Source organism: Aegilops tauschii, chromosome 3 (genome assembly GCF_002575655.3).
Source record: "Aegilops tauschii subsp. strangulata cultivar AL8/78 chromosome 3, Aet v6.0, whole genome shotgun sequence".
In the NCBI taxonomy this organism is placed as follows: domain Eukaryota; kingdom Viridiplantae; phylum Streptophyta; class Magnoliopsida; order Poales; family Poaceae; genus Aegilops; species Aegilops tauschii.
This window is the reverse complement of record NC_053037.3, coordinates 131,941,758-132,013,846: the sequence shown is the minus strand read 5'-3', so window position 1 is coordinate 132,013,846 and position 72,089 is coordinate 131,941,758. Positions and strand designations below refer to the sequence as shown.

General features: G+C 49.8%; 2 protein-coding genes across 2 annotated transcripts; both read left to right on the top strand.

Moving 5' to 3' along the window:
* Positions 1–17,051: 17,051 nt before the first annotated feature.
* Positions 17,052–17,630, top strand: LOC141042773 (uncharacterized). The gene has a single exon (XM_073511662.1). It carries the CDS (start codon positions 17,052–17,054, stop codon positions 17,628–17,630), a length of 579 nt encoding a protein of 192 aa, XP_073367763.1.
* A 16,162-nt stretch (positions 17,631–33,792) lies between these two features.
* LOC109757169 (probable membrane-associated kinase regulator 2) lies at positions 33,793–35,507 on the top strand. Its single transcript, XM_020316003.4, has 2 exons — positions 33,793–35,065; positions 35,157–35,507. Exons 1-2 carry the CDS (start codon positions 33,940–33,942, stop codon positions 35,240–35,242), a joined length of 1,212 nt encoding a protein of 403 aa, XP_020171592.1. The 5' UTR covers positions 33,793–33,939; the 3' UTR covers positions 35,243–35,507.
* Positions 35,508–72,089: the final 36,582 nt, after the last annotated feature.

Below are 72,089 nucleotides of genomic sequence, written 5' to 3'. Positions count from 1 at the left end.
CGATGCCACGGGCCGGATTGCTAAATGGGCTATCGAGCTCCGCCCGTTTGACATAACATATAAACCACGGCGAGCCATTAAGTCGCAAGTACTGGCCGATTTTGTCGCCGAGTGGACAGAAGCCGAACTCCCTAAAGAATACGGCGCGTACTCCAATTGGATCGTGCACTTCGACGGCTCTAAAATGCTGGCGGGTCTGGGGGCTGGTGTCATCCTGACATCCCCCACTGGAGATATAGTCCAGTACGTACTCCAAATACTATACACAGACTCCAACAATGCGGCAGAATATGAGGCCCTGTTACACGGTCTCCGGATGGCAGTCTCCATGGGCATTCAACGCCTGGAGGTGCGGGGGGACTCGAACCTGGCAATATCTCAGATAAATGGAGACTTTGACGTCAAGGATCCAAAAATGGCGGCTTACCGCAACGCCGTCCTCAAAATGTCAGCTCGGTTCGAGGGGCTCGAATTCCACCATGTGGTCCGAGAAAACAATCAAGCGGCGGACATCCTCGCCCGCATCGGCGCTAAGCGCGACCCTGTCCCACCCAGTATCTTCTTGGAAAGGTTGTTTAAGCCATCCATGGTATGGGAAGGAGAGACTGGCAAAAACAGTCCGGACTTGGCCACAACACCAAATACTAAACACTATGACGTCATCAGAGGCTCCGCCACCGAAATAACACCTTCCGCCCACGTGATTATGGTTGTCATCGCCCCGTGGACAGAACCCTTCCTGGCCTACCTACCTAGGCAGGAACTATCGGAGGACCCAAACGAGGCACGTTGCATTGTGAGGTGGTCTAAATCCTACAAGGTCCACGAGGGAGAGCTTTATAAGAAAAGCGCCACCGGAGTCCTTCAAAGGTGCATCTCCGAAGAGGAAGGGCGGAAACTTTTGGCAGAAATTCATGCTGGACTTGGCGGCCACCACGCCGCAGCTCAGGCCCTTGTAAGCAAGGCCTTCCGTATAGGTTTCTACTGGCCGACGGCCCGAGAAGACGCACAGGACCTTGTCCAACGTTGCGTCGGTTGCCAGCTCTTTGCAAACCAAAGCCATATGCCGCCTACCGCTCTCCAAACAATCCCCATTACTTGGCCCTTTGCGGTCTAGGGGCTTGATATGGTCGGACCCCTCAAAGGGGGAAGCCATAAGAAAAATACTTATTGATCATGGTGGATAAATTCACCAAATGGATAGAAGCCAAACCAGTTAAAACGGCCGAATCCGGACCAGTGATAGACTTCATATCTGGGGTTGTACATCGTTATGGCGTCCCCCACAACATCATCACCGACAATGGCTCGAACTTTACAGCCGATGAGGTAAAACTTTGGTGCAGCAACATGGGCATCAAGCTCGATTATGCTTCTGTCTATCACCCGCAAACTAACGGTCAAGTCGAGCAAGCAAATGGTCTTATCATGAGCGGCATTAAACCTAGAGTAGTGCGGTCCTTAAAGGAATCAAACACGCACTGGGTAGAGGAGCTCGACTCCGTACTATGGGGGCTGCGGACCACGCCGAATCGCACTACCGGATACACACCGTTTTTTATGGTGTACGGCGCAGAGGCGGTACTGCCCTGCGACATAATCCATGACTCACCTCGAGTGCGCATGTATGAAGAGAAAGAAGCCGAGCTCGATCGGCAGGACAGTTTGGACGCCCTGGAGGAGGAGCGTGACGTGGAAAAAGCCCCTTCTGCATTCTATCAGCAACAGGCTCGAAGGTATCAAAGCAGAGAAGTACGGGCCAAAACCTATAACGTTGGCGAACTCGTTCTACGCCTACCGGAGAAGAAAAAGAACAAGCTTAGGCCCAAATGGGAAGGTCCCTTCATTATTGACCAAGTTCTGACCGGTGGAGCGTACCGTCTGCGGGATGCATCGGATAATCGACTCGAGCCAAACCCATGGAACGCAGCCAGACTCCGAAGGTTCTACGCCTAGTACCGGACTCTATGTTCGTCTCCTTACCTCCGTCAATTTTTTAAATATCCGTTATCTGTCTTTTATCTCTTTCTTTTTTCCGTTTCTTCAAGGCCTTAAAAGGCTAAATTGTGTCTTGACTACACAATCTTGACGCGCTAACCGCGCTCATTATACCTGGGGGCTTCTTATGAAGAAGCTTAATATAACTATTTTCCGGGCTCTATGCCCCACACATGTGTTATTCTTCCACATGTACCTTTTTCGCCATTATATGCATCGATATGACTTAAGTTTTGGCCAAGCTGGGTTGCCTGTCTCTTGTGTTTATGCCTACGTTCCCGTTAATTCGGCTAGGGCATAAGGGGAGCACCTCTGCGATTGTAACTGCCGGGTCAGCCGGATGTGTACCTCAGACTGGGTGAAGCCGAAAGCTAGCGTTCTTAAGGGAATACTCGGTCGGTGAACAAAAGATGATTTTTATTTATTTTAATACATGCCCCCAGATGTTTATAGCCTGCGTCTCTTTTCGCAGTTCGGACATGCACATTAGGGCATGCGTACCCAGGGAAAGAAACCCTTAACGGAACTATTCTCCCTGGAAGATGTTTCTTACTATCCATGTAATATAACATAGCTAGTTGGGTACTTGTATGTTCAAGCACTTATGACCCCTACGCCTGGTTTCCACGTGTACCCCGGTTTTTACATAACTGAGCGGGTATTCGGATACACTCCGGACTATCGGGTCCAGAGGTCGAAGCGAAAAGGTCCGCCATGACAAATGATTTAATATATGTCACTTGAAGTACACAGTCACTTATACTGACTAAATTCTTCTTCTATACCATCCAACAGGCTGTCTAGCCTACAATCCTGTTGGGAATACTTTGCGGCTAATTCTACTTGGTCATACACCAAACTGACGGGGATCTCCTTCCCGTCAGGCCCCACAGGTCCGACCTCGGCCATGTGGTTAGGGTCAGCCTTGGTATACCGTGTCTTCACCATGGCCCAGGCTTCCCTCGCACCTTGTCGGCAGGATGATATCTTCCATAATCGGAAGCGCCGCCGCGCTCCCTTGAGCTTCTCTACAAGCTCCCCCATGCCTCCTGGCAGAGAGACGGATGGCCACAAGGCTTGGGCAATGCCCTGCATCACCTGCCGAACTTGTTCGTGCAGTTGTGAGAGCTCTGGCAGAAGATCACTCGCGGACCCAGGCATCTCCTCCTCAGGACGACCCATCAGCATATCTGCAGATATAAGTCTGTTAGCCGGTTTCTTCGCCGAACTCTTTAAAGGTTCGTTCAAGCACTTACTGAAAATGCCGCGTCGAAGCCTCTTATTCTCCTTTACGGAGTCAGCAAGCTGGGCCCGAACATCCTTCAGTTCCACGCCCAGCTGGATATTGGCATCTTGGAGATTGTTTTTCTCCTGCCTAACCTTTTTAAGCACGCGCTCACCAGCCTTTAGCTGTCGTTGGGCATGCGGCTCGTTCCCTATCACGACCTCCGGATTCACTCCGGAGTCATCTGCAGAATCTATTGTTAGATTTGCATGCATGCCGCATACTATCTGGTACCTGTCATTCTTTGCAATAGAGACAAGTGTTACCAGAGGGGGCCTTCTCGGACTCCTTCAGCGCGGCACCTGCGGCCCATAGCTGGGCTTTGCACTCTTCCAGCTCTTGAGACAATTGGGTATTCTTCTCTATAAGAACCTGCACAAATAATGATCCTTAAATCAGTTGTGTCAACTGTTTCAAGTCTCAGGGGCTACTGATATATATAATTATCAGATTTTCTTACCCGTATATCCTTTACATACTAGTCCGTGGCTCTGGCAAGACCATTTTGAGCAGCACGGATATACGCGTCTCCTGAGTTGAAGGCATCAAACGCCTCTTGGGAGAAACAAGCGTCACAGAGTACGGCCCGGCGACGCCTGTGATTCATAGCGCTCTCCACTTCAGAATTTGTAGCGGATAGCCTATCTGCATCCTCTGTAGGAGGAACATCCGGCGTTTGCCCCGTGTTAGCTTCCGCCTCTATGTCCGGCCCTGGAGCCCGACTGGTGGAGGCATGATCGGCAACCTCTCCGGATATAGTCCGGCGAGCGTTTTTCCCACTAGGAAACGTGCATGTTATTATATTTTAAAAGACGACAACCACGGAGCGAGGTTCTGTATCATACCTTTGCGACGATGTCTCAGTCCTGACCGCCTTCCTTTTTAGCCTACCCGGCTTTGGTGCCCCTTGTTGGCGAGTCACTGCGGGTTCGGCATGGCGTCCTGAGGGCCTTCCCTGTAAGACACCATATGTGTACGGTAGGTGAAGTGCAGAAAAGGGGATCCTTCTCGGAAGTTGGGACTCCAGTTTTACTTACATGCGATGCAGGGAGTAGCCGAGGATAGTCGGCTATGATGGCCACCATGGCATCATCGCAGCTCAATTGATAGAATGTCCTGTCGATCAGCTCCACAAATATGTCCGGATCCTCTTCGAGTCCGGGATCGAGGGCCCGGTCAGGGTCCTCTGGTTGTGGAGCGGGCTGTGGACCTCCCTTACGGCTTTTCGCAGTTCCTGCCATGAAACGGCAAGGTAAGTACTTATGACAAAGAATGTGGGAAGGTTGGGAGTAAAAAGTGACAGCTCACCTAGCTTGGAGGGTTGTACAAGGAGAATCCATCCCGTGGCTTAATGCGGATGAACTCCTCTTCCTCTCCCTTGTACAAATCGGACAGGATTTTTATTAGAGCAGCAGATGAGTCCGGTCCCTTACGACCGCAGCGGGTGGCATCATCTTCTCCGTTAAAGGGCCACATGGGATGCCCTCGATATTGAAGTGGCTGTACCCCCCGCATTATACATATTGACATAACCTCGATTATTGTCAGTCCTGATTGAGCCAGCATTTTTATCCGGCCCATCAGGTAAAGGACTTCTCTGTTATCTTCCTCCTGAGGGCTCCGAGGGCGCCAGCTGCGGCGTTTCTTCAGGGAAGCGTTGTCAAACTCAGGGAGGCCCATCCGAATAGGGTCTAGAAGGGGGACATCCTCCATATAAAACCACTCTGAAGGCCAGTCCTCGGATGTCTTCTTCGGAGTACCAGACAGGTATCCGGTCCCGGCGATGCGCCATTTTTCGGCTCCGCCCACTTGGTACAGTGACCCCTCCTGTGTACGGGGTACGAGGCAGAATAGCCTCTTCCATAGCTCGAAATGAGCTTCACAGCCCAGAAACAGCTCGCAAAGGGCGACATAGCCAGCAATGTGTAATATGGAGGCGGGAGTGAAATTATGCAGCTGGAGGCCATAGAACTCCAGGAGCCCGCGGAGGAACGGATGAATTGGAAATCCAAGCCCTCTTAATAAGTAAGGGACAAGGCATACCAGCTCCCCCATGGATGGGCTGGGAAAGATCTCCGCTTGCTCCCCGCCGTTATAGGTGGCGAGCCCGGCTCGAACGGGGACCATATATGCTGGAGGGAGAAACCCCTGGGTCTGTAACTCTACTAATTGGCTGTGGGGGACGGAACACTTCTTCCAATTGCCGGGCTTAGGGCTACGGGAGCGAGAGGAGGAGCTGCGACGGCCGGCCATGTTGGAATGGATTTTTTCCGGGCGCGCTCCGGGATACTCGCTGTGGGAGGAACCCGCCTTGCAATGCCGAAGACAATCTGCGCGCCAGACTCATCGTCATTGAAGCCTGGTTCAGGGGCTACTGAGGGAGTCCTGGATTAGGGGGTCCTCGGACGGCCGGACTATATCCTTTGGCCGGACTGTTGGACTATGAAGGTACAAGATTGAAGACTTCGACCCGTGTCTGGATGGGACTCTCCTTGGCGTGGAAGGCAAGCTTGGCAATACGGATATGTAGATCTCCTCCCTTGTAACTGACTCTGTGTAACCCTAGCCCCCTCCGGTGTCTATATAAACCGGAGGGTTTAGTCCGTAGGACGACAACAATCATACCATAGGCTAGCTTCTAGGGTTTAGCCTCTACGATCTCGTGGTAGATCAACTCTTGTAATACTCATATCATCAAGATCAATCAAGCAGGAAGTAGGGTATTACCTCCATCGAGAGGGCCCGAACCTGGGTAAACATTGTGTCCCCTGCCTCCTGTTACCATCCGCCTTAGACGCACAGTTCGGGACCCCCTACCCGAGATCTGCCGGTTTTGACACCGACAGGCGTCACCACCAGAGCCTTTGGCAGACGAAGACTACTTTTGTCAGGATAGCTTGTACTAGTTGTCTCCCTTCAAACTGGCCGTTGTGGAACCCCTTCCCACTCAATATTTGGGAAGAGGACCAGGGCCTCCATAAATAAGACTAGCCACCACAGAAGGAGGGGACGGAGCCTCGGGCATCTGATCTTGAGCCGATCCTCACCCGCACATCGAGCACAAGAACACCTCAACCTCAGGAGCTTGTTCTTCCCCTTGTAAATGTTCATCCTCAGCCCAAGAGGCAATCCACCACCACCACACTGGAGTAGGGTATTACACCACAAAGGTGGCCCGAACCAGTATAAATCTTGTGTTCTTTGTGTTGCGAGTTTGTCGAGTTAGCCCTTGAGATCTTAGCAAAGCTAGGACGTGGATCGGTAGGGGGAGAACTTCGCACGCACCCCAGAGTTCGAACCTTAAGGGTTTTGCCGGAACCCGAGATCCGACATTTGGCGCGCCAGGTAGGGGTGCGCCGTAGTTTCCCTCCCGTCGATCTGCCCTCCGCCACCATCGCACTCCACCCTCATGGCAGGCGTCTCGCACCCGGCTCTGACGGCAGACACCGACGACGGGGCCAGGGGGCTCCAAGCCCTGGCCCCCGCCTTGCGGCGGGTGCAGTGGCCGCCCAAGTTCAAGCCGGAGATGCCGCCGCGCTACGACGGCGCGGCGGACCCATCAGCTTTCCTGCTGGCATATGAGGAGGTCGTCCTCGAGGCCGGGGGTGACGACAAGGTCATGGCCAACTAGTTTCCCATGGCCCTCACCGGCGCGCCGCGCGCTTGGCTGCTCAACCTCCCCGGATCCATGGTGGCATCTTGGGAGGAGCTGCGCGGCCTCTTCACTCCGCGCTACGCGGCACCGGTGCACCACGCGGTCGCGGCCCTGCTAGGCGGCTCTCCGGCACCGCCTTCAGATTGCCACATCAAGCCATTCCTTCGCCAAATCGGCGCCGCTTCCACGCGCTCGGGGGCTCCACCGGGCTAGGCTGCGCCCGTGGCCGACCTCACCTTTGACTTGGAAGACCACCCCGTCACCACCGCCGGCTCGGGTATGCTCCCGATGCTTTGCACGCCCACTATTTGCAACGTGGCCGTTACCAAGACCCTCATCGACGGCGGCGCCGGCCTCAACGTGCTCTCCGTGGAGGCCTTCAGCCTTCTTCACGTACCGCTCGAGCGGCTCAGCCTCAGCAAGCCTTTCTCAGGAGTTGGCGGCGGCGCCGCCCACTCCCTGGGGCAGATTCGCCTCCCTGTCACCTTCGGCACGCACGACAACTACCGCACCGAGCTGGTCGACTTCGACATCGCCCGCATCGGCCTCCCGTACAACGCCATCCTCGGGTACCCAGCTCTAGCCCAGTTTATGGCAGCAACCCATCCGGCCTACAACCTCATGAAGATGCCTGGAAGCAAGGGCGTCCTCACCATCAAGGGAGACGCCAAGGAGGCCCTGACGGCGCTCAAGCTTGCCCTCAAGACCGCCGCGGCGGCACAGCCCGCCGGTGCGGGCACCTCCGAGGCCAAGGGCACCGCACCAACCAAGAAGAAGCAGCTATTCACCCAAGACAAGGCGGAAACCAAGCAGGTGCCGGTCGATGAGGACGGGTCCTCGGGAGCCACCTTTACCATAGGTGCCGACCTCGACCCAAGCCAAGAGGAATCACTGGTGAAGTTCTTGCGCGCAAACAAAGAGATATTCACATGGGAACCCAAGCAGCTGGTGGGGGTCCCGAGAGAGGTGATTCAGCATCACTAGAGGGTGTGCCCCAATGTACGCCCTGTGAAGCAGCGGGCGAGACGGCAGTCCACGGAGAAGCAGGCCTTCATCGTCCAAGAAACCCACAAGTTAGAGGTGGCGGGTGCCATTCACGAGGTCCGGTACCCCAAGTGGCTGGCAAACCCCATTGTTGTGCCAAAGAAAGGCGGGAAGGAGCGAATGTGCGTCGACTTCACCAACCTCAATAAGGCCAACCCCCAAGATCCGTTCCCACTTCCACGCATCGACCAGATCGTCGACTCCACCGCCGAGTGCGACCTGCCGTGCTTCCTGGATGCGTTCTCGGGGTATCACCAGATCAAGATGGCGGTAGAAGATGTAGAAAAGACAGCCTTCCTGACCCCGTGTGGGGTGTACTACTACACTTGCATGCCCTTCGGACTGTGTAACACGGGCGCAACCTTTCAGCGGTTGATGCACATCGCCTTAGGGCGGCAGCTCGGGAGGAACGCGGAGGCCTACGTCGACGATATTGTGGTGAAGTCTCGGGAGGCCAGAACCTTGATCCAAGATTTGGAGGAGACTTTCGCAAGCCTGCGGCAGGTGAACTTGCGGCTTAACCCGGAGAAGTGTGTGTTTGGTGTCCCTTCCGGCAAGCTGCTGGGTTTCCTCGTGTCCCACAGAGGGATCGAGGTGAACCCAGAAAAGATCAAGGCTATTGAAGACATGAGCCCGCCACAGACCCTCAAGGAAATGCAGAAGCTGGCTGGTCGGGTGACTGCATTGGGGCGCTCCATCACCAAGCTGGGGGAGCGCGCCCTGCCCTTCTTCAAGCTGATGAAGAAGAAGGGCCAGTTCGAGTGGACCCCGGAGGCCGACCGAGCTTTTCAATACCTCAAGAGATACCTAGCCAGCCCTCTGGTGATGGTGGCGCCACGGCCCCTGGAGCCCCTAGTGCTTTATCTTGCCGCCACCCCATACTCTGCCGGCGCGGCTCTGGTGGCGGTTCGGGAAGAGCGCCAAGCCAAGGGCGCGTCACGACAAGCTACGCCGCCAGCCAAGACGACGCATGATCATGAAGGCGCCGCAAGAACCGTAGCAGCATCCACATAGGACCAAGCTCGGCAGGATGACGCCGCTGAGACCCCAACAAGCGATCAAGTGTCAGGGGCTCCACTACCTCAGGAGAGACCCCGACTCCCGCAGGACACGAGCCTCACCGATGCGCCAGCTCTCGTCGAGCACCCGGTGTATTTCGTCAGCACGGTGTTGCGGGACGCAAGGGCATGGTATCCCATGCCTCAGAAGCTCTTGCTCGCACCGTGCAGCTCTGCTTTCAGCGGGGCAAGAAGGTCTCCAACAACATCGCAGAATATGAAGGCCTCATAGCTGGCCTGAAAGCTGCTGCAGCTCTGGGGGTGAAGCGCCTCACCGTTAGGGGTGACTCGTAGCTCCTCGTCAACTTCTCCAACAAGGTATACGAGCCGAAGGACGAGCACATGGAGGCGTACCTCGCGGAGGTGCGCAAGATGGAGAAGCAGTTCCTGGGCCTGGAGTTGCAGCACGTGCCCGCGCGGCACCAACAAGGAAGCTGACGACATCGCTAGGAGGGCATCCAAGTGGCAGCCCCAAGAGCCTGGCGTCTTCGAGGAGCGGCTCCTCAATCCATCGGCGACACCACCGCTCTCAAGGACAGCTCAGCCCCGGGAGGAGCTCCCGCAGCCGCCTGCCGCAGGAGCCCCAGCCTGTGGCCCGACTTCGGGAGCGCGCCTACTCTTGGCGCTTGAGCCCCAGGAGGGATGCTGGACCAAGGAACTCAAGGAATACCTGATGCAAGGGGTGCTGCCGGAGAAGGAGGAGGACGCGGAGCGCGTGGCCCGGCAAGCCACGGCATACTGCATTCAGGACGGTGAGTTGTACAGGAAGCGACCAAAAAACATTTCACTGTGTTGCATCTCCAGGAATCAGGGGAAGGAGTTGCTATCCGACATACATGCTGGGGATTGCGGGCACCACTCGTCATCACGGACACTCGTCGGCAAGGCATTCCACAGCGGATTCTACTGGCCCACGGCGCTCAACGACGCAACCGAGCTGGTGAAGTCCTGTGGAGCCTGCCAGTTCCACGCCAAGCAGATCCATCAGCTGGCTCAGGGCCTCCAGACCATCCCACTCACATGGTCGTTCGCGGTCTGGGGGCTGGATATCTTGGGCCCGTTCCCTCGAGCACCTGGGGGATACTGCTACCTCTATGTCGCCATTGACAAGTTCACCAAGTGGGCGGAGGTGGAAGCCGTCCGCACCATCCCAGCGGGCTCTGCGGTCAAGTTCATCAAGGGTCTCGTGAGCCGTTTCGGGGTCCCCAACTGCAACATCACTGATAACGGCTCGCAGTTCACTAGTAATCTCTTCAAGACGTATTGTGCTAACCTTGGAACGCAGATCTGCTACGCTTCGGTGGCTCACCCCAGGAGCAATGGTCAGGCCGAACACGCCAACACAGAGGTCCTGAGGGGCCTCAAGACCAGGACCTTCAAGAAGAAGCTCGAGGCCTACGGCAGGGGCTGGTACGATGAGCACCAGTCCGTGTTGTGGTCCATCCGCACCACCGCCACCAAGCCAACGGGCGAGACCCCGTTCTTCCTCATCTACGGAGCAGAAGCGGTCCTCCCTCACGAGGTCAAGCATCGCTCTGCACGGGTCTTGGCGTTTGATGAAGCGCAACAGGACGCCACACGGGGGATGGACCTCGTGCTGGGGGAGGAACGCCGCCGCGAAGCCGCACTGCGGGCGGCAAGGTATCAGCAGGCGCTGTGGCGATACCACTGTCGCAACATCCACTCTAGGACGCTCGAGGTGGGTGACCTCGTCCTGAGGCGGGTCCTCTCCAGGGAAGGGCTGCATAAACTCTCACCCCTGTTGGAGGGCCCGTTCAAGGTCGTCCATGTCTCCAGGCCTGGCGCCGTGCGCCTGGAGACACAGGACGGGGTACCCATCCAGAACGCCTGGAACATCTAGCACCTCCGGAAGTTCTACCCATGAAGAAAGGCCCAGTGCCTGTGAAGATCGCCGCCCGTGACATCTCACGTAATAACGAGTGGGGTTGTACATGCCCCGGAGTCTTAGGAGTGCCGCCCTTGGGCCTCGGGGGCTCCCTCCCACGTCTTAGTGGCAGCACTTAGCTCCGCGCTAGTGAGAAGACTTGAAGACTAGACTAGGTGCCGGACGCGGCTTTTCATTTGCTTTCCGTAGTTGGCTCGTCTCCTTTTAATTGGAATTTTCTTCTGGTGTTCCTTGCTGATTTGGTTCCGTCGCCTTTCGCCGCTATTTTCGACCCCGGTTTAACCTGTTCTCTCTCTTGCATTCCTTGCGAGGGGGCTAGGCAGGTGCCCTCACGAGCGTTTTTCCTTTTCTCTGCCTTCCGTCTGTTTTTTCGCGAGGCACCCTCGTTCGAGCCCACAAGCTGGCGCATTTCTCCTGATCCGTGCCCCTCGGGTACCACGATGTGAACCGCTGGGTCAAGACTCGGGTGAACGATAAGCCTCCTAGCAAGCTTCCTAACGAATTTTTTGCAGTTCCTAAGCGCCCACCGAGTCAAGGAAGGCCTTGACAGGCGCCAGGAAACAAGTGCCTCGTGAAGAGGTGGCTACCCCAAGTGCGCTAAGCTAAGTCGTCTCCACGCAAAACAATGGCACAGCACAGAAACGATAAGCATAACATAGTGATTGGGGAATCATGGTTCGATACACACCCCTCCGGGGCCCATACTGGTTTCTTTTTTATGCAGGAAGAAAAGGAAGAACAAGATAAAAGCGGCGCCTACCCCTACAGTGGTTCATGGGGACGGGCTCTTGGCAATGTCCTGAGCTCAACCGGACCCCTCCTCCCGCTTCACGGAGGCGCGGCGACGAGACGGCCCGCTGCCACCTTCAAAGCGGGCGCGGCGGCGTGGTGGCTGGTCGTAGCCACCACAGCTGGAGCTGTCGCTAGGGGAAGAGCCACCATAGCTGGACGAGACGCGGTCGGCGCCAAGGGCGGGTTCGCCCACCTCCTCATCCCGACCATCACCAAGGCCGAGCACCTCCTCGCCGTCGTTCACCTCGGGGCAGCACCCGGCGCGGCGACCATCTTCCCCAAACACCCTCACGTAGAGGGTCGCATCACCGTCGTACTTGAAATGGAGGGTACACCGCCTGCCTAGGCCGCGCGCGCAGGCGAACGTCTGCCAACCACGGGCCAGAGCTATGTTGCCCGTGACGGAGACCTCGACCGCACCCCAAGAAGCCCTGCTGCAACAACCGTCCGCCTGCAGCCAGAGCCCACCTGGACCGAAGGCTGGCAGCTCGTCAGCGAAGAAGCGCGGGAGCTGAAGCCAGTTGCCGGCCGGGTCATCCGACCAGACGACGAACTCCGGCAGCACCTCTGCCGAGTGGAAGCGCGGCCGGGGAGGCCGTGCAACCATGGCACGTCTCCTCTCATCGGCAGGGCTGCCACGATCGGAACGACCCCTGCCACGCGCGGCGGCGCCACCGTGGGAGCGAGGGGCCGTGACGGGAGTCGCGGTGTGCTTGCGGGGACGGCCACGTCCATGCTTGGGCGCCGGGGAGCCGGGCCCCTCGCGAGGGGCCTTCCCCTTCTCCGCGGCAGAGAACCTCTTCGACGGCGCCATTGGTGTCAGCGGTGGAGCAGAGGAGGAGAAGCAAGCGGAATGCGAAGAGATGGGCGACGGGGGCTTTGCCCCCCTCCCCATTTATAGCAAGAGAAGGCCAACCAGCGCCCCCCACGATCATAGGTAATGATGGTTTTCCCTTGCATGTAGCAGGGACTTGTCAAGTCGGGCAGTTGCCGAGACAGCGTGGGGAAGCAGAGACGCCCACTTCCAATCAACCGCCACGCGTCGACCAAGGCCGCAGGCTATTGGGTCCCGCGGCGCTCCGCACTTGACCTTTGGCTTCGCCTCGAAGCCAAGCCCAAGCGCGCCTTGGGCCCGGGGGCTACTGTCGGCGTTCTGGGAACGGGGGTCCCCAGACTTGCCTGCCTGCGGCCCGTGGCGTGGCTCTGCAAGTGGGCCTGTACGGCCCATATTCACCAACAAGCATTCAAGACCCTCGCGAGGGGCCAAGCCTCGAGAGGCGGATGAAACAGGATCTCCTCAGGAGCGGCCTCACCAGGTTGGCTCGCGAGGGGCGGAGAGATCAAGGCAAGGCAAACCTTGCGAGGTTCTCGTGACGTGAGCCATGACGACCGAGACCAGGCGGGTGCCAGCGCGCACAGTGTCCTTGTTTCCTCTTTGACGCTAAGGGGGCAAGCGCAGGCGCGGAGTACCGAGGCGTCAAGCAAAGGTTTCCATATCAGTGCAATGAGACCAAGACCAGCAGGACGGCAAGATGGAGGTCACCGTGGAGCCCAAGGCGGCGTCACCACCAGAGCCTTTGGCAGGCAAAGACTACTTTTGTGAGGATAGCTTGTACTAGTTGCCTCCCTTCAAACTGGCCGTTCTGGAACCCCTTCCCGTTCAATATTTGGGAGGAGGACCAGGGCCTCTATAAATAAGACTAGCCACCATAGTAGGAGGGGACGGAGCCTCAGGCATCTGATCTTGAGCCGATCCTCACCCGCACATCAAGCACAAGAACACCTCAACCTCAGGAGGCTGTTCTTCCCCTTGTAACTGTTCATCCTCAGCCCAAGAGGCAATCCACCACCACCACACTTGAGTAGGGTATTACACCACAACGGTGGCCCGAACTAGTATAAATCTTGTGTTCTTTGTGTTGCGAGTTCGTCGAGTTGGCCCTTGAGATCTTATAAAAGCTAGGACGTGGATCGGTAGGGGGAGAACTTCGCGCGCACCCCAGAGTTTGAACCTTAAGGGTTTTGCCGGAACCCGAGAACCGACAGCTGAAGCTGGTCATACGGCACTTAGAGGTTGTCGAACGTGTCGACGGACAGGACGTTGAGCCCCGCGCCACCATCGATGAGGGTCTTGGTGACTTGCACGTTGCTGATGACTGGTGAACAAAGCATCGGGAGGGCGCCAGCGGTAGCCGCACACTTGAGCTGATCCGCCGAGCTAAAAGTGATGGCACACTAGGACCATCTGAGCGGGCGTGCGGCCTCGAGCTTGGGGAGGACTGCATTCACTTCACGAGCAAACTGTTTGAAGATAAGTTGAGAGGCTAGGGCTTGAGCTCCGCCCAATATGCAGGTGATAGCACGCGGCTCCTTGAAGCCCCCAGCCCCCTCGTCTTGATGGTGGTCGTCATTCCTTCTTGGTGGTGGCGGTAGTGGGGGAAGACCAGCGTTGCCCTAAGGATGCTCCTCACGAGGCTAATCCCTCCAGGCGCCCTCGCGAGGCTGATCCTGCCAGCGGTCCTCGCGAGGCCGGTCGCGCCACTCCTGGCGCGGGCCACGGTCATCCCAGCATTCGCGACCACGTCCTCCTCCTCGGTCGTAGCCCCGTTCATTGCGCTTGGGGCATCGACCGAAGCGTCCTTCTCGAATGGCTCTGAGCTCTTGACAGTTGCTAGTGTTGTGGCTAGGCAGGTTGTGGAATGCGCAGAAGGGTCGGCTACTCTTGGATGACTCAGGCTAGTCTATGCCGCGCTTGGTGTCTGGCTCCGCCGCAAGCACGGTTGCTCCCTTGCGCTTCACGTCCTTGGCCTTGGCTTTCTTCTCCTCCGGGTCGGCAGCCGGGAGCTCGAGGAGGGAGAGGCGCCCCTCCTCAGCTCTTGCGCACTTGGTCACCAGGTTGAACAGCTCCAGAGACGTGCACAGCTCCTCGTGGATGGGGAGCTCCTCCTTCTTCTTGACGTCGCGGACGCCATCAGAGAACGCGGAGATGATAGCCTCGTCCGTCACCTTGGGGATATTGAGGCGAACGTTGTTGAAGCGCTGGATGTACTCCTAGAGGGTCTCTCCTGGTTGTTGCTTGACGCGGCGTAGGTCACCCGTGGCCGGTGGGCGATCGCGAGTGCCCTGGAAGTTGGCAACGAAACGGCCACGCATCTCGCTCCAGGAGGAGATCGAGCCTGGAGGCAAGTTCAGGAGCCAGGAGCGGGCACCATCCTTGAGAGCCATGGGGAACTAGTTCGCCATGACTTTCTCGTCGCCGTTGGCCGCCTCGATGCTTAGCTTGTAGAGCTCCAGGAACTCCGCAGGGTCGGGGGTGCCGTCGTAGCGAGGGGGCAGATCCGGCTTGAACTTGCCCGGCCAGGCGACGCTACGCAGCTAAGGGGTGAAGGCGCGGCAGCCTGCCATGGTCACCGGGACTCTGCGCTGGTGGGGAACTTGTCCTTGAAGGGGTCCGCGCACCGCCACCGCAGGCGGCACGCGGTCTTGCCATGGTGGCACAGGGAGCGCGGGGACGTTTTCTCATGGCCGAGAGACTTCTTGACAGCTTCTCTCTTCTTGCACGGGCGCCAGACGCGGTAGGCCGCGCCGTGGCCGCGTGCCTTGGCGCCAAGACTCCGTCTTGGGGCAGAGGTGGTGGAGGCGCTCCATGGGCCACGCCGCCCGCGGCTGGCGGAGGACGAGGCAGTGAGAGGGACGGCGCAGGGGAGCCCCCTACAGCGCTGACAAGCTCGGCGATGCGGTTGAGCCAGTCCTCGTAGAGGTCGTCGACGGGGCGGTAGCGCAGGAGCTTGCGCGCCATGCACAGCGCGGCCTGCGCGTCCATGGAAGTGCGACGAGCGTGGGATGACGAACCGGCTGGGGTCAGTGATGGAGTGGCGGTGCGGCCGTCCCGCCGCACCGAGGGTGCAGCGAGGATGCTTGCTGCTCGTTCCCCGCCAGGCCGGTGGTGGCGTTGGCGGCAGGCGACGGAGAACGGCGAGGTGGCCCGCCGACGGGAGCCGTTTGAGCAACCGGGCGGCGAGGGAAGCCCGGCGCTCAGCGCGAGCGCGGCATGCGTCCGCCATGGAGACGATGAAGCAACGGGATGCGGAGCGATGGAAGGGAAGCTTCGGCGCACCCCTACCTGGCGCGCCAAATGTCGGATCACGGGTTCCGGCAAAACCCTCAAGGTTCGAACACTGGGGTGCACATGAAGATCTCCCCCAATCGATCCACGTCCTAGCTTTGCTAAGATCTCAAGGGCTAACTCGACGAACTCGCAACACAAGGGACACAAGATTTTTACTGGTTCGGGCCACCATTGTGGTGTAATACCCTACTCCAGTGTGGTGGTGGTGGATTGCCTCTTGGGCTGAGGATGAACAGTAAAAGGGGAAGAACAGCCTCCTGAGGCGGGGTGTTCTTGTGTCTGGTGAACTTGTGTGGTTGAGGATGATCTGAGTGATCCGTCCGAATCTGAGTTGTCCACTACGGTGGTGGCTAGTTCTACTTACAGAGGCCCTGGTCCTCTCCCCAAATATTGAGCGGGAAGGGAGCCAACAACGGCCAATTTGAAAGGGGACAACTAGTACAACTTATCCTGACAAAAGCAGTCTTCGCCTGCAAAAGGCTCTGGTGGTGACGCCACCTTAGGCTCCATGGTGACCTCCATCTTGCTGTCCTGCTGGTCTTGGTCTCATTGCACTGATATGGAAACCTTTGCTTGACACCTCGGTACTCCGCGCCTGCGCTTGCCACCTTAGCACCAAAGAGGAAACAAGTACACTGCGCGCGCTGGCGCCCGCCTAGCGCATGCTTGGTCTCGATCGTCATGGCTCACGTCACGAGAACCTCGCGAGGTTTGCCTTGCCTCGATCTCTCCGCCCCTCGCGAGCCAACCTGGTGAGGCCGCTCCTGAAGGGGTCTTGCGCCGTCCGCCTCGTGAGGGTCTTGAGTGCTTGTTGATGAAGATGGGCCGTACGGGCCCGCTCGCAGAGCCACGCCGTGGGCCGCAGGCAGGCAAGTCTGGGGACCCCCGTTCCCAGAACGCCGACACCTGTGCCATCCCTTCAACGCCACGCAGGTGGCGCGCGCGTTCTGGGATAACATGGTGAAGCTTCACGGCATTCCATCGTCCATCGTCTCCGACCGCGACAAGATCTTCACCAGCCACCTGTGGCGTGAGCTGCTCGCCGGAGCGGGCACCAAACTGCTCTGCTCGACGGCCTATCACCCCCAGATGGACGGCCAGAGTGAGGGGTGAATCAATGCATGGAGATGTATCTCTGTTGCGCGGTGCACGAATCGACGCACAAATGGTGCCGGTGGTTGCCAATGGTGGAGTTCTGGTACAACTCGACATTCCACGCCTCGCTCACGCCCTTCAAGGCCCTCTACGGCAAGGAAGCCAACCTCGGAGCCATGGCGTCCTGGGCGGATACAGCTCCGGCTGAGGAAGAGATGGACTGGGCGACGCACACCGTGCACATACGCGCCCAGTTGGAGCAAGCTCAGCGCCGGTTCAAGAAGAAAGCCGACCGCAATCGCACAGAGCGCCATTTCCAGGAGGGAGAACAGGTGCTGCTAAAGCTACAGCCCTACGCCCAGCGTTCCTTGGTCAACCGCCCATGCGCCAAGCTCGCCTTCAAGTACTTCGGCCCCTACAAGATCCTCGAGAAGATTGGGTTGCTCGCCTACAAGCTCGACCTGCTGCCGGCGAGCCAGGTCCACCCCATCTTCCACGTCTCGCAGCTGAAGCCATTCACCCCTGACTTCACACCGGTGTACGGGGAGCTGCCCAAGGTGCTGGACTCTCTAATTCTTTACGGTTTAAGAGGAATTTCGAATTTACCGAAATGCGGACACTCTGTTTTTTGCGACACCCAAATTGACGTGGGTACTTCATCTGACTGAAAACCGCACTGCATTGGACGAAAAACCGCACTGCATCAGACAGGTAAGAGAACTGCATGGTTTCTTTTATTCAAACATAATTTTTTCAAGGACGAGAAAGTAGAGTGCACTTCACATCAGGTGTAAATGAACCACAACACTATCAAGAAGTGAACCGCATTACTTTTTTTGCTTCCGTAACAAATTTTTTGCACTTACGGGATGAACAACATCATATGGCCGACCACACTGCTTCAGAATGAAAACCGCACTGCATCGGACGGGCAAGTGAACCCCGTAAGTTTTCCCTTTTTCAAACTTTTTTACGCTTATTTGTGAACCTTATGGTCAAAGTTAGTGAACCGCGCGGCCCAGACTAGAGAACTGCTTTGTTTCGGTTGGTGAAAATGAATCGCAGGGCAGAAACTAGTGGACTTCATCTAAAAATAAACGAACTTCTTTTCTGTGTTGATTTTTTATTGTTTTACAAAGGGAATATTTTTACAAAGGGAACCACAGGAGTGCACTGCAAACGTACATACACCGCATTGCAAGCATACAGAAAACAAGTGAAACGGCCACACGCGACAATACAAATTGTCTTCAAAAAAACACATGACCGATGGGGTGTACCGCAAGACATACACACACCACATTGCAGGCATATACAAAAGGAACTGCATGCACATGATTCTTCCTTTTTCTTGCATATACAAACGTACAAGTGAACCGCATCGAAAAAGAAAGAATACTGCTTGTGGTTTTATTAACAGAAGTGAAGCGCCAAATTCTTGTCACAAACAAGAGCGAAACAACAAACTTTTCTTGTTTCCTTTTTGGACTGAAACGTACTGAAGCACAATATGAGTTGCACTGCACACCGAGCCTTCGGACCACGAGACGTGTCCACGAACTGCATTGCATGAGGGCGACGCGAGAGTGCCATCAAGATGACCACGCACGGCTTTGGCCGTCGGGGTGCTCGTCCACTACAAGAAACACGGCGCACATCACGAACATACATGCCCGCACTGCAAGACCATGCCAATGCACTTCACATAACGTGTCTGCCAAACCACTTGCTCAAGCGAGTGCACTGCACGCCGCGCTGCCGGAAAGCTTCGAGCGTGCCTGCAGAACCACTCTTCCCACGCATGGCTCCAGGGATTTTTGTAGGCAGTGCTCCATGGCGGAGGAAGTGATACAGTGCAGACTCATGTGGGACGAATAGTGTAAGGCACACATCATCCAGCGAACTGCACGAAGGAATCGAACAGCATTAGAAAATTCACTACACAGAATTCACTAGATCAACAGCAAAAATCTGAAAAACACAAAAAAAGTGAACTCCAAGTACTACTCGTCCTGGATCTCATTTTTACGACAGAGGATGAAGGTGGTCAGGGCGACGACCTTGTTAAAATTTAGAATCCAAAAAAAATTGCACGTCATGGCTCTTCACACTGCAGCTAGCCCGCGCCGAACCACGAGCAGTTGTCGAGCGAACTGCGCTCTTCGCACTGCAACTCGTCCTGCGCGCCGGCGCACTGCAAGTCCGGGTCGGCTGGACTGCAAGGGGAGGACCTGGTGGAGGGCCTGGGCGGTGCGGATCCCACCAGATCTGGTGCCTGGAGGGGTACGGTGGTGGCCGCGGGGGAGGGTGGCCGCGCGGTGGGGCCGGGAAGGGGTACGGTGGCCGGAGAAGTTAGGACGAAGAAGGAAATAAGAGAGGGGAGGAAGACTCACCTCTGGTGCCATTGTGGTCGTCCCGCACGGCCGCGTGGGGTGGGTTGCGCGGCGAGGACCCGTGCGGAGGCTAAGGGGCGGGCGGCCACCAGGGATCCGGAAGGTGGCTAGGGGGCGGCGGGTCTGCGAGATACGTCCTTGTCTCCAGGGGGTGCGGGGCTGGTAGGTAGGATCAGAGCGGTGGAGGGAGGTGGGAGGAGTTGGCGTCGGCGGGAAGAAAGGGGTGTAAGGGGGTGGTGTTGGGGAACATAGTAATTTCAAAAAAATTCCTACGCACACGCAAGATCAGGGTGATGCATAGCAACGAGAGGGGAGAGTGTTGTCCACGTACCCTCGTAGACCGAAAGCGGAAAAGTTATGACAACGCAGTTGATGTAGTCGTACGTCTTCACGATCGACCAATCCTAGTACCGAACGTACGGCACCTCCGCGATCTGCACACGTTCAGCTCGGTGACGTCCCACGAACTCACGATCCATTAGAGCTTCGAGGGAGAGTTCTGTCAGCACGACGGCGTGATGATGGTGATGATGAAGTTACCGACGCAGGGCTTCGCCTAAGCACCGCTACGATATGACCGAGGTGGATTATGGTGGAGGGGGACACCGCACACGGCTAAGAGATCAATGATCAACTTGTGTGTCTATGGGGTGCCCCCCTCCCCTGTATATAAAGGAGTGGAGGAGGGGGAGGAGGCCGGCCTCCTAGGCGCGCCCCAATGGAGTCCTACTCCCACCGGGAGTAGGATTCCACCCCTTCCAAGAGTAGGAGTAGGAGGGAAGGAAGGAAGAGAGAGGGGGAAGGAAAAAGGGGGGCGCCGCCCCCCCCCCTTCCTTGTCCAATTCAGACTAGAGGGGGAGGGGGCGCGCGGCCTGCCCTGGCCGCCCCTTCCTCTCTCCACTAAGGCCCATGAGGCCCATTACACTCCCCGGGGGGGGTTCCAGTAACCCCCCGGTACTCCGGTATTCGTCCAAACTCTCTCGGAACCCTTCCAAAGTCCACACATAGTCATCCAATATATCAATCTTTATGTATCAACCATTTCAAGACTCCTCGTCATGTCCGTGATCATATCCGGGACTCCGAACTACCTTCGGTACATCAAAACACATAAACTCATAATACCGATCGTCATTGAACGTTAAGCAAGCGGACCCTACAGGTTCGAGAACTATGTAGACATGACCGAGACTCATCTCCGGTCAGTAACCAATAGCGGAACCTGGATGCTCATATTGGTTCCTACATATTCTATGAAGATCTTTATCGGTCAAACCGCATAACAACATACGTTGTTCCCTTTGTCATCGGTATGTTACTTGCCCGTGATTCGATCGTCGGTATCTCAATACCTAGTTCAATCTCGTTACCGGCAAGTCTCTTTACTCGTTCTGTAATACATCATCCTGCAACTAACTCATTAGTTGCATTGCTTGCAAGGCTTATAGTGATGTGCATTACCGAGGGGGGCCCAGAGATACCTCTCTGACAATCGGAGTGACAAATCCTAATCTCGATCTATGCCAACTCAACAAGTACCATCGGAGACACCTGTCGAGCACCTTTATGATCACCCAGTTACGTTGTGACGTTTGGTAGCACACAAAGTGTTCATCCGGTATTCGGGAGTTGCATAATCTCATAGTCATAGGAACATGTATAAGTCATGAAGAAAGCAATAGCAATATACTAAACGATCAAGTGCTAAGGTAACGGAATGGGTCAAGTCAATCACATCATTCTCTAATGATGTGATCCCGTTAATCAAATGACAACTCATGTCTATGGCTAGGAAACTTAACCATCTTTGATTCAACGAGCTAGTCAAGTAGAGGCATACTAGTGACACTTTGTTTGTCTATGTATTCACACATGTACTAAGTTTCCGGTTAATACAATTCTAGCATGAATAATAAACATTTATCATGATATAAGGAAATATAAATAACAACTTTATTATTGCCTCTAGGGCATATTTCCTTCAGTCTCCCACTTGCACTAGAGTCAATAATCTAGATTACACAGTAATGATTCTAACACCCATGGAGTCTTGGTGCTGATCATGTTTTGCTCGTGAGAGAGGCTTAGTCAACGGGTCTGCAACATTCAGATCCATATGTATCTTGCAAATCTCTATGTCTCCCTCCTTGACTTGATCGCGGATGGAATTGAAGCGTCTCTTGATGTGCTTGGTTCTCTTGTGAAATCTGGATTCCTTTGCCAAGGAAATTGCACCAGTATTGTCACAAAATATTTTCATTGGACCTGATGCACTAGGTATGACACCTAGATCGGATATGAACTCCTTCATCCAGACTCCTTCATTTGTTGCTTCCGAAGCAGCTATGTACTCCGCTTCACACGTAGATCCCGCCACGACTCTTTGCTTAGAACTGCACCAACTGACAGCTCCACCGTTCAATATAAACACGTATCTGGTTTGTGACTTAGAGTCATCCGGATTAGTGTCAAACCTTGCATCGACGTAACCATTTACGACGAGCTCTTTGTCACCTCCATAAACGAGAAACATATCCTTAGTCCTTTTCAGGTATTTCAGGATGTTCTTGACCGTTGTCCAGTGATCCACTCCTGGGTTACTTTAGTACCTCCCTGCTAAACTTATAGCAAGGCACACATCAGGTCTGGTACACAGCATTGCATACATGATAGAGCCTATGGCTGAAGCATAGGGAACACCTTTCATTTTCTCTCTATCTTCTGCAGTGGTCGGACATTGAGTCTGACTCAACTTCGCACCTTGTAACACAGGCAAGAACCCTTTCTTTGCTTGATCCATTTTGAACTTCTTCAAAACTTTATCAAGGTATGTGCTTTGTGAAAGTCCAATTAAGCGTCTTGATCTATCTCTATAGATCTGGATGCCTAATATATAAGCAGCTTCACCGAGGTCTTTCATTGAAAAACTTTTATTCAAGTATCCTCTTATGCTATCCAGAAATTCTATATCATTTCCAATCAACAATATGTCATCCACATATAATATTAGAAATGCTACAGAGCTCCCACTCACTTTCTTGTAAATACAGGCTTCTCCAAAAATCTGTATAAAACCATATGCTTTGATCACACTATCAATACGTTTATTCCAACTCCGAGATGCTTGCACCAGTCCATAGATGGATCGCTGGAGCTTGCACACTTTGTTAGCATCCCTTGGATCGATAAAACCTTTAGGTTGCATCATATACAACTCTTCTTCCAGAAATCCATTCAGGAATGTAGTCTTTACATCCATTTGCCAAATTTCATAATCATAAAATGCGGCAATTGCTAACATGATTCGGACGGACTTAAGCATCGCTACGGGTGAGAAAGTCTCATCGTAGTCAACTCCTTGAACTTGTCGAAAACCTTTCGCAACAAGTCGAGCTTTGTAGACAGTAACATTACCGTCAGCGTCAGTCTTCTTCTTGAAGATCCATTTATTCTCGATGGCTTGCCGATCATCGGGCAAGTCAACCAAAGTCCACACTTTGTTCTCATACATGGATCCCATCTCAGATTTCATGGCCTCAAGCCATTTTGCGGAATCTGGGCTCATCATCGCTTCCTCATAGTTCGTAGGTTCGTCATGTCAAGTAACATGACCTCCAGAACAGGATTACCGTACCACTCTGGTGCGGATCTTACGCTGGTTAACCTACGAGGTTCGGTAGTAACTTGATCTGAAGTTACATGATCATCATCATTAGCTTCCTCACTAATTGGTGTAGGAGTCACAGGAACTGATTTCTATGATGAACTACTTTCCAATAAGGGAGCAGGTACTGTTACCTCATCAAGTTCTACTTTCCTCCCACTCACTTCTTTCGAGAGAAACTCCTTCTCTAGAAAGGATCCATTCTTAGCAACAAATATTTTGCCTTCGGATCTGTGATAGAAGTTGTACCCAACAGTCTCCTTTGGGTATCCTATGAAGACACATTTCTCTGATTTGGGTTTGAGCTTATCAGGTTGAAGCTTTTTCACATAAGCATCGCAGCCCCAAACTTTAAGAAACGACAACTTTGGTTTCTTGCCAAACCACAGTTCATAAGGCGTCGTCTCAATGGATTTAGATGGTGCCCTATTTAACGTGAATGTAGCTGTCTCTAAAGCATAACCCCAAAACGATAGCGGTAAATCAGTAAGAGACATCATAGATCGCACCATATCTAGTAAAGTACGATTACGATGTTCGGACACACCATTACGCTGTGGTGTTCCGGGTGGCGTGAGTTGCGAAACTATTCCGCATTGTTTCAAATGAAGACCAAACGCGTAACTCAAATATTCTCCTCCACGATCAGATCGTAGAAACTTTATTTTCTTGTTACGATGATTTTCCACTTCACTCTGAAATTCTTTAAACTTTTCAAACGTTTCAGACTTATGTCTCATCAAGTAGATATACCCATATCTGCTCAAATCATCTGTGAAGGTGAGAAAATAATGATACCCGCCGCAAGCCTCAACATTAATTGGACCACATACATCAGTATGTATGATTTCCAACAAATCTGTTGCTCGCTCCATTGTTCCGGAGAACGGAGTTTTAGTCATCTTGCCCATGAGGCATGGTTCGCAAGTACCAAGTGATTCATAATCAAGTGATTCCAAAATTCCATCGGAATCGAGTTTCTTCATGCGCTTTACACCAATATGACCTAAACGGCAGTGCCACAAATAAGTTGCACTATCATTATCAACTCTGCATCTTTTGGCTTCAATATTATGAATATGTGTATCACTACTATCGAGATTCATCAAATATAGACCACTCTTCAAGGGTGCATGACCATAAAAGATATTGCTCATATAAATAGAACAACCATTATTCTCAAATTTAAATGAATAACCGTCTCGCATCAAACAAGATCCAGATATAATGTTCATGCTCAACGCTGGCACCAAATAACAATTATTCAGGTCTAAAACTAATCCCGAAGGTAGATGTAGAGGTAGTGTGCCGACCGTGATCACATCGACTTTGGAACCATTTCCCACGCGCATCGTCACCTCGTCCTTAGCCAATCTTCGCTTAATCCGTAGTCCCTGTTTCGAGTTGCAAATATTAGCAACAGAACCAGTATCAAATACCCAGGTGCTACTGCGAGCATTAGTAAGGTACACATCAATAAAATGTATATCACATATACCTTTGTTCACCTTGCCATCCTTCTTATCCGCCAAATACTTGGGGCAGTTCCTCTTCCAGTGACCAGTCCCTTTGCAGTAGAAGCACTCAGTCTCAGGCTTAGGTCCAGACTTGGGCTTCTTCACTTGAGCAGCAACTTGCTTGCCGTTCTTGTTGAAGTTCCCCTTCTTCCCTTTACCCTTTTTCTTGAAACTGGTGGTCTTGTTGACCATCAACACTTGATGCTCCTTCTTGATTTCTACCTCCGCAGCCTTTAGCATTGCGAAGAGCTCGGGAATTGTCTTATCCATCCCTTGCATGTTATAGTTCATCACGAAGCTCTTGTAGCTTCATGGCAGTGATTGAAGAATTCTGTCAATGACACTATCATCCGAAAGATTAACTCCCAGTTGAATCAAGTGATTGTTATACCCAGACATTTTGAGTATATGCTCACTGACAGAACTATTCTCCTCCATCTTGCAGCTGTAAACTTATTGGAGACTTCATATCTCTCAATCCAGGCATTTGCTTGAAATATTAACTTCAACTCCTGGAACATCTCATATGCTCCATGACGTTCAAAACGTCGTTGAAGTCCTGGTTCTAAGCCGTAAAGCATGGCACACTGAACTATCGAGTAGTCATCAGCTTTGCTCTGCCAGACATTCATAACATCTGGCGTTGCTCTTGCAGCGGGTCTGGCACCTAGCGGTGCTTCCAGGATGTAATTCTTCTGTGCAACAATGAGGATAATCCTCTAGTTACAGACCTAGTCTGTGTAATTGCTACCATCATCTTTCAACTTTGCTTTCTCAAGGAACGCATTAAAATTCAACGGAACAACAGCACGGGCCATTTATCTACAACAACATAGACATGCAAAATACTATCAGGTACTAAGTTCATGATAAATTAAAGTTCAATTAATCAAAATTACTTAAGAACTCCCACTTAGATACACATACCTCTAATCATCTAAGTGATCACGTGATCCATATCAACTAAACCATGTCCGATCATCACGTGAGATGGAGTAGTTTTCAATGGTGAACATCACTATGTTGATCATATCTACTATATGATTCACGCTCGACCTTTCGGTCTCAGTTTTCTGAGGCCATACCTGCATATGCTAGGCTTGTCAAGTTTAACCCGAGTATTTCGCGTGTGCAAAACTGGCTTGCACCCGTTGTATGTGAACGTAGAGCTTATAACACCCGATCATCACGTGGTGTCTCGGCACGACGAACTTTCACAACGGTGCATACTCAGGGAGAACACTTATACCTTGAAATTTAGTGAGAGATCATCTTATAGTGCTACCATCGATCTAAGCAAAATAAGATGCATAAAAGATAAACATCACATGCAATCAATATAAGTGATATGATATGGCCATCATCATCTCGTGCCTTTGATCTCCATCTCCAAAGCACCATCATGATCACCATCGTCACCGGCGCGACACCTTGATCTCCATCGTAGCATCGTTGTCGTCTCGCCAACTATTGCTTCTACGACTATCGCTACCGCTTAGTGATAAAGTAAAGCAATTACATGGCGATTGCATTTCATACAATAAAGCGACAACCATATGGCTCCTGCCAGTTGCTGATAACTCTGTTACAAAACATGATCATCTCATGCAATAAAATTTAGCATCATCTCTTGACCATATCACATCACAAAATGCCCTGCAAAAACAAGTTAGACGTCCTCTACTTTGTTGTTGCAAGTTTTACGTGGCTGCTACGGGCTGAGCAAGAACCATTCTTACCTACGCTTCAAAACCACAATGATATTTCGTCAAGTATGTGTTGTTTTAACCTTCACAAGGACCAGGCGTAGCCACACTCGATTCAACTAAAGTTGGAGAAACTGACACCCGCCAGCCACCTGTGTGCGAAGCACGTCGGTAGAACCAGTCTCGCGTAAGCGTACGCGTAATGTCGGTCCGGGCCGCTTCATCCAACAATACCGACGAATCAAAGTATGACATGCTGGTAAGCAGTATGACTAGTATCGCCCACAACTCACTTGTGTTCTACTCGTGCATATAACATCTATGCATAAACCTGGCTCGGACGCCACTGTTGGGGAACGTAGTAATTTCAAAAAAATTCCTACGCACACGCAAGATCATGGTGATGCATAGCAACGAGAGGGGAGAGTGTTGTCCACGTACCCTCGTAGACCGAAAGTGGAAGCGTTATGACAACGCGGTTGATGTAGTCGTACGTCTTCATGATCGACCGATCCTAGTACCGAACGTACGGCACCTCCGCGATCTGCACACGTTCAGCTCGGTGACGTCCCACGAACTCACGATCCAGTAGAGCTTCAAGAAAGAGTTCCGTCAGCACGACGGCGTGATGACGGTGATGATGAAGTTACCGACGCAGGGCTTCGCCTAAGCACCGCTACGATATGACCGAGGTGGATTATGGTGGAGGGGGGCACCGCACACGGCTAAGAGATCAATGATCAACTTGTGTCTATGGGGTGCCCCCCTCCCCCGTATATAAAGGAGTGGAGGAGGGGGAGGAGGCCGGCCTCCTAGGCGCGCCCCAAGGGAGTCCTACTCCCACCAGGAGTAGGATTCCACCCCTTCCAAGAGTAGGAGTAGGAGGGAAGGAAGGAAGAGAGAGGGGGAAGGAAAAAGGGGGGCGCCCCCCCCCCCCCCTTCCTTGTCCAATTCAGACTAGAGGGGGAGGGGGCGCGCGGCCTGCCCTGGCCGCCCCTTCCTCTCTCCACCAAGGCCCATGAGGCCCATTACACTCCCCGGGGGGGTTACAGTAACCCCCTGGTACTCCGGTATTCGTCCAAACTCTCTCGGAACCCTTCCGAAGTCCAAACATAGTCATCCAATATATCGATCTTTATGTATCGACCATTTCGAGACTCCTCGTCATGTCCGTGATCATATCCGGGACTCCGAACTACCTTCGGTACATCAAAACACATAAACTCATAATACCGATCGTCACCAAACGTTAAGCGTGCGGACCCTACAGGTTCGAGAACTATGTAGACATGACCGAGACTCATCTCCGGTCAATAACCAATAGCGGAACCTGGATGCTCATATTGGTTCCTACATATTCTATGAAGATCTTTATCGGTCAAACCGCATAACAACATACGTTGTTCCCTTTGTCATCGGTATGTTACTTGCCCGAGATTCGATCGTCGGTATCTCAATACCTAGTTCAATCTCGTTACCGGCAAATCTGTTCACTCGTTCCGTAATACATCATCCCGCAACTAGCTCATTAGTTGCATTGCTTGTAAGGCTTATAGTGATGTGCATTACCGAGGGGGGCCAGAGATACCTCTCCGACAATCGGAGTGACAAATCCTAATCTCGATCTATGCCAACTCAACAAGTACCATCGGAGACATCTGTAGAGCACCTTTATGATCACCCAGTTACGTTGTGATGTTTGGTAGCACACTAAGTGTTCCTCCGGTATTCGGTAGTTGCATAATCTCATAGTCATAGGAACATGTATAAGTCATGAAGAAAGCAATAGCAATATACTAAACGATCAAGCTAACGGAATGGGTCAAGTCAATCACATCATTCTCTAATGATGAGATCCCGTTAATCAAATGACAACTCATGTCTATGGCTAGGAAACTTAACCATCTTTGATTCAACGAGCTAGTCAAGTAGAGGCATACTAGTGACACTTTGTTTGTCTATGTATTCACACATGTACTAAGTTTTCGATTAATACAATTCTAGCATGAATAATAAACATTTATCATGATATAAGGAAATATAAATAACAACTTTATTATTGCCTCTAGGGCATATTTCCTTCAGGTGGCGCGCCGGAGGAAAGGGGAACCGGCGGTGGATGGTGGTTTTTGGTGGACCGGTGCAGAGGAGAAGGTGGTGGGTGCGGGGTGGAGTGGGGTGCTGTTGCGGGCAGAAGGAGGCGGGGTGAGGTTGGGTTGCTGTTGCAGGCAGAAGGAGGCGGGTCGGGGTGAGGTGTTAGCAGAATAAGAAAGTGATGTGCAGAATCAGACTCTTAAGGGTGTTATCATAATAGACCCACCCTATATATATTGTATGTAGTATCTGTCAAAACCAAGAGTATGTACGTGTGCTATCTAGTATATATACTAATTTTTAGGTAGTATGTACCATATTTTGAGCATGCTCTTTTTTACGTACAAATATGTACGTATTTCACAAATATAATAAAAAAACTATGGGCTCATATGCAATTTTTTCATGTAACTTGCTTTGAAGTATCTGTCGGCGTTCTGGGATCGGGGGTACCCAGACTTGCCTGCGTGCGTCACAGCGCCTGGGCTCATCGGCGGCCCGGTACGGCCCAGCTACAACAGCCCCAAGACAAGACCCTCGCGAGGGCCCCCGGCCTCGCGAGGCGAACGACGCCAAGACCTCCAGAGGAGCGGCCTCCCCGAGCTGCCCCCCGAGAGGCGGAGACTTCTATGCAGGTACTAGCCTCACGAGGCTCCTGATGAAGTGAGCCATGACGACCAAGGCCAGGCAGGCGCAGAGGGGACAATTTCCTCTTCGGTGCAAAGGGAGCAAGGGCAGGCGCAGGTTCCCGAGGAAGGCCCCAGAGCTTTCCATTCCGGTGCAACGAGACCAAGACCATGAGCTCGGCAGGACGGATGTCATTGCCGAGCCACCGCTGCGTCATGGCCAGGAGCTTTGCAGGGGAAGACCATCTTTCGTCAGGATAAGATGTACTAGTTGTCCCCTTTCAAAATGGGCCGTTGTGGGATCCCTTCCCGCCAGTTATGAGGAAGAGGACCAAGGCCACTATAAATATAGGCTAGTATCCAACATAGAGGAGGATCGGACCCATTGCACCCTCACCATTCGAGCCCTCACGAGATCGCTCATCCACTGTACTAGTTCATCCACCACCTCCTTGTGAGGCCAATCCACCAAAAGCAGGAGTAGGGTTTTACACCGCAAGGTGGCCCTAACCTGGGTAAAACTGTCGTGTTCATTTTCTTCCCCGCTCGCGTGAACCCGACGAGGCTAGGCCGTGGGGTGGTGAGCTTGAGATCAGAGCTGGTTGAGATCTTCACACACGCCCCAGAGTTCGAACCTTCTTGGGTCTGCGGAGCCCTGAATCCGACAATATATTAGATATTTTATATGAACATATTTATAATGATAAACTAGTATATATAGTATTATATGAGACATGTGGGGTAACTACTCCTGGGTGGTAGGATGGATTTTCCAGTGTATGTGTGGGGTCGCGTTATTCGTCACTCTGGGTGAGAAATAGTTATTCTTCACCCCCTCTCTATTTTGACATAAATGCACCGTATTTTTACGTTTCGTAAATTTAGTCTTATTTTATACGTAAAAAGAGAATGTAAGAAAATATATACCCACTGTAAAAATATTTTACGTTACGTAAAATTATGAATGTAAAACATAGTGTAAAAGATACATAAAATGCGATTTTCTGGTCTTATAACCTATATTTTTGTTTCTTATACCAAATTTTAAGTAGTAAATCAATATAAATGTAACTATTTGTATTCCAAACGTAATTTATTTATGAAGCGATCGTAAGATTACCTCGGGGTGAAGAATAAATTATCCTGCATCCTGTGTGATGAATAGTGTGTGTATGTGTGTGTGTGTGTATATAGACAAATGTTTCCTACTACCAAGTGTAGTTACTCCCACTTTTGTTTCGTACATTTTAGGTAGTATCTATCGTACCAGAGTGTATGTACATGTAGTATGTAAGAATGTTTATTTAGTATATATAATATTTTTTAGCTAGTATATGCCATATTTTGACTATACTCAATATGTACGTATTTCACAAACATAATAAAACTATGGATTCACATTCAATTTTTCACATAACTCGCTTTAAAGTATTTTAGATATAGTACATAAACATATTAAATATGATAAAGTAGTATATATAGTATCACATGGTAGTATATATGACATGTGTGTAATTACACTCGGTAGTAGGACATATTAAAAAAAGTTACCATCTTAAAAACACAAACGAAAAATGTCATGCTATATAGTTTAGAAATGACGCATGTCATAATTGAAAAGTGCTACTACCTCTGTCTCGGTGTATAAGTCATTTGCGTAGTTCTAGGTCGACAATTTAACTATCTAAATATGTATTATATATGACAAAACATATATATTCAGAAACTACATCCGTGTAGAAATCTAGTGATATATTTTTCATGACATATAACACATATTTAATTCCTCGAATCAATGACCTAGAACTACGGGGATGACTTATGCACCTAGACGGAGGGAGTACCTACAGTTTAAATTCAAAACTTCACATTCTGATATTTTAAATTGTCATGCTACCTACCATAAAATTGACATGGTCTGACTAGTAAAATTGCCATGGTTTAACTAATAAAATTGCCGTGGTGTAATTAACAAAATTTTCATGGTGGAAACAATAAATTTGCCATGGTATAATTAAATAAATTTTCATGGTGTAGATAATAAAATTTCCATGGTCTAACTGGAAAAAATTGCTATGGTCTGATTAATAAAATTGGTACGGTGTAAAAAAAAGATATTGTCATGGTCTACAATAATGAAAATGTCATGCTACCTACAAAACCTACCATGGTCTAAAAATAAAATTTCCAGGGTACCTACATAAGATTTACCATGGTGTAGCTAATAAAAAATTGACATGGACTAATTGAAAAAAAATCCATGGTATAAGTAAATGAAACTGCCATGCCACATATAATAAGATTGCACATGGAAAGTTTGAAAAAAAAAATCTCGTTTGAAAATACATCAAAATTTAAAACGCGTTCCTCTAAAAACATGGCAACTTTTGGGATTTGCACTCACACATTGTAAAAGTTAGGGATTTTTATTCTTTCAATATATGGAAAAAGTTCACGTTTTTTCTGCCCTTTTTTTGAAATGAAACATCAAACTAAAAACTATATTAGATTCAAAATATATGTAGAAAGTGTTACTGCATTTGTTCACAAAACAACTTCAGTCCGAGCGGCACACAAAAATATCCTACACACCTCAACAAGGAGGGCCTCATCAAGATACACTCGGACGTCATCGGCGTCTCTTCTCCCCAACAGGCGTCATCGCACTCCCTGGACTCCGAGCAAGCGACTCCGACTTCGCCGAAGACGAACCTCGACCCCACCCTCATCGTAGAGGCGGTGTGGAAACACAGGCCGAACCGTGCCATGCCCAGCCACCTGCACCTTAGGCTACGCAACTCCGACTCCGATGGAGAGCTCCGAAGAAGAACTATGCACGGCTGGCGTCGTGGGAGACCACCGAACAAACCACCTGCTACATGTCATCGTTGCCATAGGGGCCCTGCGCCGCAGCTCCGACTTCACCGCAACAAAACAACTCGAGGTAATCGCACGGACACACCGGAGAAGAGCCAGCTACCGCAACCAGTGCCACGCCTCCGACTTCGCTTGCCATGACCATCGTTGCCACAGAAGTCTTGACGCCAACAACCACCATCTTCCACTTGTCCCTCTTTGCCAATGCCCCGCTCCAAAGAAAAAGCCCTCAAGAGGGGATACGACGCCAAGGCGCTGCCTTCGTCTGATCACATGAATCTAGGGTGTCCCCCGGAGCTGCATCGACCGCCCTAAGCGCAAGGGGTGAGGAAGCAAGACAACGATGCCTCCAAGAAGGTCCACGACACCCGCAGGCGTCACCATCGCTGGTCATAGGCCGAAGACAAAGATAGGGTTTTCACCTGAGCTTCCAAACACCACCTCAACGACCCACACCGGTGTTGGCAAGACCACCAAACCAGTGCCAACCCGTAGACAAAGAGACGCAGAGGAGCCAGCCGCACCTCGCGGAGGCCACCGACCGCCAAAACAGCAGCCGCCATGTCAGACCCGCCCACGGCAGACTAGGAGCAGAGCCACCGGGCGTAGCAATCGCTGCCGCGCACTGCCGAGCACCCTGCCGGCTAGGGAGCTGGGAGCGCCACCCGAAACTGAATACAAGCACCAATGTCAAATCTAGGTTTTCAACTTTGATAGACCGGATATATAACAGTGTCCTCCTAACCATACAACTACAGATTAGTTTAAAGTACGATGGGTTTTGATGCTTTAAGCCCGCTTTCTCCCTTTCCAGCCCTGCTAGCCCGGTTAGAAAAGAACACAACAACAAATGTGTATATTGTTTCTCCGTCTCTGTAGGCTCCCCAGAAACAATCGAGTTTGCTCTTATAGGCAAATTAGTACCTGACGGCAAATTTATTTTCGCTAGCATTTCTGAAGTTCAGAGCGTAGGACGATGCTCTATTTCCCGGAAGTTCCTGTAGCGGCGCAATCGACGGCTATTATGAGCGCGTAGAGGTCATGGTCGCATTACTGTTTCCGGCAGCGGACAGGAAACTGCACAGTGAGTTGTGCAGGTCACCAAATCAACTATAGTCCACAGCGGCAGTTTCAACTTTGAGAGCACCGCGTAGAATTGACTAGCTGCCACGCCGAGCCGCGGGTTCTTTCAAGGAAAAAAAAAGGAAAAGGATTGAAGGAACATCATGATTGCCATGATTCTACAGCAAAAAGAAATGCATTCCTCGGTCATAAGTAAGAAATTATTAGCCGATCGACTGTCTCAGCGCCGGTACTCGCGCTCGTCTGACAGAAGCCCCTCGCTGCTCTCGACTTTTATCCGATCAGATTCATTGTAGCATGCATCTCCTGTGCTGTGCTCGAAGAGGCAGAGATCATTGTGATCCGTGAGTACGCACGCACAAGGCGTTTGTTTTCTCTGAGGAAGAAGAAGAAGCCATCCGAGTCGTCTCCAGGATCGGATGCTTGATGTGCACAAGATCAAGTGACGATTGGATAGATAGGGGTTTTGTCTCTAGTCGGATGGTCGTTGAACTTCGATTAGATAAAGCTAGATTTACCACCCGCAGCACGGCCCGGCCCATCCCGCAGCGAGGACACGAAGCACTTCATTGCCGAGCATGTGCAGCCAAAGTCCACGTCATTCACGCCATGTGATCCATCGCAGCATGGAAAATCCCAGTGAGAAGTCTGGTCACTCACAGTTTCAAAACAAATAAATTCAAAGAAATCCGGTGGCTACCCATTGCCTGGTTCGATCCTGGCGGACGATTGGGCGACGAGCGGGCGAGATCACGCAAGACGGCGCACGGACACGGGGCCTGCGAAACTGTCGGCCCCACCGGGGTCACTGGCCCCTCGCTTCTGACCGCCTGCCGCTGCTCATGAGCTCATCTATTACCCCATCGATGCGAGGCAGCGGCGTCACCACCTTGTCCTCCTCCTCCTGCCCGAAAGGCAAAAGCCTCGCCGAAAGAGTCTTTTTATTTGAGTCTCGAGAGTGAGACAATCAAGAGGAGTGAGGGAGTGGAGTGAGTGAGCTCGGGCTCTCTGGGTGTGATGGAATCGTTCAGCCTCCTCAAGTACCTGCGCGGCGGAGCGGTCGCCGGCAACCAGCGCGCGGCCGTGGCGGCCACGGCCATAGCCGCGTCGGCGTGTGAGGACGGCGGTGAAGGGGGTGGAAGTGGTGGGGGCGGGGACGTGGTGGAAGACGACGCGGCGTTCTTCGACCTCGAGTTCGCGGTGCCGGGCGACGAGAGCGCCGCGTCGGACGCGGAGGAGGAGAGGGTCGAGTTCAACTTCTCCGTCGCCGGCGACGCCGCGTCCGGCGGCGAGGTGGTGGCCGTCGAACCGGTGGCGCCGGCCAGTGAGACTGAGAACGGCGTCGGGAAGGAGACGGAGCCTGCTGCGACGGCAGAGGCCCCGGCGGCGTCGTTCCTCCGTCCGGCGACCAAGTTCCGCGTGCTGCTGCTTAAGCTGAGGAAGCCGAAGGTCCCCGCCCCGGCGGAGGGCAACGCCGGTGGTGCTGGCGGCGCCGCTGGCGGTTCCATGGCGCCCAAGACGAACCGTTTCCTGATCAAGTTCCGGGTGGAGGACGCGCCGTTTGTCTCGCTCTTCACGCGTGACAACAGCTCTCGCACCTCCGACGCCGGCGCCGGCGCCGGCGCGGCCAGGCCGGCGGTGCAGGCACCCCAGCCTTCCGACGCGGTGGCGATCACCGCCGAGGAGCGGCGTTTCGCCAAGGAGGTTATGCTCAAGTACCTGAACAAAATCAAGCCCCTGTACGTCAAGGTCTCCCGCCGCTACGGCGAGCGCCTACGGTTCGCCGGCGCCAGCGAGGGCGAGGAGACGGACGCGGAGCCCGAACCCTCGCCGTCCCCTTCCGCGACACCTTCCCCCGCCCCCTCCCAGCCTCGTGCCCCGCCAGCCCCTCTTCCACAGCCCGTCGTCGTCGCGTGCGGCGTGCGCGCTCCGCGCGCCAGCGTCCCGGCCGGCCTGAAGCAGGCGTGCAAGCGCCTCGGCAAGAGCCGGTCCGCGTCCTCCGCCGTAGCGGCCGCACCGTCGCCGTCGGCCACACCACCGACCCCCGCGCAGCCGCAGCGCCGCGACGACTCGCTGCTGCAGCTGCAGGACGGCATCCAGGGCGCCATTGCGCACTGCAAGCGCTCCTTCAACGCCTCCAAAGGTACCACAAGCCCCACTCATTTCCGTCCCCTCGTCCTGCGACATTCAGGTCGATAGGTGATAACATCTCGGTGCTTTCTTGCAACCCGCAGGGTCCGAGTCGCCGCTGCTGAGGTCCATGACGGAGCCGAAGGCCGACGGCGCGGCCGACACCAAGGACGGCGTCGACGGCGCGTGAGCCGGGCCGTCCGGGCTCCGGAGTGGCGATCGCCGTACTCAATCAAATCTTAGCCTAGATGCTAGTAGCATTTTTAATACTACTTAGTTGGTACTAGTATCATGATGCCGGATTAAGGAAACGTGCGCGCTCTCTTCTCTTGTCTTAATGTGGCAAAAGCTTGTCTTTTCGGCCGCCGTCTAGATTCAATAATCTGGCGGTGCTAGTACGAGTAGTATGCATGTAAAATATTTCTAGTAAGTAAATTGCTAGCATTTCATTTGAACTTCACATCTTTTTGTGTGTAATGCGACTGGTCTGGGCTGAACAGCGAGAGTGCACGGGTGTGACTTGTGTAAACACAAGGTCGCTGAGAAAAGAGGGGTGTGTCGGACGGGGCAGCTTTAGCACGAGGCTGCTATCCCGTGGAATTCGGGGAAAACCATGGACGAGCAGGACGGAGAAAGGCTGATACGCGGCCGCGCTTTCCCGGCCGATTCTGCACGCACGCCCGGCCCGAGCTTTGTTCCGACTCGAGAAAGGCGAGGCGTGTGCGACACCGCGCGTCGCCGTCGACCGAAATCCGCTGCCTTTTATGTTTATCCCGGTCGACGGTGCACTGCGCGTCTGGCTTTCTGTCCGCTCCGAGACGTCCCGCCGGGCGGGCTTGGCGCGGCGCGGCGTGCTCGCCTCCGTGCCGTCCCGTCCGTCCGTCGCGTCGGCGGCATGGGGGCCTTGCCTTGCGGCGTCTCGGTCGCCGCGAAAGGCGTGGGGGAAGGAGACGGGCCGTGGACGCAGCGCAGGACGTGCTCCGGCCCAGTGCGGTGCCCGCGGCTGGCTATCTTTACGTGGCTTTGTCCCGGCGCGCGAGTGGTCACCCGCGCACGCGCGTGGGGATGGCGCCGCGCCGCGCGGCGGGGCGGACGCCCTGCCACCGTGCCGCGTGACGGCCTGAGGACTGGTCACCAGTTCACCACTCGCTCGTGCATGCCATCTCTTGGCCGCGACGGTGTGCGTGTGCGCCGGGCATGCTTGCCATTTGGCGCAGCGCGTGGCTATGCATGCAGTACTAGTCCCGAGTAGTATGTACCTACTACTTCCTCCGTTTCAAAATAGATGACTCAACTTTGTAATAAGGCCAACTTCCGCGCGACCCAAACGGACGTCCGTTTTGTCCGGATTCTGTCCGTTTGGGTAGGAATTTGAGGTCGTGTCCGGGCGTGTCCGCGCACGGCCGCATTCATTTGCCCCATCATGTCCGCGTCTATTTAAAAAACCAAAGCATCGTTTCAAATGCCAAGCCTTAGTTCAGGCCAGCGGCCCCGGTTCATCACGCCGGCAACATAGCCAGCGGCCTACATGTCCATCGCCGGCATCAGCCAGCGGCCGGCAACACAGCCAGCCTCCAAAATGAATAGTTGTCCTCGCCGGCAACACAGCCGGCCACCAAAATGAATGTTTTCTCGCCGGCACACTACCAGCGGCCCATCGGGCGGGCAGCACCCATGCCAGCCTCCAAAAAAGAACGGCCACGCCGATCGGACGACCTAGTTCAGGCCTTCGGCGTCGAGCATCTCCTTCTGCCTGGCCTCGAACCAGGCCCTCGTCTTCTCGCTCATCTTCGACAAGTCCACGCTCATGATCGCAAGGGCCACCTCCTTCGCTTTGGTGGCGGCATTGGTGGCCTCGATGTCGAGCTGCCTCTGCCTGGCCTTGACGTTGTCGGCCTCGATGTCGAGCTGCCTTTGCCGGGCCACCTCCTCCATGTCGAACTGCCTTTGCCGGCCGCCTCCTCCATGTCGATCTTCCTCCTCTTGGCCTCCTCCTCCATCTCAAGCTTCTTTCTTTGAAGGTCTAGGTATTGCTTCATTTGCTCGTCCTTACTTTGCCGCTTCTTCTCGTCCCTCACATCCTTTTGGGACATCATGCCATGCAAAGTGTCATGCAATGCCATGGATGAGGCATCATGTATGTCATCAACCTTGGAGTTGGTCTTGCCCCTCGGCCTCTTCAACGCATCGCCATCTCCACCTCCGGCGAACTTGTCCGTCTTCAGTCATCTCTTCCTTTGTAGTTCACGGTATTGGTCCTTGAACTTAGGGCAATTGTTGATGATCGTCCAACAATGCGTAAGAGTGAATGGCTTGTCATTGTGCCGGGCCTTGAATGCCTCCAAAGATTGAAATGCCTACACCACATGATCAACAACAAGTGAACATGCAAACATATATACACGGCCGAAGTCTCATGGCCGTAGCAAGGAAAGGGCTAGGAAGAGGAGAGCATACCATGTCCCCAACGCCGAGACCACTCACGGGTCGTGCTTCAACGCTCTCAAATGCGGCGCAATACTTGTTGCACTCTTGTTGGATGAACAACCATCTCTTTTGAATCGAGCTGATGCCACGGTTGCTTGTAAATTGGTAGGGCTCAAACATCTTCCTTTCATGAAATGTTTTGTGGACTCTCGTCCAAAAAACAATGCCCTTTTGTTGCGCGCCGGTCCTCGGATCTTGGCTAATCTCCATCCAAGCTTGGCAAATCAACTTGTCCTCATCTTGTGTATATGAACCCGTGCGAATGCTCTTCCTCTTCTTTTGTGCTTTCGCTCTTTGGGTGAGCTCGTCGATGAACAATGGCTCGCCACTAATATCAACGTCATTGCCTTCTTCTTCATCACCATCACCTTCGACATAGATGTCATTGTCTTCATGCCACGAGTCACCATGGTCGTAGTCAGCACGGTTGTCGGCCTCTTCATCGGGCACGTACTGGGCGCGGCCATCCTGACTTTGGGTCTCCTCGGGGTCGTAGGCACGGCCATGCCCACCCTCGAAGATCACGTCCTCCATGTACTGGTTGTAGAAGGGGCCGTCGACCGTTGGCGTTGGTGTTGACATTCCGTCAAACAAGACGCGGGGGGGCCGACATGGTGCCCGTGAACGGTGCCCGTGCTTGCTTTCTTTGCATCTCGACGGACGCCCAGCCGCCTCTGCTGGACCCAGGCGTGACGTTGAGGTCGATGAAGGCCGCGGGACGCGGTGTGGACGGCGTGAACAAGCCCACGTCCGGCGACCCATAGAAACGGGTCTGGCCGTCGTGCCTTGGCGGAGGAAGGCCGGGCTACATGGGCGCGGTCCGCGACTGGCAGTGCGGAGGCCGGGCGACCGACGAGCCTGTGCTCGCGGGGCCGATGGCCGCTGCAGGGAACCCGGCCGGACGGCCCATGCCAAGCATGAGGCGGGCGTGCGCTTTGTTGACGAGGTCCTCCTTCTCGTCGACCGCGGCCTCCATCGCATCGCGCTGGGCGGCGAACTTGGCCGCGGCGGCATTGACCTTGACGACCGCTCTCCGCTCCCTCCTCTTCGCCGATCCCGCGTCCAACTTGGCGATCTCCTCCGGCGTGCACTCCGACCGCGACTTCCTTGGCGCCTTGGCCGCCTTCTTCTTCACCTTTGTGGGCGGGTCGACGGCCAGGCCGCCGGAATTCGGCGGGGCGTCGGCCATGGACGGGGGAGAGAGGGGACGGGCGGGAGGGACGTGGGAGGGTTTGTGGAAATGGCGCCAAATGGGGCGTGGGGGGGGGTTGGTTTCTCCCACCGACAGGCGGGCCAGGGGAGGACAAGCGCGTGCGTCCCGCCTGTCCGCGCGCTGTCCGTTTCACCCCAAAACCGGCGCAAACTTGGGCCGCGGATGGGTTGAAAGCGGACACAAAGCGGACAAAAGTCCGTTTGCGCCCGCGCGCTGGGCCGTCTAATTCGTCCGTTTTATCCCAAACGGACGGGTGCGGACATGATAGGGTCGCGCGGTGGAGTTGGCCTAACTTTGTATTAAAATTAGTACAAAGTTGAGTCATCTATTTTAAAACGGAGGGAGTACACGAGAGGTACATGACAGTAGCTACTGACTGGCGTACCACGACGCGTGTGTACATACAATCTCGCTAGTTATTGTCTGCCACGCATTGATTCGGGAACGGGGATCACTACGGCGCCGCCTGTTGTTAAGCCCCCGGTCCACTACCGCCTAGCCTACCCCGTGATCCCTGGTGTTTTCTTGCTACCTCGTGTGTGTACCGGGGCCATGCATGATGCATGTCAGCTGCTCAGCCTGAGAGGTAGTAGTAGTACTAGGAGGACGCAGAGCTACGCATGGGACTCGTTAATTTCGGCAAGATTGCAGGATCATTGACTTGTTTAGATCTACATAGCGTGAGTGTCAGAGTAGTCCCCGCTTAACACGAGCCGTATCCACGTCCATGGGCGCCGGGGCTGGAAAGGAATCCAATGTCCTGCACCCTCACTCGCTAGGATAGCTAGGGCCACTCCATGTACAGTTCTCCATCGATGCAGCACTTCTCTCCAAGTCCAAGGGCCCAAAATAAACCAATAAAGGCCAACCCTGTCTAGCATTTATTTACGTCGACATTTCCTCCTTTGATGTGCACGGCCTGTGTGCTACACCTAGCACCGTGCAACCTCGCCGTCCTTATCCTTTTGAAACGTCGCCCGCTGGTCGTCCCGTCGCACATGCTCCGTGGTCTTGCACCTGATTGCTCCAAATTTTGTTGTGTCTTGCAACAACCAGACCCCCACCCCGAGCTTGCCGTGGTCCCGTCGGCGGATTAGCAGATACGGACAGAGGCATTGGCTGCGCGCGCGGCAGTACAGCTGCGCTAATTAACAATCCCAATTGCATGCTTGTTGGGACGGACGTGTGACGCCTTCTTCAGATGTTGGACCAGATAGCGGCGTGCCGGCGTACGCTGATACCATACCAGCACCCATCTATCATTGCCTCTCCTACTTGCGTGCGATGCGTCCGTGCGCAATCGGCGATGGCTACGGCACGGCGGCCGGTCTGTGTGTCTGTCGGAGCGGCGGGAATGAGGCAGCGCGTGCCACGGCCACCGCACACGGGCACCGAGGCCGGGCGCCGTGGGTTTTCTGTTGGCCTATATAGCAGCTGCCCGGCCACGGAGGGGTGGGACGTCGATCACGGCCATGTTGCATGAATGGCTGGCGTACGTGATGCATGGCTCTGTGATCCAGCAACGGCGTCGCCACCGCGTGGAGTCGGACGAGATTGTCCACGACTGCTCGTAAACCCGAACAGCTCGGGTCCCGATCGGGTTTGATACGTGTTACTGTCACAACTGTGGCAGAACAGGCAGTGTGATCCTTACTGTAGAATTGCACTGGAGTAGTAGCTACTACGACAGTTTGCCATGCAGCGGCATGCGCTCGCAAACAAAGCTTTGCCGGGCCATGCTTAGGAATGGGTTATTGTTTGTTGATGGAACGTGGGCCTCTAATTGATGATTTTGATTGTGACTCTGGCTCTGGCGCGTAGCTCCGAATGGCTAATGATCCCGGAGAACAAAGTAGGACCCTGGAGACTGGATTTGTCTCCAGACTGTACAAGACGACCAGCCTTCGCTGCATCCACCTGAAATGCTACGTAGCTCTTTCCCGGCCGCTTCACTTACTGTTGTACTTCTAACAAAAAAAATTCGTTCACAAGGTACCCTCTCACAGAAAGTACCGTGTCGAAGCAGTACCGATCTGCACTATGCACCGCACCTCACAAGCAAAAATTGTCATTCGACCATGCAGTGACTGATTGACATGTGGGGACAACTCACGCTAACAGGGGATGGGAAGGCCTGCGGATGGAGGTAGTGGTACCATGTGCTATGGTCCTAGCTACCTGAGGAGCACCGTGCTGCGTTTCGGCCGTACGTGCCCGTGTGCTAGGACGCCATGTGCAACTGGCACGACCTTGTTCTGTCACAACTCATAGCTCTCAACCGCGTGGATCCTCCAGATCAGCCCATCCACCGTTTATTTCTATTGGGTACATCCGCCAATTTTTCACTCTTTTGGATGTTTGCTCAACATTTTGACGCTGGACCAATGTAGGAGGACGCCATTCAACCGCAGCCGCATACATTTCAAACCGCATTTTAACTAACCGGATAAAATTCATCCAAAATTCAGATATAAAATAGCAAAAATCATGCATACATAACATGCAAATTAATTCCAGTACAACAATGTCTCTAATTCTACTAGATCCCGGATGTCCAACAAGTTTTCATGAATGAATCATGTCGTTCCACACATGCTCCCCCTTTAGCTTCATCCAACAGCGTGTGTACGTAAATGGCCGTCTCTCTCTCCCGTGGTACACCTCGGCGACGCTTGTGGGCTACATATAATGTGTAGACCAACATTGAGTGAATGAATCAATCAACAAGTTGAGTAAAAGGAAGTAAAACTTATGATCTCGTCTTGTGCCGCGTGCAAATGTCCACCTTGCTTCGAGCTGACGAACCACGTTGTAAAACTTGATGGCGTTGATCTGGATAGCGTGACAGCAATACGATAACGACATCACGTTGCCTGGTTGAACGATGTACATGTCGTAGGACGTAATGTGCTTTTGTGCGTGAAACTTTTCATGCACTTGCTCCCAGGAGGGCCCCCCCTCTGCTCATGCGTATGAAATCTGCGGATATGGCCAGCCATGCATCGCACAACAACTCATCCTCCATGCTCGAGTAACTCACCATCCTTCGTACTCCAAAAAATGACGTGGCATTTGAAAATAAGCTCAATGGCATTTTGACCGAACACCTGTCAGACATGGTGTCCGCCACGGAGGTCGTCGACAGGAGGCGGAGTGTACCTAGGTACAGACGGCTCCAGGGTGGGCAGCTCCGCCGTAACGTCGAGCGGGCGCGTCGCTACTGGTTGCGGACGTTCGACAATGCATTTATGGCGGCCAGAGACGTACATCAGCGATGGAGGAGGTGGAGGGTGCGGAAGCAAAGTGAGGGAGAGAAGGGCGGAGTGGAAGGAAATGGTACCGGGGGATTAGGTGGGGCGGGTGTGTTGGAGTCCTATGTTTCGTGTGTCCGGCCTCCCGCGAACCTCCCCCCATTTTGTCTCCAATTTGCAGAAGAAATCGTGTCTGGACCGCCCCACGGACCGATATAGGTCGACGCTAGATGGCTTTCTCGGTCTGAACGGCGTGACCCGGACGGAAGCGGACGGCTTGTGGGTGTGCCTTGGAGATGCCCTAATAAGGCGCAATTCCTAAGCTTCGTTGTATCACCCATAGAACAAATTGTTTGAAAGGTTTGGGCTTGCTAAGCTTCATGCACCAGCCAACGCAACAAAAAGTTTGAACTGATGGAAAGGTCTAGTCAATCCACATATACACTTCAACACGCCTCTCATGTCTAACGCGAAAAGTCAACATGTGAATCAACTCACAAGTATGGCTTAAGAGGTCTATACGTGGACAGAGAGGGGGGCAACAATAATTTTTGAATAAATTACGAAAGTCCCTGGTCTGATTCATCTTTGGAATGTAACCGGACATATTACAAGGCGAAAAAACAGTGATTTCATCAAGGAGGTGCAAGTTGGTGATCGAAGCAAAGGAAAGATCAAGCCGAAGAGGAAATACTTGAACCAAAGACCTTAGCCTCTGATACCATGTTAAGCTTCATGCACTAGGCAACACAATCAAAAGTTCGAACTAATAAAAAGGGATAGGCAATCCACATATACACTTCAACAGGGCTTCACCCAAGAGTAATTTCTTTGTCCGATTGGCAATTAAAGATAGAATTTGTACCGCCGATAGGTTGGCCAAGCAGGGGTGTAGGGATGAAAACGGAGCGGAAATGGACTGAACTGAGTGCTATCATATTTTTTTGCAGAAGCGGAAACAAATACTGAAAGGATCGATATAGTTGACTAGAGGGGGGCGGGGTGAATAGGCAACTAACAATTTTTAGATTTTCTTTACCAATTTAAACTTTGCATCAAAGTAGGTTGTCTAGATATGCAACTAGGTGAGCAACCTATATGATGCAACAACAACAAGCACACAAGCAAGCAAGGGATACAATTCAATATAAGCTTGCACAAGTAAAGGTAAGAGATAACCAAAAGTGGAGCCGGTGGAGACGGGGATGTGTTACCGAAGTTCCTTCCCTTTGAGAGGAAGTACGTCTCCGTTGGAGCGGTGTGGAGGAATAATGCTCCCCAAGAAGCCACTAGGGCCACCGTATTCTCCTCACGCTCTCACACAATGCGAGATGCCGTGATTACACTATTGGTGCCCTTGGAGGCGACGACCGAACCTTTACAAACAAGGTTGGGGCAATCTCCACAACTTAATTGGAGGCTCCCAACGACACCACGAAGCTTCACCACAATGGAATATGGCTCCGCGGTGACCTCAACTGTCTAGGGTGCTCAAACACCGAAGAGTAACAAGATCCGCAAGAGATTAGTGGGGGGATCAAATTTCTCTTGGTGGAAGTGTAGATCGGGGCCTTCTCAACCAATCCCTAGAAAATCAACAAGTTTGATTGGCTAGGGAGAGAGATCGGGCGAAAATGGAGCTTTGAGCAACAATGGAGCTTGGGGAGGGAAGAGGTGGTCAACTTGGGAAGAAGACCCCCCTTATATAGTGAGAGGAAAGATCCAACCGTTACCCACTTACTCAGCCCGCGACATGCGGTACTATTGCACATACTCATGGTACTACCGCACAGGCATGCGGTACTACCGCTCGCGCGGCAGGGGCCAGATGAGACCCTGATGCACATGGCAACGAGCGGTAGAACCGCCGGAGCGGTACTACCTCAAGGCACGGCTCATTCTGGACTAGGAAGGCACGGACTAATAAAATTACATCCGTGGCTACTTCCGCTGAGTTTTGGTCTGTGCAAAAATCCGTCACGATACTACAGCTCACAGGGAGCGGTAATACCGCGTAGGGTGCGGAAGTAAAAAATTACTTCCGCGCACGCCACCGCTCTGGGCCAGAGGCTCTTGATAACCCACAAGTATAGGGGATCGCAACAGTTTTCGATAAGTAAGAGTGTCGAACCCAACAAGGAGCTAAAGGTAGAACAAATATTCCCTCAAGTTCTATCGACCACCGATACAACTCTACGCACGCTTGACGTTCGCTTTACCGGAAACAAGAATAAAACTAGAAGTACTTTGTAGGTGTTTTTGGATAGGTTTGCAAGAAAATAAAGAGAGCGTAAATAAAAAGTAGGGGCTGTTTAGATGAAGACACAACTAAATTAGTTTTAGTAAAGAGCTTGTTGTCACGAGAAAGTTATTTGTCCCTAGGCAATCGATAACTAGACCGGTAATCATTATTGCAATTTTATTTGAGGGAGAGGCATAAGCTAACATACTTTCTCTACTTGAATCATATGCACTTATAATTGGAACTCTAGCAAGCATCCGCAACTACTAAAGATCATTAAGGTAAAACCCAACCATAGCATTAAAGTATCAAGTCCCCTTTATCCCATACGCAAACAACCTACTTACTCGGGTCTGTGCTTCTGTCACTCACGCCACCCACCATAAGCAAATCATGAACATATTGCAAATCCTACAGCGGGAATCCCTCACGCTTGCGCGACACGGAGAGCACCATAGGACATCACCAATAATAAAACATGCAACTCAAACCAATCTTGATCATCAAATAGCCCATAGGACAAAACGGATCTACTCAAACATCATAGGATAGCCATACATCATTGGGAAATAATATATAGCGTTGAGCACCATGTTTAAGTAGAGATTACAGCGGGTAAGAGAGAGGTTACACCGCTGCATAGAGGGGGGAAGAGTTGGTGATGATGGCGGTGAAGTTGTTGGTGAAGATTGCGGTGATGATGATGGGCACGACGGCGTTCTAGCGCCACCGGAAGAGAAGGGGAGAGGGGGCCCCTTCGTCTTCTTCTTCCTTGACCTCCTCCCTAGATGGGAGAAGGGTTTCCCCTCTGGTCCTTGGCCTCCATGGCGTGGGAGGGGCGAGAGCCCCTCCGAGATTGGATCTGTCTCTCTGTCTCTCTCTGTTTCTGCGTTCTGGGATTCTGCCCTGGCACCGTTTCTTTTATATCTGGAGATCCGTAACTCCGATTGGATTGAAACCTTCGCCCAGTTCTTTTTCCAAAAAATAGCTTTCTTGCAGCCAAAGTAGAGCATCAACCGCCTTACGGGTGGCCCACGAGGGTCAGGGGTGCGCCTGCCTGGAGTGGGCGTGGGCCCCACCCTCGTGGCCACCTCAGGCACCGTCTCGCGTTGATTTTACTTCCCAGAATCACAAATATTCCAAAATAATTCTCCGTCCGTTTTTATCCCGTTTGGACTCCGTTTGATATGGGGTTTCTGCGAAACATAAAACATGCAACAAATAGGAACTGGCACTGGGCACTGGATCAATATGTTAGTCCCAAAAATAGTATAAAAAGTTTCCAAAAGTATATGAAAGTTGAATAATATTGGCATGGAACAATCAAAAATTAGAGATACGACGGAGATGTATCAGCATCCCCAAGCTTAATTCCTGCTCGTCCTCGAGTAGGTAAATGATAAAAAAGATAATTTTTGATGTGGAATGCTACCTAGCATAATCTTGATCATGTATCTAATCATGGCATGAATATTAAGATACGAGTGATTCAAAGCAATAGTCTATCATTTGACATAAAAACAATAATACTTCAAGCCTACTAATAAAGCAATCATGTCTTTTCAAAATAACATGGCCAAAGAAAGTTATCCCTACAAAATCATATAGTCTGGCTATGCTCCGTCTCCACCACAAAATATTCAAATCATGCACAACCCCGATGACAAGCCAAGCAATTATTTCATACTTTTGACGTTCTCAAACCTTTTCAACTTTCACGCAATACATGAGCGTGAGCCATGGACATAGCACTATAGGTGGAATAGAATATGATGGTGAAGATTATGTAGAGAAGACAAAAAGGAGAAAGTCTCACATCGACGCGGCTAATCAACGGGCTATGGAGATGCCGATAAATTGATGTCAATGTGAGGAGTAGGGATTGCCATGCAACGGATGCACTAGAGCTATAAGTGTATGAAAGCTCAAACTGAAACTAAGTGGGTGTGCATCCAACTTGCTTGCTCATGAAGACCTCGGGCATTTGAGGAAGCCCATCATCGGAATATACAAGCCAAGTTCGATAATGAAAATTCCCACTAGTATATGAAAGTGATAACTCAAGAGACTCTCTATATGAAGAACATGGTGCTACTCTGAAGCACAAGTGTGGTAAAAGGATAGTAGCATTGCCCCTTCTCTCTTTTTCTCTCATTTTTTTATTTTCTCCTTTTTTTATATTTTTTTGGTGGGCTTCTTTGGCCTCTTTTTTTATTTGGCCTTCTTTGGCCTCTTTTATTTTTTTGTAAAGTCCGAAGTCTCATCCCGACTTGTGGGGGAATCATAGTCTCCATCATCCTTTCCTCACTGGGGCAATGCTCTAATAATGATGATCATCACACTTTTATTTACTTACAACTCAATATTACAACTCGATACTAGAACAAAGGTATGACTCTATATGAAAGCCTCCGGCGGTGTACCGGGATGTGCAATGATCTAGCGTAGCAATGACATAAAAAAACGGACAAGCCATGAAAATATCATGCTAGCTATCTTACGATCATGCAAAGCAATATGATAATGAATGCTCGAGTCATGTATATGATGATGATGGAAGTTGCATGGCAATATATCTCGGGATGGCTATGGAAATGCCATGATAGGTAGGTATGGTGGCTATTTTGAGGAAGGTATATGGTGGGTTTATGGTATCGGCGAAAGTTGCACGGTACTAGAGAGGCTAGCAATGGTGGAAGGGTGAGAGTGCGTATAATCCATGGACTCAACATTAGTCATAAAGAACTCACATACTTATTGCAAAAATCTATTAGTTATCAAAACAAAGTACTACGCGCATGCTCCTAGGGGGGTAGATTGGTCGGAAAAGCCCATCGCTCGTCCCCGACTGCCACTCATAAGGAAGACAATCAATAAATAAATCATGCTCCGACTTCATCACATAACGATTCACCATACGTGCATGCTACGGGAATCACAAACCTCAACACAAGTATTTCTACTAATCCACAACTACCCACTAGCATGACTCTAATATCACCATCTTTATATCGCAAAAATATTGCAAGGAATCAAACATATCATATTCAGTTATCTACAAGTTTTATGTAGGATTTTATGACTAACCATGTGAATGACCAATTCCCGTCAACTCTCTAAATAGATATAAGTGAAGCAAGAGAGTTTAATTCTTTCTACAAAAGATATGCCCACGCTCTAACAAGTATAAGTGAAGCAAAAGAGCATTCTACAAATGGCGGTTTTCTATGTGAAGAGAAACAGGCAATCCAAACTTCAAATGATATAAGTGAAGCACATGAAGCATTCTATAAAGCCATGCTCAAAAGATATAAGTGAAGTGCATAGAGCATTCTATAAATAAACCAAGGACTATCTCATACCAGCATGGTGCATAAAAGAAAAGTGAAAACTAAAGCAAAAGACGCTCCAAGATTTGCACATATCGCATGAACGAAACGAATCCGAAAACATACCGATACTTGTTGAAGAAAGAGGGGATGCCTTCCGGGGCATCCCCAAGCTTCGATGCTTGAGTCTCCTTGAATATTTACTTGGGGTGCCTCAGGCATCCCCAAGCTTGAGCTCTTGCGTCTCTTCCTTCTTCTCACATCGAGACCTTCTCGACCATCGAACACTTCATCCACACAAAACTTCAACAGAAAAGTCGGTAAGATCCGTTAGTATAATAAAGCAAATCACTACTCTAAGTACTGTTGCAAACCAATTCATATTTTGTTTTTGCATTGTGTATACTGTAGTATAACTTTTTCATGGCTTAATCCACTGATATAAATCGATAGTTTCATCAAAACAAGCAAACTATGCATCAAAAACAGAATCTGTCTAAAACAGAACAGTCTATAATAATCTGAACATTCACCATACTTATGATACTTGAAAAATTCTGCCAAAATTAGGAAAAATAAAAAATTTGTATAGAAAGACAGTGCAAAAATAATCAGAACCATTTGACGTTCCAGTAAAAAAATTAAAAATCGTGCATTACAGCCAAAGTTTCTGTCCTGCACCGTACAAACCAACAAGCATTGCAAACATCCTAAAGGCAAACCTTATACAATGGAATTGTACAAGGGGATAACTATTTTTATTGAAAAGTTTCTGTAATCAAGATTCACAAAGTTTCCGTGAGCATGAACAAAGTTCAAGGCTAGCTCCCACTTCAACAATGCTTGTCTCTCTCACTTTCACTTTCCTTTTTGAAAAAGTTTTGGGTTCCCCTCTTTATTTTTGTTGTTTTTAAACTATATGAAAGCACTCAACAGAAATAAATGACTCTCTAAAACTTCCGGGTTGTCTCCCTGGCAGTGCTTTCTTTAAAGCCATTAAGCTAGGCATAAGATGCTCAGGTAATGAATCCACCCGGATCCCAAGGTATATCAAAGCCAGTTTTAATTAACAATGATTTGTAATTTAGTAGTGAGCACAAAGCAACATATATCAAGCAATGACGAAGTCTAACTCTCTTCCTATGCATGTCATAAAAGAACAATTCATGCACACATAGTAAAGGCCAATGCATAGTATAAACAATTTCTTGCAATTTTACCATGTTGGAAACATAGAGAGGTGGAGATATAGTTCCTCTCTCATAATAATTGCAAGTAGGAGCAGCAAGCACATGCATATTATATCTATCAAAATCATCATGTGCAACGGTATAAGGCAACCCATCAATATAATCCTTAATAAGAGCAAACTTCTGCGATATAGTGTAGTTTGGAAAATTCAAAAAGATAATAGGACTATCATGCGTGGGTGCAATAGCAACAATTTCATGTTTATCATAAGGAACTATAGCAAGTTCATCTCCATAAGCATAATTCATATTGGCATCTTGGCCACAAGCATAGCAAGCATCATCAAAAAGGGATATTTCAAAAGAATCAAAGGGATCATAACAGTCATCATAGCAATCATCCTTCGGTAAGAACGAAGGGGAATTAAACAATGTATGAGTTGAAGAGTTACTCTCATTAGAAGGTGGGCACGGGTGATCAATCCGCTCTTCCTCCTTTTGTTCTTCGCTCTCATCCTCATCTTTTTCATCCAATGAGCTCACAGTTTCATCAACTTCTTCTTCCATAGATTCCTGCAAAATATTAGTCTCTTCTTGGACAGCGGAGACTTTCTCAATAAGTGCATTAATATCGTAATTGTATTCATAATTCTCATAACAATATTTAAGGATAGCTAAATTTTCAAGTCTATAAACCGAATCATCAAAATCTTCAAACTCTTTAAACATAGATTCAATTTCATAAGCACCCATAAAAGCAACAAATTCTTCTATTTGTTCCACATCATAGTAATCATATATACCATTAGCATAAGAAGCTAAGGTTTTATTATCATTAAATTTGCATGAAAAGGAAAGGTGTGGAGCCTTCATCCTAGAGCAACAAGTATAATCATATCTCAAGCATAGTTGCCTAGCATACCACTTCAATATATGAATTTGATCCCATAATAGTTTCCCTTTTTGAGTCAAGCGATAATCCCTGAAGTATTCACGTTGATCCAACGTTACTCCCATTACAAAGTTGAATGGGGTTTTCTCAGGATTATCAAAGTAGTACATAATATCTATCACATAACGAGCATCGAGGGTTTTAGGAGGTTCCTCATCTCCATGAGCAGCAAGTACACCTAATTTTTTGGGATAATTAGATTTATGCCCCTAGTTGTGTCCCACTCGTCTGTTTTACCCTTAATTCCCAAAAGTCACTGGTTCTGTCCAAATCACTTTGCTCCTCTTATGCTTTTGCCCTTTGACCGTTTGACCGTCAGTTTGAAAACTTCATAACTAATTCATACTAAATCAGAAAAATGCAAATAAGATACCAAAATGTTCAGAAAAACATCACCTATATGTCAGTGTCATTTGCATTCATAAAAAAGTGTTGGAAAGTGCCCATCCGAGTTTTAGCTCTTATGCTACCACCATGAATAGTAAAATCTAAAAAAATTCAAAAAAATTCAAAAAAAAATTGGTGGCAAAGAATGACAAATGTTTTAAGTGCCTGCCAAGTTTCATCAGGGAATAACATTCGTGGGTGCCGCGGCAAAAAAAAAACAATCAACACTCCAAAATAGATTATTTTTTTGCCACGACTTCCACGAATGTCGTTCCCTAATGAAACTTGGCAAGCACTTAGAACACTTGTCGTTATTTGCCACCATATTTTTTTGAATTTTTTAGAGTTTACTATTCATGGTGGTATCAAAAGAGTAAAACTCGGATGTGCACTTTCCAACACTTTTTTCATGAATGCAAATGACACTGACATATAGGTGATATTTTTCTGAAAATTTGGTATCTTATTTGCATTTTTTTGATTTTGTATGAATTAGTTATGAAGTTTTCAAACTGACGGTCAAACGGTCAAAGGGCAAAAGCATAAGAGGATCAAAGTGACTTGGACAGAACCGGTGACTTTTGGGAATTAGGGGTAAAACAGACGAGTGGGACACAACTAGGGGCATAAATATAATTATCCCTAATTTTTTGGTATTTCATGTTCCATATCCATAACTAAAGATAGAGAACAACTAAGAACAGCAAATAAAAATTACTTAGGGATAAAGCAAACAAGCACACATGAGAATATTCACCCCACGCTATTGCTCCCCGGCAACGGCGCCAGAAAAAGGTCTTGATAACCCACAAGTATAGGGGATCGCAACAGTTTTCGATAAGTAAGAGGGTCGAACCCAACGAGGAGCTAAAGGTAGAACAAATACTCCCTCAAGTTCTATCGACCATCGATACAACTCTACGCACGCTTGACGTTCGCTTTATCGGAAACAAGCATAAAACTAGAAGTACTTTGTAGGTGTTTTTGGATAGGTTTGCAAGAAAATAAAGAGAGCGTAAATAAAAAGTAGGGGTTGTTTAGATGAAGACACAACTAAATTAGTTTTAGTAAAGTGCTTGTTGTCACGAGAAAGTTATTTGTCCCTAGGCAATCGATAACTAGACCGGTAATCATTATGGCAATTTTATTTGAGGGAGAGGCATAAGCTAACATACTTTCTCTACTTGGATCATATGCACTTATAATTGGAACTCTAGCAAGCATCCGCAACTACTAAAGATCATTAAGGTAAAACCCAACCATAGCATTAAAGTATCAAATCCCCTTTATCCCATACACAAACAACCTACTTACTCGGGTCTGTGCTTCTGTCACTCACGCCACCCACCATAAGCAAATCATGAACATATTGCAAACCCTACAGCGGGAATCCGTCATGCTTGCGCGACACGGAGAGCACCATAGGACATCACCAATAATAAAACATGCAAATCAAACCAATCTTGATCATCAAATAGCCCATAGGACAAAACGGATCTACTCAAACATCATAGGATAGCCATACATCATTGGGAAATAATATATAGCGTTGAGAACCATGTTTAAGTAGAGATTACAGCGGGTAAGAGAGAGGTTACACCGCTGCATAGAGGGGGGAAGAGTTGGTGATGATGGCGGTGAAGTTGTTGGTGAAGATTGCGGTGATGATGATGGCCACGGCGGCGTTCCGGCGCCACCGGAAGAGAAGGGGAGAGGGGCCCCCTTCGTCTTCTTCTTCCTTGACCTCCTCCCTAGATGGGAGAAGGGTTTCCCCTCTGGTCCTTGGCCTCCATGGCGTGGGAGGGGCGAGAGCCCCTCCGAGATTGGATCTGTGTCTCTGTCTCTCTCTGTTTCTGCGTTCTGGGATTGTGCCCTGGCACCGTTTCTTTTATATCTGGAGATCCGTAACTCCGATTGGATTGAAACCTTCGCCCAAATCTTTTTCCAAAAATTAGCTTTCTTGCAGCCAAAGTAGAGCATCAACCGCCTTACGGGTGGCCCACGAGGGTCAGGGGCGCGCCTGCCTGGAGTGGGCGTGGGCCCCACCCTCGTGGCCACCTCGGGCACCGTCTCACGTTGATTTTACTTCCCAAAATCACAAATATTCCAAAATAATTCTCCGTCCGTTTTTATCCTGTTTGGACTCCGTTTGATATGGGGTTTCTGCGAAACATAAAACATGCAACAAACAGGAACTGGCACTGGGCACTGGATCAATATGTTACTCCCAAAAATAGTATAAAAAGTTGCCAAAAGTATATGAAAGTTGAGTAATATTGGCATGGAACAATCAAAATTATAGATACGACGGAGACGTATCAGAGGCCACGGTACTACCGCGTGCTAGGAGCGGTACTACTGCACTGTTGGGGAACGCATTATTTCAAAAAAAATTCCTACGATCACTCAATATCTATCTAGGAGATGCATAGGAACAAGAAGGGAGAGTGTGTCCACGTACCCTCGTAGACCGAAAGCGGAAGCGTTTAGTAACGCGGTTGATGTAGTCGAACGTCTTCACGATCCAACCGATCCAAGTACCGAACGTACGACACCTCCGTTTTCAGCACACGTTCAGCACGATGACGTCCCTCGGGCTCTTGATCCAGTTCAGGACGAGGGAGAGTTCCGTCAGCACGAGGGCGTTGCGACGGTGATGATTAAGTTACCGGCGTGGGGCTTCGCCTAAGCACTACGACGATATGACTGATTTGTGTAACTATGGAGGGGGGCACCGCACACAACTAAGAGAAGACTTGGTGTGCCTTTGGGGGGCCCCCTCCCAAGTATATATAGGAGGGGGGAAGAGTAGGCCGGCCCAAGAGAGGGTGCGCCAAGGGGGGGAGTCCTACTTGGACTCCCGGTCCAAGTAGGATTCGCCCCCCCTTTCCTATTCCAACTAGGAGAAGGAGGGAAGGAGGAAGAGGGGGGCGCCGCCCCCTCCTAGTCCAATTCGGGCCAGCCATGGGGGGGGGGGGGCGCGGCCACCCCTTGAGGCCCTTCTCTCCTTTCCCCTAAAGCCCATTAAGGCCCGTTACTCTCCCGGGGGGTTCCGGTAACCTCCCGGTACTCCGCAAAATACCCGAAACACTTCAGTACCATTCCGATGTCCGAATATAACCTTCCAATATATCGATCTTTACCTCTCGACCATTTCGAGACTCCTCGTCATGTCCGTGATCTCATCCGGGACTCCGAACAAACTTCGGTCATCAAATCACATAACTCATAATACAAATCGTCATCGAATGTTAAGCGTGCGGACCCTACGGGTTCGAGAATTATGTAGACATGACTGAGACACATCTCTGGTCAATAACCAATAGCAGAACCTGCATGCTCATATTGGCTCCTACATATTCTACGAAGATCTTTATCGATCAAACCGCATAACAACATACGTTGTTCCCTTTGTCATCGGTATGTTACTTGCCCGAGATTCGATCGTCGGTATCATCATACCTAGTTCAATCTCGTTACCGGCAAGTCTCTTTACTCGTTCCGTAATGCATCATCCCACAACTAACTCATTAGTCACATTGCTTGCAAGGCTTATAGTGATGTGCATTACCGAGAGGGCCCAAAGATACCTCTCCGATACACGGAGTGACAAATCCTAATCTCAATCTATGCCAACTCAACAAACACCATCGGAGACACCTGTAGAGCATCTTTATAATCACCCAGTTACGTGGTAACGTTTGATAGCACACACGGTGTTCCTCCGGTATTCGGGAGTTGCATAATCTCATAGTCAGAGGAACATGTATAAGTCATGAAGAAAGCAATAGCAATAAAACTAAACGATCATTAATGCTAAGCTAACGGACGAGTCTTGTCCATCACATCATTCTCTAATGATGTGACCCCATTCATCAAATGACAACACATGTCTATGGTCAGGAAACTTAACCATCTTTGATTAACGAGCTAGTCTAGTAGAGGCATACTAGGGACACTCTGTTTGTCTATGTATTCACACATGTACTAAGTTTCCGGTTAATACAATTCTAGCATGAATAATAAACATTTATCATGATATAAGGAAATATAAATAACCACTTTATTATTGCCTCTAGGGCATATTTCCTTCAGTCTCCCACTTCCACTAGAGTCAATAATCTGGATTACATAGTAATGATTCTTACACCCATGGAGTCTTGGTGCTGATCATGTTTTGCTCGTGAGAAAGGCTTAGTCAACGAGTCTGCAACATTCAGATCCGTATGTATTTTGCAAATCTCTATGTCTCCCTCCTTGACTTGATCGCGGATGGAATTGAAGCGTCTCCTGATGTGTTTGGTTCTCTTGTGAAATCTGGATTCCTTCGCCAAGGCAATAGATCCAGTATTTTCACAAAAGATTTTCATTGGACCCGATGCACTAGGTATTACACCTAGATCTGATATGAACTCCTTCATCCAGACTCCTTCATTTGCTGCTTCCGAAGCAGCTACGTACTCCGCTTCACACGTAGATCTCGCCACGATGCTTTGCTTGGAACTGCACCAACTGACAGCTCCACCATTCGATATAAACACGTATCCGGTTTGTGACTTAGAGTCATCCGGATCAGTGTCAAAGCTTGCATCGACATAACCAATTACGACGAGCTCTTTGTCACCTCCATAAACGAGAAACATATCCTTAGTCCTTTTCAGGTATTTCAGGATGTTCTTGACCGCTATCCAGTGATCCACTCCTGGATTACTTTGGTACCTCCCTGCTAAACTAATAGCAAGGCACACATCAGGTCTGGTACACAACATTGCATACATGATAGAACCTATGGCTGAGGCATAGGGAATGACTTTCATTTTCTCTCTATCTTCTGCAGTGGTCGGGCATTGAGTCTGACTCAACTTCACACCTTGTAACACAGGCAAGAACCCTTTCTTTGACTGATCCATTTTGAACTTCTTCAAAACTTTATCAAGGTATGTGCGTTGTGAAAGTCCAAATAAGCGTCTTGATCTATCTCTATAGATCTTGATGCCCAATATATAAGCAGCTTCACCAAGGTCTTTCATTGAAAAATTCTTATTCAAATATCCTTTTATGCTATTCAGAAATTCAATATCATTTTCGATCAACAATATGTCATCCACATATAATATCAAAATGCTACAGAGCTCCCACTCACTTTCTTGTAAATACAGGCTTCTCCAAAAGTCTGTATAAAACCATATGCTTTGATCACACAATCAAAGCGTATGTTCCAACTCTGAGAGGCTTGCATCGGTCCATAAATAGATCGCTGGAGCTTGCACACTTTGTTAGCACCTTTAGGATCGACAAAACCTTCTGGTTGCATCATATATAATTCTTCTTTAAGATATCCATTAAGGAATGCAGTTTTGACATCCATCCGCCAAACTTCATAATCATAAAATGCGGCAATTGCTAACATGATTCGGACAGACTTAAGCATCGCTATGGGTGAGAAGGTCTCATCGTAGTCAACTCCTTGAACTTGTCGAAAACATTTCGTAACAATTCGAGCTTTGTAGACAGTAACATTACCGTCAGCGTCAGTCTTTTTCTTGAAGATCCATTTATTCTCTATGGCTTGCCGATCATCGGGCAAGTCAACCAAAGTCCATACTTTGTTCTCATACATGGATCCCATCTCAGATTTCATGGCCTCAAGCCATTTCGCGGAATCTGGGCTCATCATCGCTTCCTCATAGTTCGTAGGTTCGTCATGGTCAAGTAACATGACCTCCAGAACAGGATTACCGTACCACTCTGGTGCAGACCTTACTCTGGTTGACCTACGAGGTTCAGTAGTAACTTGATCTGAAGTTTCATGATCATCATCATTAGCTTCCTCACTGATTGGTGTAGGAATGACTAGAACTAATTTCTGTGATGAACTACTATCCAATTCGGGAGAAGGTACAATTACTTCATCAAGTTCTACTTTCCTCCCACTCAGTTCTTTCGAGAGAAACTCCTTCTCTAGAAAGGATCCATTCTTAGCAACGAATATCTTGCCTTCGGATCTGTGATAGAAGGTGTACCCAACAGTCTCCTTTGGGTATCATATGAAGACACATTTCTCTGATTTGGGTTCGAGCTTATCAGGTTGAAGTTTTTTCACATAAGCATCGCAGCCCCAAACTTTAAGAAACGACAACTTCGGTTTCTTGCCAAACTACAATTCATATGGTGTCTTCTCAACGGATTTGCCCTATTTAACGTGAATGCAACCGTCTCTAAAGCATAACCCCAAAACGATAGCGGTAAATCAGTAAGAGACATCATAGATCGCACCATATCCAATAAAGTACGGTTACGACATTTGGACACACCATTACGCTGTGGTGTTCCACGTGGCATGAGTTGTGAAACTATTCCACATTGTTTCAAATGAAGACCAAACTCATAACTCAAATATTCACCTCCACGATCAGATCGTAGAAACTTTATTTTCTTGTTACGATGATTTTCCACTTCACTCTGAAATTCTTTGAACTTTTCAAATCTTTCAGACTTATGTTTCATCAAGTAGATATACCCATATCTGCTCAAATAATCTATGAAGGTCAGAAAATAACGATACCCGCCGCGAGCCTCAACACTCATCGGACCGCATACATCAGTATGTATTATTTCCAACAAGTGTGTTGCTTGCTCCATTGTTCTGGAGAACGGAGTATTCGTCATCTTTCCCATGAGGCACGGTTCGCAAGCATCAAGTGATTCATAATCAAGTGATTCAAAAAGCCCATCAGCATGGAGTTTCTTCATGCGCTTTACACCAATATGACCTAAACGGCAGTGCCTCAAATAAGTTGCACTATCATTATTAACCTTGCATCTTTTGGCTTCAATATTATGAATATGTGTATCACTACAATTGAGATTCAACAAAAATAGACCACTCATCAAGGATGCATGACCATAAAAGATATTACTCATATAAATAGAACAACCATTATTCTCTGATTTAAATGAATAAATGTCTCGCATCAAACAAGATCTAGATATAATGTTCATGCTCAACACTGGCACCAAATAACAATTATTTAGGTCTAAAACTAATCCCGACGGTAGATGTAGAGGTAGCATGCCGACGGTGATCACATCGACTTTGGAACCATTTCCCACGCGCATCGTCGTCACTTCGTCCTTGGCCAATCTTCGTTTAATCTGTAGCCCCTGTTTCGAGTTGCAAATATGAGCAACAAAACCAGTATTAAATACCCTGGTGCTACTACGAGCATTAGTAAGGTACACATCAATAACATTTATATCAAATATACCTTTCACTTTGCCATCCTTCTTATCCGCCAAATACTTGGGGCAGTTCTGCTTCCAGTAACCAGTCCCTTTGCAGTAGAAGCACTCAGTCTCAGGCTTAGGTCCAGATTTGGGCTTCTTCACTTGAGCAGCAACTTGCTTGCCGTTCTTCTTGAAGTTCTCCTTCTTCCCTTTGCCCATTTTCTTGAAACTAGTGGTCTTGTAAACCATCAACACTTGATGCTCCTTCTTGATTTCTACCTTCGCAGCCTCTAGCAGCGCGAAGAGCTCGGGAATTGTCTTATCCATCCCTTGCATATTATAGTTCATCACGAAGCTTTTGTAGCTTGGTGGCAATGATTGAAGAACTCTGTCAATGACACTATCATCAGGAAGATTAACTCCCAGTTGAGTCAAGTGGTTGTGGTACCCAGACATTCTGAGTATATGTTCACTGACAGAACTATTCTCCTCCATCTTGCAGCTATAGAACTTATTGGAGACTTCATATCTCTCAATTCGGGCATTTGCTTGAAATATTAACTTCAACTCCTGGAACATCTCATATGCTCCATGACGTTCAAAATGTCGTTGAAGTCCCGATTCTAAGCCGTAAAGCATGGCACACTAAACTATCGAGTAGTCATCAACTTTGCTCTGCCAGACGTTCATAACGTCCGGAGTTGCTCCTGCAGCGGGTCCTGAACCTAGCGGTGCTTCCAGGACGTAATTGTTCTGTGCAGCAATGAGGATAATCCTCAAGTTACGGACCCAGTCCGTGTATTTGCTGCCATCATCTTTCAACTTACCTTTCTCTAGGAACGCATTAAAGTTCAAGGGAACGGTAGCACGGGCCATTGATGTACACCAACATAGACATGCAAAATACTATTAGGTACTAAGTTCATGATAAATTAAAGTTCAATTAATCATATTACTTAAGAACTCCCACTTAGATAGACATCCCTCTAGTCATCTAAATGATCACGTGATCCATATCAACTAAACCATGTCCGATCATCACATGAGATGGAGTAGTTTTCAATGGTGAATATCACTATGTTGATCATATCTACTATATGATTCACATTCGACCTTTCGCTCTCAGTGTTCCGAGGCCATATCTGCATATGCTAGGCTCTTCAAGTTTAACCTGAGTATTCTGCGTGTGCAAAATTGGCTTCCACCCGTTGTATGTGAATGTAGAGCTTATCACACCTGATCATCACGTGGTGTCTCGGCACGACGAACTGTAGCAACAGTGCATACTCAGGGAGAACACTTACACCTTGAAATTTAGTGAGAGATCATCTTATAATGCTACCGCCGTACTAAGCAAAATAAGATGCATAAAAGATAAACATTACATGCATTCAAAATATGTGACATGATATGGCCATCATTGTCTTGTGCCTTTGATCTCCATCTCCAAAGCACCGTCATGATCTCCATTGTCACCGGCTTGACACCTTGATCTCCATCGTAGCATCGTTGTCGTCTCGCCAACTATTGCTTCTATGACTATCGCTACCGCTTAGTGATAAAGTAAAGCAATTACATGGCGATTGCATTTCATACAATAAAGCGACAACCATAAGGCTCCTGCCAGTTGCCGATCACAGTTACAAAACATGATCATCTCATACAACAATTTATATCTCATCACGTCCTGACCATATCACATTACAACATGCCCTGCAAAAAAAAGTTAGACGTCCTCTACTTTGTTGTTGCAAGTTTTACGTGGCTGCTACGGGCTTCTAGCAAGAACCGTTCTTACCTACGCATCAAAACCACAACGATTTTTCGTCAAGTGTGCTGTTTTAACCTTCAACAAGGACCGGGCGTAGTCAAACTCGATTCAACTAAAGTTGGAGAAACAGACACCCGCCAGCCACCCGTTTGCGAAGCACATCGGTAGAACCAGTCTCATGAACGCGGTCATGTAATGTCGGTCCGGACCGCTTCATCCAACAATACCGTCGAATCAAAGTAAGACGTTGCTGGTAAGCAGTATGACTATTATCGCCCACAACTCTTTGTGTTCTACTCGTGCATATATATAACATCTACGCATAGACCTGGCTCGGATGCCACTGTTGGGGAACGCAGTATTTCAAAAAAATTCCTACGATCACGCAAGATCTATCTAGGAGATGCATAGCAACGAGACGGGAGAGTGTGTCCACGTACCCTCGTAGACCGAAAGCGGAAGCGTTTAGTAACGCGGTTGATGTAGTCAAACGTCTTCGCAATCCAACCGATCCAAGTACCGAATGTATGGCACCTCCGTGTTCAGCACACGTTCGGCACGATGACATCCCTCGAGCTCTTGATCCAGTTCAGGACGAGGGAGAGTTCCATCAGCACGACGGCGTGGCGACGGTGATGATGAAGTTACCGGCGCAGGGCTTCGCGTAAGCACTACGACGTTATGACCGAGGTGTGTAACTGTGGAGGGGGGCACCACACACGGCTAAGAGAAGACTTGGTGTGCCCCCCTCCCAAGTATATAAAGGAGGGGGAAGAGGAGGCCAGCCCTAGAGAGGGCACGCCAAGGGGGGGGGAGTCCTACTTGGACTCCCGGTCCAAGTAGGATTCGCCCCCCCTTTCCTATTCCAACTAGGAGAAGGAGGGAAGGAGGAAGAGGGGAGAAGGAAAGAGGGGGGGCGCCGCCCCCTCGTAGTCCAATTCGGACCAGCCATTGGGGGGGGGGGCGCGGCCACCCCTTGAGGCCCTTCTCTCATTAAGGCCCATTAAGGCCCATTACTCTCCTGGGGGGTTCCGGTAACCTCCCGGTACTCCGAAAAATACCCGAAACACTTCGGAACCATTCCGGTGTCCGAATATAACCTTCCAATATATCGATCTTTACCTCTCGACCATTTCGAGACTCCTCGTCATGTCCGTGATCTCATCCGGGACTCCGAACAAACTTCGGTCAACAAATCACATAACTCATAATACAAATCGTCATCCAACGTTAAGCGTGCGGATCCTACGGGTTCGAGAACTATGTAGACATGACCGAGACACATCTTCGGTCAATAACCAATAGCGGAACCTGGATGCTCATATTGGCTCCTACATATTCTACGAAGATCTTTATCGGTCAAACCGCATAACAACATGTGTTGTTCCCTTTGTCATCGGTATGTTACTTGCCCGAGATTCGATCGTCGGTATCATCATACCTAGTTCAATCTCGTTACCGGCAAGTCTCTTTACTCGTTCCGTAATGCATCATCCCGCACTCATTAGTCACATTGCTTGCAAGGCGTATAGTGATGTGCATTACCGAGAGGGCCCAGAGATACCTCTCTGATACACAGAGTGAAAAATCCTAATCTCGATCTATGCCAACTCAACAAGCACCATCGGAGACACCTGTAGAGCATCTTTATAATCACCCAGTTACGTTGTGACGTTTGATAGCACACAAGGTGTTCCTCCGATATTCGGGAGTTGCATAATCTCATAGTCAGAGGAACATGTATAAGTCATGAAGAAAGCAATAGGAATAAAACTAAACGATCATTAATGCTAAGGTAACGGATGGGTCTTGTCCATAACATCATTCTCTAATGATGTGATCCTGTTCATCAAATGAAAACACATGTCTATGGTCAGGAAACTTCACCATCTTTGATTAACGAGCTAGTCTAGTAGAGGCATACTAGGGACACTCTGTTTGTCTATGTATTCACACATGTACTAAGTTTCCGGTTAATACAATTCTAGCATGAATAATAAACATTTATCATGATATAAGGAAATATAAATAACCACTTTATTATTGCCTCTAGGGCATATTTCCGTCATGCACTGGCGGTACTACCGCTGCCATGGGCGGTACTACCATGGGCGGCTGCGGTACTACTGCTCCCTTGAGCAGCACTACCGCACGCCACGGAACAGTAGCACTAGGAAGCCTTCATCTTCGCAACGACAAGGGAAACAACCGGTGCTCCAATGAAGCAAAGAAAGGTGGTGCAAAGCAACAGATGTGTATGTGTTGATTCCATCCTAACCTTTCCGAAGCGGAACCCCTCTTAATAGTACGGCTTTCCTATGACTCAAATCCACCAAAAAGAAACATAGAGAAACGCCGTCTTCGATAGGCTCCGAGGGGCACCGAATCGTCTTGTGCCTAGACATGAGATATCTGAAATGCTCAATGCACAAGATTAGTCCGCAAATGCATTGTCATCAATCACCAAAACCACTTAGGGAGAAATATGCCTTTACAATCTCCCCCTTTTTGGTGGATTGATGACAATACAGGATTTGCACATAGGGATATAAAATGAAACATAAGCAAACCCAACATCTATAAAATATAGACAGGCTCCGCCTAGATGTGTGCACTCTATAGAAATGCTATGGACTGCACGGCACACATACTAGGATCAACACTACCCCTATATTAATCCTTGCAACAACATGAATGACACTAAGCATGGAGGCAAGGTATAGAAATGAGCATGAAGTAAAGGGCACATGACATAACACTACAAAAAAAAGACACATCCGTGACATTTTGGGCCGAACGAATTTTTTTTCTATCATACTTATGACACTTCTATGACGATAATTGTGACAAAACCCGGTATCATCATAGATGTGGTGGGGTCCTACTTCTATGACAAAAAATCATGATAGAAAATGGGCTTTTCGTCCTGGGCGGGTCGGAGACGCAGCTGCATGACATTCTTTGGGTCGTCCATGATGGAAAAAATCATGGTAGAAGCGAGGGCGAGGAAAATATCGGGGTGTTCCCGGTTACGGTGGGTGGTCAGGTCCGAGCGATGCGCGTTTCGCTCGTACACGCACGCGCGTGGGTGCGAGGCGTTGGGCTCTAACTGAGACCCGAGTGATTGCACTGCAGGCTACGCGTTACTGAACCCGAGCGATCGATCGATGGCTATTAACTGAACCTGATCGAGCGATTGCTTCGCTACTGCTGCTAACTGAAGCCAATCGATGCTGCTTCTGGATGAACAGTGAGCGTTGCTGGAGGGGTTTGGATGAACATTTCCCGGTGGGGGTGGATGAACAGGACCCCGTGGTGTTGCCTCTGGATGAACAGGACCCCGATCAATCGAGCCGGTTGGGGCCGGATGAACAGGACCCCGTGGAGGGCTGGATGAACAGGACCACCCCGTGGAGGGCTAGATGAATAGTAGACGGTGGAGGGCTGGATGAACAGTAGCCCGTGGAGGGGTGGTTGAATAGGAGCCCGTGGAGAGGGTTGGTTGAACTGTAGCCGGTGGAGTAGCGCGCGGTGGAGGCTGGATGAACAGGAGCCCGTGGATGAACTGTCGCAGGTGGAGGCTGGAGGAGGTCGACGGTGGATGAACAGTAGCCCTTGGAGGCTGGAGGGGGTCGACGGTGGAGATGAACAGTATCCCGTGGAGTCCCGTTTTGCGGTACGCCGCACCCCTCCCGATGAACAGGACCCCCGTTTCGACCGTAGCGCTCCAACACAAGTCCGTTTCCTCCGTTTTGCGGTACGCCACACCCCTCCCGATCAACAGGACCCTCGCTTCGACCATAGGAGGTCCGTTTCCTCCGTTTTGCGGTATGCCAGACCCCTCCCGATGAACAGGATCCCGTTTCGAACGTGGCCGGTCGAACACAAGGCCGTTTCCTCCGTTCTGCGGTATGCCATGCCTCGTTTCCAATGGCTATTCCGTCCAAGCCGGTTGGCTCCCACGCGTTCCGTTGCCTCCCGATGAACACGACGCATTCCGTTGCCTCCCCATGAACATGACGACGACGCGGTTTCTCCGTTCCGACCTAGCCATGTACACGAGCCCTGGCCGTACGTACGCGCGAGTAGGCGTTCGAGACCCCGCCCGTATGTATGTACGTGGCCATATTTACTTTCTTGCACCCTGGCCACTGTACGTACGTGTACATGCTACGTGCGTGCCTCTACTATGACACGTGCGTGCCTCTACATCGACCAGTATGTACGTACATGTTCGCGACCAGAATGACAACGCTACGTACGCTTCGACCAGGTCGGTCCCGACTGTCAGGCACTTCCTTGCGTGCAAAGATGTAGCTGGTGTGTCCCATCAGTCAGGGGGCGAATCGTTTTTGTGCCCGGACGCACTTCCTTGCGTGCGAAGATATCGCTGGTAGGTCCCAGCAGTCAGGGGGAAACATTTTTTTTACAAAATACGGTTGCCTGTCCGGTGGGTCCCTACTGTCAGGTGGAGAATCATTATTTTCCGCGTAATAAGGAGGCACTTCCTTGCTGCAGCCGTGGACCCAGCTGTCAGCCTCTCCACGTACAGTCCACGTCCGATGGAAGCCGTTCCTTGACCACGTTGACCACGCCGCGCCGAGAGCACCAGGGCGGTGGATGACGGCGAGGCCTAGGAAGGGGAAGACGCGGAGCCGGGGAAGACGCGGCAGCGGATGCCCACGCGTAGAGGAGTATGAGGGTTCACTGGTTCGCTGCGGTGTGAGGCTGTCGTCGCCGCAGAATAACATGGGGTGTGGGTGAGTAGAGGGATGGCCTGGCCAGCGGTGGGAGTAGTAGGGGGCGGTGAGGCCTCCGCGGCATCGCAGCCGGCCACGGGAGGCAGGAGCACGAGGCACGACTGGCGCTGCTTTGGGCGGATGGAGCAAGAAGACCAGAGGTTGAAGAAGCACTACGGCCGTTGGATGGACATCGTACGGTCACTGGAGCTAGAATCGTTCATATTGACTAAGTTGACAAAGCCCTCCGTCCCCGTCAACTTAGTTGACCCACAAGTTAGCCTCCCACTATTGTGGGTCCCAGCTAGCAGGGGGTTATTCATTTTTTGTGCGTAATAAGGAGGCACTTTCTTGCGTGCGAAGATATAGCTGGTGGGTCCGACCTGTCAGCGATGGGAACGCTTTTTGCGAAATATAGAGGCCCTTCCGGTGGGTCCCAGCCGTCAGGTGGAGGAATCATTATTTTGCGCGTAATAAGGAGGCATTTCCTTGCGTGCGGCCGTGGACCCAGCTATCAGCCTCTCCATGCACAGTCTACTTCCGATGGTGTCGTTCGTTGACCACGTTGACCACTCCGCGCCGAGCGCATCCAAGGTGGTGGACGACGGCGAGGCCCCGGACAGCAACGAGCCGGAGATGGGAAGACGCGGGAGTAGAGTCGCAGACGGAGAGGTGTACGAGGGTTAACTGGTTCTGGTGCGGTGTGGTTCGGTAGTTGGTGGAGAAGAACGGGAGGTGTGGAGGGTTGGAGGGATGGCCTGGCCAATGGTGGCGTAGCGCTTCACAGCGAAGCGTGCTAAGCAGAGCTGCTAGCAGTAGGAGGCGGGAGCAGGTGGTCCCGGCGGCGCTGGAGGAAGAAGATGAGAGATTGAAGATGGATGTCGGTCGTTGGATGTAAATCCAACGGCTAACGATGTCAGAATCATTTGTTTAATAAGTTGACAACGACTTGCATTGGCTTCGACCTATTGGCCCACATTTCAGCCTCAAAAAATGTGGCACGTATTCAACCCATTTTTTCAGAATTTACAGTCCATTTGGTCTTTTTTTTGAATTACAGTCCATTAGCTGGGCTGGGTGAACAAATAATGTAACGTCCATGCGGCCCATTTATGTTTTTCCTAAAAAATTACAGGCCATTTGCACTTTCTTGAAATACACGATTTTGCTGGGCTTATTCTAATTATAATGTTGGGGTGGGCGCAGCAATGTTATCAAAAAATAAACAGGGGCTGAGCATTTTGTTATATATATTTAAATAATAAGTGATTTATTATTACATTGGTCCTTAAATCTTACCAAGGTTTTGTACACAATCACCAGGATTTTCGTTGCCAAAAAGAATCCAGGATTTTATTGTTAAGAAATTATTTTTATAAGTTAATAAGATGTGGGATATTGTTTTCTTACATATGTAAGTATCTGTTAAATATATGATGACAATAATATATAATAACAAATAAAATAATTTAAATATATATAATATAGTTAGAAGGGAAACATAAGTTGGACCAGGCGTTCCTATTCTTATATAGAAAAATAGAACAGACCTCTGCGTTTTGTTCAAAGAAAATACATAAATTGGGCTGCCGATGTTTCAGGAAAAATAAAACCTCGGATGGGAGGTCCATAGGCCGGTCGATACATGACGGCCCTCAAGAAAATACAAACAGGCCTATGGACCTCCCATCCGAGGTCGTGGGCTGCGCATGTTAAAAAAGAAAGCCAAGACGGGGCAGCCCAAAACCCAGCTGATACTTGCTGCCCTAGTGATAATAAATGATACCTGCCAGCTCCCCAGCTTCGTTGTGAATTTATCTCCTATAGTAACTACATTGAAGCACCTAAAAAAATGTAACTATGTTGACAAACCCATGGGCCCCAACGTCAGTATAACATTAGGAGGAAGTATTTTTTTGATGAGGCACTTGCTTGCGTACGGCCATAGACCTTGTGGGTCCCGACTGTCCGCCTCTCCACGTACAGTCCTCTACAGATTCCTCTCGTTTATTCAGCATGTTCACAACGGCAGACAACGGCGTCGCGGCGAGCGCACAAAGGCGCAGGAGGAGATCCGACCACCTGAGGAAGTGCCTTATTAGTAACGAAACAACTGAACTAGCCTAGTGGCCGAGTGACACTACCCGATAGTTGTTCCGCCCGGGTTCGGTTCCACCTGTGCAGAGAAAATATCTCCAAATTTTTTGCCTCTGCCTTTATTGACATGTGGGTCCCAATTGTCATCTACGCACACCACGTCCAACACTTGCCAAAACTTCGTCCCTCGTTTTCTCTTTTTTCGCACACTCGACATTGTGTGGGCATCTTGAAAATAGCATATCTTTTTGACTGTGCATCATATGAAGATGTGCTATGCATGAATGTTGATCAGCATGATGTTAACTGGCTAGTAGTTCCAGTTTCGACCATGAATAAAACTTCCAGCATGATGTTAACACTGTTTGAAAAGGCCGTGTTAATATAAATGCCCTGCCTCTGAAAGTTGCAGTTTCTTATCTGAAACTGAACTTGGAGTTCCTTATCTCAAACTGAAACTTGCAGTTTCTTCTCTGAGAATCACATTGTTTGCACTTTTATACTCCTATGAAACTACATTTTTTTAAGTGCTAAAAATAGATCTCTAGAATTCATAAAATACTTCATATGCTCAATACTGCAAATATGAAATTCAAAAGACATTCATATCTGAAAGTACTCTCAAAATACACAAGACAAAACACAATTCACAACCTGCAAATACTAACAACCCTAAGCTCCTCCTGACAATTCACAACCTGCCCGACTATTGGTCTGGGGGGGGGGGCAATCCCTCCTATTCCTTGGCGGCAGACAGCCGCCCCGTGAGACGATGTGAACGGCGAGGGAGAGGATGGCGGGGAAGCATCGTCGGGCCAACTGTTTTCCCCCTCTTGCAGTTGCGTACGGTCGACGAAGACTCCACCGGCTCGCTCTGGCACGACACCCTCACAAACGGCACCCTGTAGATGCTCGATCCTTCAATCTCTGGTGGATGCTCCATCTGGGATCGATGCTCCCACCACCGCTCCCTCACGATCGGATTCGGTGAATCTGTTTGCTCCATGGCCCATAGGAGCAGCTCTATGTACTCCCGCGCGACTCCCTCCGGGAGTATCGCCGCCTTTTCGCTCTGTTGCAGATATTTGGCCATGGATGTCGCCGTCGCCGCTAGTTGGTCCTTGTTGTCAAACCAAGACTATATCTCCAACATCCTAGCTAGCTTCACAGGGTCGCCGTCTGCAATCCTCACGTATCGGTTGTACTCCTCCATCGATTTACTTCTCCACAACACCTTCGCTCGCTGCGGTGGTTTTTGAATGGAAGAGGAGAGGAGCAGCACTGGTTTTGGTTTAGAACGGGAGAGGAGAGATGCTGGTTTTGGATTGGAACAGGAGAGGAGGGGCGGTGGTTTTGAATTGGAAGAGGAGAGGAGCGGCGCTAGATTTAGATTGGAACAGGAGAGGAGCGGCGGTGGTTTAAGAGGAGAAGAGCGGAAGAGCGGCGCTGGTCTTGGAAGTATTTTCTTTGTTTTGTGTATTTTGGGTCAAAGTTTGACCACGTACTGTATTTGAAAAGCAAAATGTGAATGCATGTCACCAAAAATTGTATCGATTGGTTCGTATCTGAATGTACTTTCAAATTATATTATTTTTGCAACGTATAACATATATTTTATTTGCGAAAATCATGGTCAATTATGACCCAGAATAAAAGGGAGACTAGTTAATGTCGGGTCGCTTTCTTAATTGAAGGGTAAATTGATTTTGATTTTGATCCAGTCACAGCGCGCCGGCCCTCTCGTCCAATCCTAAATCGCTACCGCACGCTCCTCTCCCTCTTCTCCATTGCAAAAACACCTCCTCTCCTCTCCATCATCTCCATTCCAAAACCACCGTCTCGCCTCTCCCTCTTCTCCATTGCAAAACCACCTCCTCTCTCCTCGGACGAGGATCCCCAGATGAGCCCATCCTGCCATTGAGACACTGACACATGCGTCCCACCAAGTGCGGGGCCCACCTGTTAGCGACCGAAAGGCAGGGGAACCTCTCCTCTCCATCATCTCCATTCCAAAACCACCATCTCGCCTCTCCCTCTTCCCCATTTCAAAACCACCCCTCTGCTCTCCATCATCTCCATTCCAAAACCACCGTCTCGCCTCTCCGTCTTCTCTATTGCAAGACCACTATATCTCCTCCCATCTTCCAAAGCTAGCACCGGACCACTCAGAAGGACATCTATGGAGGGGATGCAGCAGCGAATCAGGCAGATTGCCGGCGGTGACCAGGCAAAGTTAGCCAGGTTGAAGGAGATCCTTACTTGGTTTGACAATGAGTGGGAGATTTCGAGGACGGCGAGGGCCATGTGGCAATGTATGCGAAAGAGCAAGACGACGGCGATGAGGGCGGCGATGTACTCCTCGGTGGCAGTCACGCTGCAGCCCTTCGAGTTCATCGAGTATCTCCTCTGGGCGATGGAGCAGACAGATTCGCCCGAGGAGAAAGTCAGGCGGAGGTGGTGGGCGTATAGGTCGAAGGTCGAGCACCCAGAGGATAACGAATCGATCAAGTACGGTGTGCCGTTCGTGAGGGTGCAGAGCCGGCCGGAGCCACAGGAGTATTCGTTCTCCCACCGGAAGAGGAGGCCGGATGGCGCGACGTCGCTTCCCCACCGTTCTCCACGGTTCCCTCGACGCTCGCCTTGTTTCAACGGCGTCGGTAGGGTTTAAGGTAAGCTTCACACTAACCTAATCTTCCATCTGCTCACGCTTACAATCAGTGTGACAACTAATAAAAATCATGCTTACAATCAGTCTCTGAGTACTACGCCAATCACCCTAAAATAGCTCTGAACCTTTGGGTCAAAGTTGTGACACTGTGTACAAATAAAGAAAAATAGATTGGTGCTTCTTTCAGAAAAGAGTACACCCCTAGAAAACTGCCAATATAAGCTACTAGTATTTTTTTAAAGTCTAAGCTACTAGTATTTGGTTAGAGGATTTGCTGCCGAGAAAGATCCGTCCACAGTGAGCGCCACACATCCCACTGATGGTGGTGGATGCCAATGCTTAGATGGAGCAGGGTTGGTGTCAGTAATTTTTACTTGGCACCTCACACTCTGCATATATGCCGGTTCCATCCGTACATTTGTGCAGTTCCACCAAAATGCAGCTGAATAACCCTGTTTGCACAGATAATGAAAAGGCGAGATTACATTATAGTGGCACTAGTTGATGAATCATACACTAATAAACAGAAGAAAATATTACATCATACTGGAAATCGACCCAAGTCTCCCCGATACACCTTCTGCCAGTGATGAACATCAGTGTACAGCGGTAGTACAAGGAGGGGCCTTGAGACATTCAAATCTCTATTTTTGTGCAGATCAACTAAAATTAAGCACCCTAGTTTGCAGAAATGCTTAAACATTAACACTGGGACTAGTTGACGAACCATACATTAACAAAGAGAAGCACTTTCTTTATCTACATTGGAAATGAAATGATAGAGAGGACACTCGCTCTATTTTAACTGTATTATTACTTCATTTTATCAGTGACACTAGGGTCGAGCAGGTGGCAAACGAGGTGTACCGTGCGTCGCAAGGATGAAGGCCGGGGGTGCTTAGACTGGGATGCTGAAGCTGGCTCTTTCAGTCCCTATCTTCCCCCTGATGTTTATGTGGTAGCATTTGGGTTGTAATCCACACTTGGTCGAGCTAGTGTTGCGTCCCCCTACCTGCCTAGCTTATGTGGCGAACTTGTCTCCTGCTAGTACTCAGTCCGTTCTAGTAGTAGTTGCATAACTGCCCGTTTACACTGAGATGTTGTCGGATAATGGTTCTCTATGGTTGGGTTTATTTAATGAAATCAGAGGGAACCCCCTCTTTCGATATATAAAAAAAAACAGTGGCACTAGCGGTGCCAAAACATTGCCTCAAATTAATAGTGCCACTAGATTAAGGTGCAAAATAATAACATTACTGCTTTATCATGGCATTGCCAAAACAGTAGCACAAGAGCAGGATCAACATGCAGGATCTTTGGCAAACGGTCAGACCAAAAAGGAACATACCTCGTGATGGGAACCATATCTGCAGTCAACGCCATCGTAGAAGGGATGACACCAGTCACCAACATGGATGATTCAATTCATGGGACCTTTTGGTGCAGTTCACCTAAAATGAAGCAATGTCCCATGAGCTAGCAGCTACTTCTTCTTTTTTTAAGAAAAGGGCTCCAGCCCCGGTTCCATTTCCATCAGAAAACGAAACCCACAGAGCTTCTTCTTCATTAGTTGCAATAAAATTGAGCAACATCAAGGTTGGTCGTGAAGCTCCTGGAGAGTAGGCGGACCAGGACAGTTGCATCTCGAACGAAAAGAAGCAACTTATCTTAATGGGAAATTTAGCAGGACATGAAAAAAAGTGCCATTGATTCATATTACTGGAGGCATTACATTGAAAACAACATTGGTTCAACGTGTCCTTACTTTTAACAGTGCGACTGCGACATTTTACCAGTGGCATTACATAAGAGCGGCTCGGGGCAACAAACATCAGAAGAGGATATCTGGGTTGGTCCCATTTTTGTTCGGTATATAGCCACCTTATACTGTGTGAGGCTAGCAAATCTAGTGCTGGACTTACTCTATTGACTTGTCCCCCAGTCCCCACTTTCTTTCCTTTTTCAACCAATAGATCGGGTTTATATTGAGTTTGTACTGCGTTCCCTTTATTTCCCTATTAGACCTAGAGACCAGTTGGATAGTCAGTCTCTGCTACTTTTCGCCCCCATTATTTCCAATTTCGACAAAGTCCTAGATTCAGGTAACAAATCTTCCCCCACCCCACCCCCTTTCTTCCTTGTTTGAACCAAGTACTACTAGATTCGAGTGCATGAACTAGTTTTACCTCTTAACAGTAAAAAATTAGGTGGTTTTCGAACAACCGATCGATCCTATCTACACGAGGGGGCGTGAGAAATAGTAAAAGATACAAATGCAGCGATGTCAGGAGCTCGGGAAGTAGAGCAAGGCCGGTTTCGAAGGAAGTTATGCCTGAGGGTCGCCGGGATGTCGCTAGGTGGGCGGCGGGAGGCCGGATCTGCCCACACTACGGCAGCGAGGAAGAAGGGGTGGGAGGCCCTCCCTCGCCAGCGATGCTTGGTAGAGAACGACAAGGCATGCTGATCGGGACGCGTCGGCAGTGGGTAAGAGCCATCGCCGAGGACGACCGCATAAATGTTGCACCTTCTCACCTTCCAAGGCGGAGAGGATCCGGCTGGATCTGTGACCAGCGGTGAGTAGAGAGAGAGAGAGTGTGGCCACCGCTGTCGTGTTTAGATCTGGAGAGGACGAGACAGTGTGAAGAGAGCAACACTAGCAAGCAAGCGCGGAGGCTCCTGCCTATATAGTGGAGTACTAGTTTTCTTTTGTCTACCGGCCGGAGCCGGCTTGACCTCGGTAATGAGTGTCGAGAAGTCTTCATGCACGTGCCTCGGAGGCGCAATTGTCGTCATTTTGATCTGAAGCACCGGATTATGACATATAACACGAAAAAATGCCACATGACAAGAAATCACAACCTCACGGCCAAAAGGAGACAAGATGAATCCCGACGGACAAACTAGACGAGGATCAAAGCTCAAATTAAAGATAAACTCGTAGAAAAGGGGTCCGTCGATAGATGTCCTAATTAACATAGCCGGCTTGACCTAGATGGCAGCCGCGTAGTCTTCGTGCATGTTTAACCCTTGCAGTGATCCGAAGCACCTTACACCTAATTTTGCGAGATGACAAGAAACCTTTTTTTAGATTTCTCACCAGAACTACAGCCCTGTACAACACAGCCTGCACGATATGTAGATGATAGCCAATCCAGGCGTGTCTTGCAGGGACGAACTGATCTTCCGTGTCTTGCAGGGATCGTCCAGGTACCAACGTATGTACTTCTATTAACTCACCCGACTTGCGGGGCCGGGAGTGTGCCTATGGCCGGTTCTCAATTGCGGTCCCACATGTGTGTGCAAATGCAATATGACGCGCGTTCCATTCGGAGAGCGGCGTGCCAGACCGACCGACCGTCTGGGGTGCGATGCGAACGCGACGGGCGTGCTGTATACTCCGTACATGTGTACCGCCGTTTTCTTGAGGCTTTGCTCCATGGCGCAATCCATGGATACAAAATTAGTATACTGTACTATTTAAAAG

What these genes read in the sequence shown, in the direction of transcription:
- LOC109757169 (XM_020316003.4), top strand. Translation starts at nt 33,940, where the DNA reads ATGGAATCGTTCAGCCTCCTCAAGTACCTGCGCGGCGGAGCGGTCGCC. An exon ending in CTCCTTCAACGCCTCCAAAG is followed by an intron (nt 35,066 to 35,156) that starts GTACCACAAGCC and finishes TGCAACCCGCAG; the next exon opens with GGTCCGAGTCGCCGCTGCTG.
- LOC141042773 (XM_073511662.1), top strand. Translation starts at nt 17,052, where the DNA reads ATGGTGGAGTTCTGGTACAACTCGACATTCCACGCCTCGCTCACGCCC.